At 38.2% G+C, this 72,089-nt stretch overlaps 2 protein-coding genes across 2 annotated transcripts; both read right to left on the bottom strand.

The window, feature by feature from the left end:
• Window positions 1-3,239: 3,239 nt before the first annotated feature.
• LOC131841629 (apolipophorin-3-like) lies at window positions 3,240-5,561 on the bottom strand. The gene is made up of 4 exons (XM_059189954.1): window positions 5,426-5,561; window positions 5,123-5,329; window positions 4,012-4,170; window positions 3,240-3,475 (listed from the first exon to the last, which is right to left on the bottom strand). Exons 1-4 carry the CDS (start codon window positions 5,468-5,470, stop codon window positions 3,326-3,328), a joined length of 561 nt encoding a protein of 186 aa, XP_059045937.1. The 5' UTR covers window positions 5,471-5,561; the 3' UTR covers window positions 3,240-3,325.
• A 19,816-nt stretch (window positions 5,562-25,377) lies between these two features.
• Window positions 25,378-59,899, bottom strand: LOC131841628 (beta-1,4-galactosyltransferase galt-1-like). The gene is made up of 2 exons (XM_059189953.1): window positions 59,700-59,899; window positions 25,378-27,104 (listed from the first exon to the last, which is right to left on the bottom strand). The coding sequence occupies exon 2, from the start codon at window positions 27,099-27,101 to the stop codon at window positions 25,449-25,451; it is 1,653 nt and encodes a 550-aa protein (XP_059045936.1). The 5' UTR covers window positions 27,102-27,104; window positions 59,700-59,899; the 3' UTR covers window positions 25,378-25,448.
• Window positions 59,900-72,089: the final 12,190 nt, after the last annotated feature.

The raw sequence follows: 72,089 nt of genomic DNA, 5'->3' as shown, positions 1-72,089 counted from the left end.
TAATGTCACTTTGTAAAATAATGTTGCCATATTTAAAGTAATAGTGATGCGTTCAGTTCTCGGTCAGATCAATGAACAATGCATGTGAATAGTTAATCATTTCAAACTACAAAAGAATATTATTTCTATTTTACAATAAAATTGTATAAAAGTGCTCTGATATAAGTTACTAGTAACTACAATCAGTTTTTTGATGGCTTATTACAAAGCGCGCGGCTACTAGTGCCAACACAAATCAACGTCGCGAGCGTCTGTCGCCATTTTGTTCGTAATTCGGCTTCTAACCTCTGGTCTGAGAGCACGAATGTTTTTTTTGCGCTCACGCTGTTTTGTTAAGTTTTTCCTCATGTTGTGTTTGTGGTAATTGTTGGGTATATTGTATATTTACTACATTGTTTCATACAAACAATATGGATCCTTTTTGGAAATAAGAGAAAGCAGCAGCAGATTAAATATTAAAATGATAAAATTTATATGTACTTCATTTCGTGTTTCTTCATACTGCTAAGTTGATCAGCTAGCGACAGAATCTCATTTACATATGTTTCCATGGTTTCGAATTGTTCTGGTTTGATTGAACATTGAGTTCGAAGACATGACAACCTTCTATGCAAACCAGTGTCGTCATATGCCTTTTTCAAGGCCACCCATACATCCTTAGCGGTTTTAGCTTGTATAATATGAGCATAACATGACTTATCGACGCTTAAACAGAGCCTTGGTCGAGCTTTTTCTTCTTTGCGAATATGCTCATTGCTTACGCCGTCTCCACTTTGAGAATCGCTGGTAGCATCAGGTTTTCCAGTAACGTATTGCCATAAATTTTCGAATATGAGTATATTCTGCATTTGAAATGCCCAATCTCGATAATTAATGGTACCTTTCAGTTTTTCCATTGCAATTCTCGAACTTGAACACTCACCCATTTTCGAATATCACACATATATTTTTAACAATATTTTTACGCGTTTTAGCCCATAACCTTTTGGAAATAAGAGAAAGCAGCAGCAGATTAAATATTAAAATATATTAAAATGATAAAATTTATAATAATATGACATTACAAACATTACTGAGATAATCTAAATGACATATTCTATAAAAATGTACAAACAACTAATTCTACGATGGCCAGCATTATACTTCCAACAATCCTCAACCAAGCACGTCAAGCCAAAGCTTGTCTCCAAGAAAGACGTTACCCAAAAACTTATGATACAAAACGTCTTCAAATACGTATTTGAGAAAGCTGCTTCACTATTACCTATTGAGGCTCCCAAAAAATCAAATGTATTTCGAAAACAGCTGACATTTTGGGAATTGGTGTGACCTCAGTCTACAATGTATTAAAATAATACAAAGTGAACAATTTAAGTCTCCGGAGAAACGTGGACCGAAACACTGTTTCAAAGATAAATTATTATCAATTTTTAGACAGATTTATAATTAATGTCACTGAAAGCGACAATGATTTTTTTATCGTTTAGAAAATTCGTTTAGTTTTCTAACTTTTTAGTTAATAGGTCTTTTATGGGAATAGGTATAAAAATTTACAATAAGATACCAAAGGATATGTTGGAATTACCCTTAAATAAATTCAAAACATCTGTTAAATCATATTTACTGAGCAAAGCCTATTACTCACTAAACGATTACTTGAATGACGAGTGTGCATGGCAATAGTTGTTCATGCACTGAATTTTCATTTAATGTTAGACATAGACACCTATATAAAAATACATTGTAAATAAACTGGCTTTAAAAAAAAAAAAAGTAATTCAATTGAGTTTCTTGCCAGTTCTTCTCAATTGGATCTATATACCGAACTGGACGGTAGGGAAAAAAATTAAATTATAATGTAAAAATTTGACGTTCATAAGCGGCTAAAATGTCCTACATGAATAAATGATTTTTGAATTTGAATTTGAATTTGAATTTATCTGATGATGAATAAAAACAAATTTTGTAATAAGCGAAGTTTTTATTTTACATAACTATATTATGTTATATATTGTTATATTTTATACATCTATAGTTTCAATTACATGATGAATTGTAAATAGGGCAGTCTTAAAAGTTTCCACGCAATTTTTTCTTTATGTTTAAAATACTCGGTATTCGAACCCCGTACCCGATATCGACAGTTCGGCACACTAACTATTCACTAGACAATCGAGGCAATTCCATTAATTTAGGAGTTTTATCAATGATTCACTTTGTCACAACACTATTTTTATTTCATCAAATACTGACAACACAGTAAACGTCACTTGACTTCGTCTAATTAAAAATACGACTATAGTGTATTAACCCAATAATTTAAAATGTATTCTTCTAAGCTATCTAATGTACTCACTTTTTAAATTGGTCGGATTAACAATATTCGGCTGCAACTTCATAGTAGTGTTTCATCGATAGAAATGATTTCTGTTGCCGTTATACGATCTCACTATATTTATTAGCATTTTTTAAATTGTAATGATTGTTGTATTGCATCACAACTTCAACAGAGACGACATCATATGGTGTTACATAATTAGTCCCAACAATTGGTCCCAACGACACTGATACAAAACTAACGGGAATTCAAATTCAAATTCAAAAAATGTTTATTCATGTAGGACATTATAGCCGCTTATAAAACGTTAAATTTTTTTATACTATTTTCTCATCATCCAATTGAGAAGAACTGGCAAGAAACTCATTTGAATTACTTTTTTTTTTAAGCCAGTTTATTTGCAATGTATATTTACATGTATAGGTGTCTATGTCTAACATTAAATGAAAATCCCGTGCATGCACAACTATTGCCGTGCACGCTCGTCATTCAAGTAATCGTTCAGTGAGTTCAGGCTTTACTCAGTAAATATGATTTAACAGATGTTTTGAATTTATTTAAGGGTAATTCCAATATATCCTTTGGTATCTTATTGTAAATTTTTATACCTATTCCCATAAAAGTCCTATTGACTTTTTCTAAACGATAGTGGGGGGACGGCAAGTTTGTCTTTAAATCTAGTATTAATATTATGAATCCCGGGGCTCTGATCTCGGGGAACTGGCGAATTTCTACACAGACTTCAGCTAGCTCCATTTGGCCGCTGGTCGGTAAGAGCTACGATTACAGTGTATGGTGTATGGTGCACGCACTGAGGACAGGGATGATGTGGCCCATAACATGTACCTTCACTACTATTATTACTGTATTGTATTGTAGAACAAATGAACAGGCCGTAGTTATGTCTAATAATATTGTTTATTCATACAATAATATATATATATATATACATGTATTATGGAGGCGGTTGGCGGGTGGGTGTGGGTGTTATTGCTTGTTGGCCGCCTCGTGCAGCTTCTTCTGCACGTCCTCGGCCTGCTTCACGAAGTCGTCGTAGGCGGCCTTGATCTGCGGCGCCAACTTCTTGTTCGTCTCCTCCAGGTTGGCGCCCACAGTCTTCGCCAGCTTCTGTGTCTCCTGCAACATTACAATCGAACATTGTGTGACACTATCCATCGAATTTCTTTCACACAAACTTATTTATATTATAGGATACTTGTAGTTGTTGTACTTATTAGGACGTTACAGAAATATCACTACAATGAACTTTTTGGATGATAGTTTTTATAAATGTAACTGAAAGTAGCATTGAGTGTTGTTGGCCTCTGACGGCAGTGGGTAGAGTGGTTAGAGTGGTTAGTTATGTCTGTGATACTCGTGGATACAGGAACACTTGCTTGCAAGTAGAGACTGGCCGTGCGTCGGTCACACCCCGTGCCGTGGGCCAGTGTCGCAGTCGGCACTGGTTGTCTTTTAGATGCATGTCACAACGTTTTGTTGTCAGAAATTACTGGGCTAGGTAGAAGTAAACTTTAAACAAGGCTTCTCTCTGTCGCGTTCATACAGCGTTAAGCCTTATTCTTTGTCCTCCAACTGGTAGATACCTACCAGGAGAGTGGTGGATCTGGTGCAGTGATGTGTGTGGTCAGTGAGCGGCGGTGGGTGGTAGTTACCTGCACTGTGGTCTGCACGGCGCTCTGCAGCTTCTCGCGCAAGTTGTTGGCCTGCTTCTCCACTTCGGGGTTGCGCTGGCGGAGGTCGGCCGCCGCTCGCTCCAGGTTGGTCTTGGTCTGCTCTAGCGCTTCCTTCGCTTTACCATTGGCGTCGTTCAACTGCCGATATAAACACACTTCATTACTTTCTATTACAAAACTGCAAACTAAGGCGCTTTCAAATATTACTCGCGCTGTTTAATAAATTTAGTGGCACTGAACTGCTGACTGACTAGTTAAAATAACATCAACTTGAGATATTTATAACAATAATTTAATTCTATCCCTGTATTTTATCAGTTTAAATACTAGCTGCACCCGTGACTCCGTTTGCGTGGAATTTAAATTAATTTTCTAAAATAAAAGTAGCTTAAGTTACTCCTTTTATACATCAGCTACCTGCCAATAAAAGTCCCGTCAAAATCGATCCAGCCATTTCAGAGATTAGCCGGAACTAACAGATATACATACAGACAGACAAAAATGTTAAAAAAAAAAAGGTATTTTGTTGTATGTAGAGTATTTATATTCACATGCATATAGTAAAAAAAAAACGGTTATTTCAATATTACTAACAGACACTCCAATTTTATGTATATGTATAGATGTATAGATACATATATAACAAATAAGTATATGTAGGATCACATACATATTATAATTACCGGCTACCAACAAGACCTACTATAATCGTTTCAGTTGTATCATTACACATCTATAGAGGGACCGTGACGTGTCTGTTTGTTTGTTATGTTTGTAGTATCACACAGTCACGGCTGGAGACTTTAGGATTCAATTTTCACATAATATATATGTAAAGTGTGGCTAAAGTAGTGCTATCATTACATAGTATAAAACAAAGTCGCTGTCGCTGTCTGTCCGTCCCTATGTATGATTAAATCTTTAAAACTACGCAACGGTTTTTGAAGCGGTGTTTTTTTTAATAGATAGAGTGATATTCAAGAGGAAGGTTTATATGTATAATATATGTACACCCGGACGAAGCCGTGGCGAGTAGCTAGTAACATAATAAAAACAATCGTTAGTCAGTAGTATAAGAGTGGGTACTCACCGCTTTCTGGAGGGTGGAAGCGAGAGAGTTCAGTTGCTGCAGCACGGTATCGGAGCCGTCCTTCAGCGCCTTGTTAAACTCCTTCGTGTCCTTGGAGTTGGTGAAAGCGTTCAACTGCTCGCTGAACGTCTTCTGGAACTCGGCTGCGTGCTTCTCCAGGTCCTGCAGCGGCGAGGGCGCCTCACGACGCACCGTGCCGGCCTGCGCCTGCACCCCAACACACATACATATTATAATGGAAGCGGTTCTATCGACCACCCGAGAGAGTACCACAAGAGTAAAATTGTAAAGTAAAGATCTTACCAGAGCGAAGCATGCGGCGAAAATAACTATAAGCTTGGCGGCCATACTGGTAGAGGGTAATGTGACGGGAACGGAGCTCGTGTAACACAGCAGTGGACGGTACAGTGGGCCTGCAACACAGAATGAATGTGCAGGGAGGAGCGCGGCCGGTTATATAGAGCGGGCCGGGGCGGGGCGGGCCGGGGGGCGGGGGGCGGCCGAGAGCCGATAACAAACCTCCGGGAGACGTAGCTCAAGGTGAAATTTTCCTCTTGCCCGATGCACCTTCCGCCCTCCACCCTGCACCGCTGACCCGCCCCCTGCGGCCCCGGGCCCCCCCGGGCCGCCCCAGAGCCCTGCGCCCTCGCTGGCCGGCCGTCGCCGCCGCCGTGCTCTCATCGCACACTACCATTTCTTTTCAATATCAAACAATATAGTCCCAAAATTGGCGAGTCGTCCGCGCAGTATTGTCGGCAGAGATTATCAGGAGAGTACTTGAACTTGTGACTCGGCATTAACACAGCACTCGTACCTACATCAACTAATTAGATAACGATGTCTCTTTACGTTTCTCCTACTGAGTGATATAGAGGCGTGTGACGTCAGCGGATCCGTTGCTGCGATTCAGTTATGTAGTGTTCAGTAACATTATCTAATTGCTCGTGCATTGTTACTACTAAAAAAAAAACGTTTAACAGCAAATGTTTAATGAGGGCTGTTAAATACGTTAGGACAGATAATGTGATTTCATTCATATTCTACTTCATATAAAACTTGTAAAACTAGATAAGTATCAGCAATAGGTGATGATGAGTATTCAAAACAACCAAAAAAAAAACTGCGGATCACAACTTAATAACTTAATACAAACTTTTTCAAAAAGTTTGGTTTAAGTTGTGATCAGCAGTTTTTTTTCTTTATGTAATTTGTAATACTATAAATAAAATGTAGTGATTATAAAATGTTATTACTTTCATATAAGAGGTGTTATATTGCCTATTAAACACAATTTATTTCATAAAGTTAGCATTCTTAGTTTCTGAAAAAACCTATATATCTATAGGTTTTATGAAGTGACCCGGTTTCATGGCTCTCGAGTGTATATAACGAAAAAAATGATGTAACTATATATTTTAGTTGAAGTCTAATATTGAATGTCCTTTATAAACGTAATAATTCATACATCATAAGAGAGAGAGAGAGAGAGTGTGCAGGTTCTTTTATTAGTATACCTACGTATGTCCAGCATCCGGAATAACAACACAAACGATTTTGATGTTCTGAAAATTGTTAACATATCAATGCTGTCACATTTATGTATGTATGTGCACGTTGCATTTGTAGACACACACAAATTGGGTGCGGATGTGTGTGTGTGTGTGTGTTGTGGTGCACCATAATGGGCAGTCAGTGTGCGGGTGGTGGCCGCGAGCGACGACGGGGGCCAGCGGTTGTGTCGTCCGGACAATTGTTATTAATAGGCATTGACGAGTGTCAGGGAAAATACGGAATTGGCGGCACACGGATGTAGGCGACAATATCAGTGTTAGTGAGATGTAAACACTAGCGGCGTGATAACCCGTTGAGTGAGCGGAGCACGGCCGCCGGCGGACACTCGGACACTCGGACACTCGGACACTCTGTAGCCAGCACCAGGGGACGCAGGCCTCCCTGGTGTACCACAACACCCGGCACCGGGGGAGGGGATTGTTAATAATATGGACTCATGACCCCATTGATAGCAATGTGCCATGTCAGGTCGGTTCCCCCTGGAAACCATCGTGATAAATTCCCGGTGAATTTGTCACGATGGGCTAACTGACCAGACCTCGTGCTCATCTTATCATTCTCCACTGGTACCCCGCCAGCTTAAACCCATCCATAAAAAAGACACCCTGCACTCAGTTCTCGGCGGCAGCGGAGACTGGTATGATGGGGCGATCGCTAGCTCGGTGGTCGATGGTCGGTGGTCGGCGGTCGGTGGTGGGTGGTGGGTGGTGGGTGCTTGTTGTGAAGCAGCGGTGATAAGCACAGTGCCGTAACCTCGCGACCCCGTAATCGCTACATTATATACATTCTGCGAATTTGCCAATTGATATACGATACGCTTCAGATCTACAACTTGTCACACCGCTCATTAACAGGAACCGGTACAGATGGCCGGCCACAACTGTCCACTATACTATATTAATAGTTTACGAGTAACAAAGACATTTTTAAAACTTTTCTCCGTCCAAAGACATTTTAAAAGCTAAAATACAATTTATATAATTTGGAAATTATTTAAAAAAATACAGTTGTTGTGTTTAAGATTTATTTTTTGATAACTAATTGACTAATTGACTGACTGACTGACTGACTGACTGCCTGACGAATGATGACTAAAATCCACAAGCGCGTCCAGCCGGCTCTATCGCGGATCTTTGATGGGCAGTTATTAGGATACGTCTGATTAGGTAAATTGAGGACTCGGCCGCCGGCTCAACAATTGGCCGCACATGTCACATGTATGACGTAGCACATATATATCTACACCTGTCTAATACACACTACATTTACTTTTGAAACCACAACAATTTGTTCAAAAACAAGAATATTTGTTTTAGTTTAGTGATTACAGTGAGGGGTCTGTCTTTTGTACCCTAATTCACCCTCTTTGAGAAAAGGTGTACAAAATAATATATATTATAATATATATTACAAATATATATCGATAATAGAGACGAATTTCTGGTGATTAGAAATAATAATTCCAACTGACTTATTATAGTTTGCATAAAAGAAAAAAATATTAATTTAGATTCCTTATCTTCGTCTTAATAAACATGTCAAACATAAATTTAAGATAACAGATGTGTTTGGGTGTATACAAAATGTTCTTGCCTTAAAAAAAGTTAATTTCCTCTGGATCTAGATATCTTTTTTCGTGTAATGTACCATGTCAGGTCGACCACTACACGGTCCCTGGAAACCATCTAGTTAATCTATACATATAAATAAAATTGGTCTGTCTGTTTGTAACATTGAAATAACTGTTTATTCCGGCTAATCTCTGTCTATTTTGACGGGACTTTTTTGGCAGGTAAAAATATAGTTAAAGTCCTCGCGGACGAAGTCGCGTGTACAGCTTATATCACAGTTCCTAATAAATTCATCACAATCCAGGCACTGATGCAACTATTCCATCCTCATTGAGGGCACCACTATATAGTATTTATAGATAGAGTGATTCAAGAGGACGGTTTATATGTATAATACATGTACACCCGTGCGAAGCCGGGGCGAGTAGGTAGTTAATAATAAAGGCGTCCGGGGATACATGTACATGTACCTACATGATGTGACAGTCACACAGGTGTCCAGCAGGTGTCCACTGCTCATCTCTATACCTCGCAGGATTTACAACAAGCACACACCGCGACATGTAACGTACGCTTCATATTGTGAGTACATATTCATACTAACATACATAGATACATATGTATATAGTTGTATCCGAGTGTGATAAAGTTTTATTTCCAGCCGTGTGTTTGTTTATATTGCGGGAGTCTATAAATATAACAGCGAGGTATCTACACATTCAAATTACATACTTATTGTACAAAAAGCGCACACGCAAGCTAATAAACGTACACACCAGACAGAGTCGTAGAGTATCGGTACGACTCCAAATATATGTTAGGAATAACATTGAATTTTAATAAATTAAAAAAAATACCCATATGAAAAAAAAACGAAATTGAACTCCCAGACCCTGACCCAGAGCCGCAAATGAATCTTCAATCTTCAAAAAATAGATCGTTATATATAACAAATTCAAGATGTTAACAATATACAAACATACAAACTAATTCATACCAAGATAAATGTAACTTGATTTCAAAATGATTTTTATTTAATTGATTATATCTCAGACAGCTCACCTCCTAGTAACAAAATAAAGTGCCACAACCGGGAACTGTTCGTGTATACCTACGTGGAGGTGTCTACATTTAATATATCTACGTACGTACATCCAACCTCTTAAATGTAACTAAAACAGACTTATCTATAAACGCGAAAGTTAGTGGGTAGGGATGTTTGTTACTCTTTCACACATAAACTACTGAACGGATTTCGATGAAACTTTACAGAAATATAGCTTATGCATCATTATAGCATATAGGCTATTTCTTTTATTGAATTTTGAAAATGTATATATTAAAATTTAACGCGCGTGAAACGGCGAGCACATCTAGTTATGATATACATATATGTAACATACATCGATGTAAATAGCTACCTGAGAAAAATCTTATACCTGCTGTACCCCAACGGGTTCGACCTGCATTATTGTATTTTAAGATCAATAAACATATAAACTGTACATGATACCATAAGTAAATAAATGTTACTATAACTAATAATAATAATAATAATAATCTCAGGACAATTCACACAGCGCCATCTAGACCCAAGTTAAGCTAGCTAAAGCTTGTGTTATGGGTACTAGATTACTGACACAAATACATAGATTTTTTTAAAATAAATACATATTATACATAGAAAACACCCAGACCGATACAAACAAATATACTCATAAATACAAATGTTTGTGCCGTGCGAGGAATCGAACCCGCGACCATCGGTCGTAAAGCGGTGTGCTAGACCGCTAGACCACCGAGGTCGTCATAATGAGATACCCAATGGAAAACAAGGACAATGTAGAGTCTGCTCACTGGAAGCAATATATTTTAACATACAATAATGATAAAGGAAATGTGTTTAAGGTATAGTAATACGAACACAATTCCGTAGCGATTCTTCCAGTGAAATAAGTAAGGGATCTATTTAAAATAATGTTATCTTATCTTAATGATTGTGTAGGGCGCCGTCTCTGGTTCTCTATAATGGACGTACTGCATTCATTTGTACTTAGGTAAGTGGACGTCGTCACAAAGGTCCGGTGTCCCGCCGGCGCCGCGGCGTCGCGTCGGTGAGGTACTCCTTCGTGTCCATGCTATCTCGGAGCATCTTTTGTCTCGTCTAATACTGACTGCGCATTCTGTGGTTTGCAATGTGAGTCATACGACTACCATTTGTCATTTATTGCCATAAAAACAATCCCCAAGTATGACACGAGTACCACAGATAAAATAATATACATACTGGTACTAAAGTTTTAAAATTGTAAATGCCTTTTTTATATTTTTTTTTATTGGATGATTATGGAATGTTTCACCCGCCTGCGCTAACGGTTTACGCTGGCGGGGCACCAGTGGAGGATGATAAGATGAACATGAAGTCAGGTCAGTTAGCGTATCGTGGCAAATTCACGAGAAACCTATCAGGATAGTTTCCAGGGGGAACCGCGTGGAGGTGAACCAGACATAGTAAATTGCTAGCAATGGAGTTATTAATCCACATTACTAACATTCCCGTTCCATCCTGACTATAATTATATTTTTTATTACCTAATATTACTTATCGGCCTATTAATAAGTTCGAATCCAGTTACTCGAGGATAGTCGATGCCGGGGCAAGGGTCAAGGGGCAAGGGCCCCAGGCCCCAACCTTCACCGTCTGGTGGGGAGTCAGTAAAAGGCAAGGATGTATCAGTGGACTGACCTGTAGCTGGCGGTGGTGGCGGTGGTGGCGGTGGTGGCGCGCGGTGGTCACAGTCACAGTGTGCGACTGTTACTCGCACTGTGGCCGCCGCCCGCCGTTCGCCGTCCGTCGTCCAGCGGCGGCCATTGTTCGCTCTATATGGTACACCAGCGTCGCACACAGACCACAGGGCTGACACTATTATAATATACAAAAAATTACTGCACCTTACACGTGGCGCAAATATACCTCATGTATAGGAATTATTTTGTAATTAAGTATTTAATTCCGAGGCTATTGAACTGTACTAAACTCTGAAAGTTTGATGTAATATCATTTAAAGGAAACCTGTGTATATCTACTGCTCACGCATAAATAAAATCTAAAATCATTGATTTATGTGTGAATACTTCTTCGCTAGCGTTCAGTTCAGTATACAGAACAATCTAGAAGAACTGCTAGGAAACTCAACTGATTTTTTTAAAGCTTAGATTTTTTTTTAAACCAGTTTATTTGCAATGCATATTTATATAGGTGTCGAATATTAAGTGAAAATCCCGTGCATGAACAACTATTGCCACGCACGCTCCTCATTCAAGTAATCGTTTAGTGAGTGAGTGAGAGGCTTTGATTAACAAATATGATTTAACAAATGTTTTGAAGTTATTTGCAGGTAATTCCAATATAACTATCCAGGTAATTCCAATATAACCTCCACCAAAAGACCCATTGTTCTTTGGTGTCTACACACTACCGATGGTCGCGGGTTCGATTCCTCGCACGGCACAAACATTTGTATTCATGAGTACGATTGTTTGTATCGGTCTGGGTATTTTCTATGTATAATATGTATGTATTTACGAAAAAAAAAACATATCTATGTATTTGTATCAGTTGTCTAGTACCCATAACACAAGCTTTAGGTAGCTTAATTTGGGTCTAGATGGCACTGTGTGAATTGTCCTGAGATTATTATTATTATTATTATTATAAAACGTTAGGCCATTGTGAACTACATACGGACCAGGAGTAACCTGACATTGAGGGTGACGCAGCTGGAGTGGAGTCACAGCGCGCTCGTGGCCCGGGTCCCCACCAACCAGTACCAACACGCTGCCCACCTTCATGACACTCTTTGTGATCACAGTCACAATTTATATTATTATTTCATATTTATGTCAGTCTGTAAGGTATTTATAATATTGACCATAAGTAGACTGAATTACATAAAAATAAATAATTATAATATTTTTATTTAATCCTAATATTACCTAAAGAAGAGGCCTCAGATTCGAAATTTTGTGTATGTATGTGTCACAACTACCACGGTTATATTAAAATATTTTGCGCTGAGATTTTTAACTAGTTCTGCTATCATCTATATGACTATAAAAACAGACCAAATTCAGTTCAATTAATTTAGAATTTTCATACTTTTAAAGAGCGCAGACTGGCGTGTGGTTACAAGATATGTTCCTTCTATTTGTTTGTATCAATATTTCTTAAATACACGCTAGTGGTAACCCTGGTGAGGAAGTAACATTGTCAACACCAAATACTATCAAGGTGAGTGGTGACAATATTGGTGCGGCGCGGCGGCGTGGCGCGGGTTACCACGGCTACGACTCTATATAGCTATACACTCATAAATAACAATACAACAATATCACATAGTGCCTGTGTGCGTGACTGTGTGCTCGTATGTCACATCATAAAGTATCACTTCCTAGTCGACCGGCCGAGGGCCGTACAAATAAGGTGGCCAGTTATTTCTTACATGCGGAGGACAAGTCTCTCGTGAGTCGTGACTGGCTCGTAATACTATTAATGTCTATTCACTGCATGTTGCGTGTACCCTGGACACATTAGGATATAAGGCCCTTATGAAAATAATTTTAAAGAGTCGTTATGTGATGAAGCATTCAAGTTCTTAGATATTAAAAGAAAAAAAAAACAATAACGAACAATTTGACCGGTAGGTAACAATATAGTAACAAACAGTCGGTAAGCATTTGTTAAGACTGATTTTCAGGTGAGAGTAGAGTAGCTATCGGTTATCGTTTGGTAATGGAGTAGGGAGTAGTTAAATACATAAATATATTGTTGTTTGTAAATACATACGTATTATAAATATATAGAAAACACCCAGACCGATACAAACAATTATACTCATGAATACATGTGTTTGTGGCGTGCGAGGAATCGAACCCGCGACCATTGGTGTGCTAAACCGCTAGACCACCGAGGCCGTCATACTTACATTACATTATAAAAAAATGCTGTGAAATGGGCATTTGATGTCGGATAATAAACATATAATTACTACTATTATATTATTTATTACTACAATTACCACAATATTGTTGGGCGTCCCACTTACACTGCTAAAACTTATGTTTGTAATTATTTTTGTCATATTTATTGTATAACGAGTGTTATTAATAAAACGTGTTATGTAATGTACCATCGTATACATGTTGCTATCAACTAATACTGATACACAGACAGTAACAAATATTAGAAAATTATTAATGCAACGCAGCCTTCGTTAGGTAGGTAGCCACTTTTAACAATTCGTAGTTTTGTTTTGCAGCTTCAACGGACGATAGCGAGCGAGTGCAGATGGCTCTCCAAACCAAAGGAAGGACTTATGGAGCGGCTGAAGGCCAACTCCCGCCTGACTGATACGAGTTTAGTGTGAGGGCACCACTAGTTGGAACCTCGGCTCGGGCCGTGGTAATAACTATACCCGTTTCAATAGGTCGGGGGTAGACAGTTGGTGGCGGGCCGTAGCGTGTGTAGCGTGTTCGAAGTATTGAATATAAACCTAACAATACGAGACGCGTACAGTGTTGCAGGCAGCTAGCTGTCCATGAGATGGTAGGTACTGTTGGGTGTACGTCGTACATTGTTGCAGTGGGCCGTGTTGACAGGGGGTCAGGAGCACTATCCCTTGCTGTTTACCAACGCGCTGATAATATAATCAATCAACTGACCTCAAAACAAAGTAATTAGTGTAATGTAATTATCAGTGAGTACTTGCACGCCGCGTACAGTGTGTACAGTGTGTACAGTGTGTACAGTACTGTACAGTGTACTCGTAGGTCGGGGCGAGCGATCACAACACGACACACACTTCACTCACTTCCTGTTATTGGCATTACATCATTTGTTATTTGGTTTCAAGTTTCAACGGGACGCAGGAAGAAATCAAATTAAAACATCTTCATTAGTGCGGCTGCATTAGTGCATGCATCTATGATAAGTCAAATCTACCATCAGTTGTGAACGTAGTTTTTTTATGGATGATAATGGAATGATGCACCTATGTGCGCTAACGCTTTACGCTGGCGGGACACCAGTGGAGGATGATAAGATAAGAATTAGGTCAGGTCAGTTAGCACATCGTGACAAATTCACCAAGAATTTATCCCGATGGTTTCCAGGGGGAACCGCGTGGAGGTCTACCTGACATGGTACATTGGTAGCAATAAGATATTCAGTCCACATTACTACTTGTCCACATCAGTCCACACTACACATTGTAAATAAACTGGCTTTAAAAAAATGTAATTCATTTGAGTTTCTTGCTAGTTCTTCTCCATTGGTCTATATCCGTATATAGATCCAATGGAGAAGAAATAGACGGTAGGGAAAAAATTAAAATTATATTAAATTAAAAAAGACTTTTTGTCTGTTCTTATCGCCTTAAAGTACGTTCAGGGGGGGAAAGTGGATTGGTAGGAATAAAATAGGGGATGAAAATTTGTATGAAACTTTGTCAATTTTAAACCGATCGGGCTGACACTTTGCATGCATAAAGCTACTATGACGTAGGCATCGCCTAAGAAACGATTTTGATAAATTCCAAACGTGAGCGAAGTCGCGGGCAAAAGCCAGTATTCTAATATAAGCTAATATTTAAATGACATATTTTATTTTTATGTAATATTTAATTAATGTCATATTATAATAGATAAATGTATGAATAATATTAAATTGTATGTACCAATTAGTTATAATAATAATAATAATAATATAATGTTTGGTTGCGACCCTGACAGGGTCCATAATGATCTAGAGCCAATTATGAACATCCTTCATTGTAATATTATGGAATGCAATAAATATTGAGTATTGAGCATTGAGTATAGGTATTGGAGGTCCAGCGACATTGTAACTGTTGTATACATATATATGTATATACACTGATACTGTGTATACACAGTACAAATATTATGATGATCGAGTTGTCCGGAGCTCCTGGTAATTTGTAATGATCATACATTCTACGTACCATTAAGCTAATTATATATTTACATAATTAGGTACTATTAAGAAATTTAAGTATAAACATATATGTATGTAAATGATTATAATGTCTCATACAAATGTAGGGTCACAAGAATGTTTCATCGTACGAAATTAAATGCATATGTGATCAAAATAGTTTAGGTTAGTTTTGAAGTCGGGTGTTCACGTGCTTTTTTTCACACTACTATAATGCTGTTGGTCGCAGCTGACCTTTACAGCTTCACCGGACGATAGGGGACTGCAGATGACACTCCAAGCCAAAGGAAGGACTTATGGAGCGACTGAAGGCCAACTCCCGCTGACGGATACGACTTTAGTCTGAGGACACCGCTAAGGATTCGAACCTCGGCTCAGGCCGTCGTAATATCGATCCCCGTTTGAATTGGACGGGGGATCGATCAGAGGGGGGTTTACGTATGTAGGTACTGCCGGTATCATATCAAAAGCATCGTTTCAACGACAGAGAAGTGATAGATATAATAAAAAAATAATACATAAATGCAGCCTCAATATTTCAATATGATTTCGGGAAAATTCTCATTAATATAATGTAATAAAAAATTGTTTTTGTTTCCGTTGTTGTTGAGTCCTCCTCGCAAATAAACTTGCGTTCAGTGTTTCATATCACTTATTTGTTGTTGAAATATGTCAAATTATAAAAAAACAGCTATTCCCGCGACTTCGTCCGCTTGGAATTTAACTTTATATTTCTAAAATAAAAGTAGCTTAGAGAATTAAAAATTATATTTTTCGTCTTAATTTATTCGCTCCATTAGGTACTGATAGGTTCAAACTAATACATTTACATCCTGCATCATCCCGTATTTCATCCCCTTGGGGGTTGAATTTACCAATATCCTATTTAAGCGAACGTCTTCATCATAGTAAATCCAATCTTTAATTTCAGTTCAATCAGTCGAAAATCTAAGAAGATTTATACGAACTTTCATAGCCTTTTTTATCCCCTTAGGGGTGAAATTTATCAAAATCCTTTCTTAGGGGTGCCTACGTAATAGTAGCTTTATGATGCAAAGTCTCAGCCCGATCGGTTTAAAATTGGCAAAGTTTCATAGAAACTTTCATCCCCTATTTTATCCCCTTGGGGGTAGAATTAATCAAAATCCTTACCGGATGCTTTAGCGGATGCCTACGTCATAACATCTACCTGCATGCCAAATTTCAGCCCGATCCGTCCAGCGGTTTGGGCTGTGCGTTGATAGATCACTATGTCAGTCAGTCAGTCACCTTTGAGTTACATATATATATAGTATAGTATTGGCAACATGTTCAAATACTAATGTTTTCTCTGCTGTATGTCAAAAATGATAAAATATATTAAACTAATAATAAAGACCTTAAAATCACATATTTAAGCAATAAATATTAATATCATTTCATTACTAACTGAGGAGATCTCGGTCAGTCATATATGTATGTACATATTATATTTGTAAACAAGTGTACAGTAACTTACTCATTAGTAATATTATTTGTAATCATTCATATTTCTAATATTACTAACCTAAAACTAAAAACCTTAAAAAATATAATAGAACTAGTTGTTTCCGCGACTTCGTCCGCGTGGAATTTTACTTTAAATTTCTAAAATAAAAGTAATAGTAGCCTAAGTTACTCCTGATGTAGTAGCCTAAGTTAGCTGATGTAATAAGCTGCCAAAAAAAGTTCAGTCAAAATCGGCCCAGGCATTCCAGAGATTAGCCGGAACAAACAGACCGACAGGCAGACAGACAAAAATTATAAAGAATGTTATTTTGGTATATGTACCGTATATACATTCATATGCATGTAGTAAAAAACAGTTATTTCAATATTACAAACAGACACTCCAATTTTATTTATATGTATAGATATATGTGCTAACGGTTTACGATATAAGATGAGCATGAGGTCAGGTCAGTTAGCACATCGTGGCAATTTCACCAGAAATTTAACACAATGGTTTCCAGGGGCAACCGTGGCGTGGCGTGGAGGTCAACTGACATGGTACTATGCCAGCAATGGGTTTGTCAACCCACATTACTAACAATGCCCTTCCCCCTATTTCTAATATTATTAACCTAAAACTAAATTCCTTAAAAAATATAATATAATAACTAAAATGTATTATTAAAAGAAGTCCCTTTAGGGATGTAATAATATGTTATCTGTGCTTTATATTAGGCAAGGTTCCGAACATACTGGCAGCGTTCCCCCTTTGAATGGCTAGACTCCATACTTTGTGTATGATTCATCAAATATTTGTTTATGTTGTCGGTGTGTGGAAATGTTCCGTTATTGTTGTTTATTACACTGTTGTTTATTATCATCGGACTGTGAGTTTTCCACAAATAAATAATTAATAACTATATACATGTATGTATGTGCACTTCTTGCCCTACGACATCCATTTTCTGTTGTGTTGTTGTATGTCTACCTACTATATTAAGAGATTCATTTCATTTTCTATATTCCTAATTGTTACATTGTTACACTGATCTTCTATCATGTATGTCCATTGTCCAGGACTATTTAAGGTTATACGAGCAGGCAGATAGGTACTAGATGATATTCTGTACACATTGTTATTTTAAACATAGTCTCTCTTGAATGACAAGCGTGCTTGGAAAAATAAGTAATTCAATTGAATTACTTGCCAGTTCTTCTCAATTGGATCTATATACTGAACTGGGCGGTAGGGAATAAATTGTAATATAAAAAAAATACGTTCATAAGCGGCTAAAATGTCCTACATGAATAAATCATTTTTGAATTTTGAATTTTAAATGTGCTAGTGTTATCTGAAGACCATACATACATACTAACAGCAATACTGTTACTGGTATAATAGCAGTAGAGCTTCATGGTTTATATTTATACATTTTTTAAAATAATTTTTACATTTTATAACAATATTGGTCTACAAAGTATTCTAAATAATTTTAATTTTATTTCTACTTATCTATATATATACTGAATACAAATTGACAAGAAACATTCATTTATCTGTATACATTTTGTGGATACTTGACATTTTTGGTAATTAATAAGTGTAGGAGCTCGGCGGGCGCGGCGCGGCGGCGGCGCGGCGGCGGTAATGTTGATGTAAACCTACTTAGTTGATAAGGAATGAATCAATTATTATGATATTGTGCTCTGTTTATACTCAATATTACCAATTACTAATAATTACACATTACTCAGTGATAACAGTCAATAATTAATTGCTACAGGTTTGAAAACTATAAAACATACGTATATTTTATGTAGAGTGCGAGCCTGCAGGGACGCGGCGGCGAGGGTGGATCACTCATGTAGTTCACTTTTGTTTCTGCCGGTCTTTTCCCAGTACCACAGGTACTGGGAAAAGACCGGGGTGTTTGTAAAAAGAAATCTGCCTGAGAGATGAGATGTTGTAAATGTAAATTGGACTCCAGTCGCCGCAATTAGCCGCTCATCTGGGCCGTTGCGCGTGTAGTGTAGAGCCAGACTACTAACGTAGCCAGCCAAGCTCCTGCCAAAAGCGCAGAAGTCTCGTGGTGTCTGCACAGGTTCCACGGAGCGACCTCACCGTTCCGAGGATTTGTTCTGCCGCATGTTATATATGTCTATTATATATTTTACATGACAATAATTATTAGTAAAATGATATGTATGACTGCATCAGTCATTTTGTCAGCTAGAAGCGTGAAACGTATTTTTGAGACTGTTGATTAAATAATAATAAATATGACATTCAAAGTTTGTAAAAATTACCATTAAGGTGGTAAAAAATTTGACCTAAACGGGATTGAAGTTTGTGTGGGAAATCGCTCATTGTATTTGCCTTATTTGGGTTGGATTATTGAATATATTTTCATTGTTTGATCAAGGTCACAGCTAGTATTGTAATAAATAATATATTTTTAAAAGTCCTTCTCGTCTGTTGTATAATTCGCACACGGCGCTGCTTGTAACGTCGAGCACTGGGAGTGTTACCATCGGGACGTCGCCGCGTCGCCGCGTCGTCAACACGGAACACCTTGATACCGATCGAGGTCGCTGGAACGCTCCAATGAAGCTGTACACAAGAGGGCGGCGAAAAAAACATAGCCTTCATCTATTTCATTAAAAAACTGTTTAATTTGTTTTTTTTAATCACAAATATATTTTATTAATTATAAATATAAACTAAAGAAATACTAATACATTAATACATACAATCATAAAAAATAACAATCATTGTAATGTAACGCCACATCGAGGCAGCGCACCCAAGGTAAGAGTGTTTTAAAAAGACGAAAATACACGAATCTGGAGGGGTCGCCCGCTCGTATTGGTTTTTGCTATTTGCCGTGGAGAAGTTCAGCACATGGAGTCCTGAAGCCAAATTATTCTTGATATATATTTCAGCGCGGATCATCGAGGTTACTTGTGACCGGAGAGCTGGTAGCTACTTTGTCCAAAGTGTAAGTATGGCCATTCAAAGAGGCAACGCTGCCAGTATCTTGGGTAAATAATAATAATAATAATTTCAAGACAATTCACACAGCGCCATCTAGACCCAAGTTAAGCTAGCTAAAGCTTGTGTTATGGGTACTAGACAACTCATACATATACATAGATTTTTTTCTGTATACATATGTATATATCATAGATGGGTACGCTGCCTCGATGTGCCGCGTTGGATTACAATGATTATTTTTTGTGATTGTATAATTTGTTAATGTATTAAAAATATGTTTTTTTTTGTGTAATAAATGTAAATTAATTTGTATGTGAAAAATAAATAAATAGATAATAACGCCACTTTAAACAAAGAATGCTTCTCTAAAGTGAACACACAAGCAGGCCAATTGTGGGGGTTTAAGTCAGCAGGGCAGCGGCAGCAGCTCGAACACTGATATTTATTACTAAAATAAATGTAATGAGGTGAAATTGCATGTGTAGGTAATTGTGTATTGCACAGTATAGCATAGCAGGCATGTGCGGTGCCCGTACACCAATATAATCGAGTCAAATGTCTGACAAACAACATTTGCCTCGTTACACAGATACTGTGTTTTCTTTCCATTCCGATTCTAAACACTAAGTTCTTACCTCATACGGGGTCAGAGTGCGTTGTTTCGAGATAACACCCTTATCAAGCCGCTGATGTTTTTATTTAAATTACCGCTTGAAATATACAATTATATATCTCATGTTACTAGCTACCTACATACACTAATTTAAACAAATCATTTGGAGCACCCACCACCCACCACCCAGCGCCGAGTGTGGTCGTTTTATGTAGCAGCCATACGACGCGCCTCATCCCTATGTTTCTGTACACGCTACTCCTCACAACTTCCATATACAACGTGATATGTACTACCAGTGTCGAATTTATATTTTTTACTAGCTGTACCTAAACCCGCGAGTTAATCCGCGTGGAATTTAACTTTATTATCTAAAATGAAAGTAGCGAAAGTAAGTAGTGTAATGTATGTTGCTCCTTATTAGATCAACTACCTACCAATAAAAGTCCTTTCAAAATCCAGCCATTTCAGACATTAGCCGGAACAAACAACACAGACAGACAAAAATCGTAAAAAATGTTATTTTGGTGTGTACCTACATTGGTATATGTACACACCAGGCATAGATAATAATAGCATTTTTTACATTTTTTGTATATATGCATGTAGTAAAAAACGTTTATTTCAATATTACAAAGAGACACTCCAATTTTATTTATATGTATAGAACTAACTTTATTTATAATAAAGGCATGATACAAAACAGGTATTGTATGTAACAAATATCTTCAATCATATGTAACCCCATCTCTATGTACATATATATATATATATAAGTACAGGCAATATAAAAGGCAAGTAAAAATATAATGAATATACAAGCACACTTGTAAGAATTACTGTCGAAATTCATTGCGCAAAGTAGCAGCCGCGGGACTCTGTGCAGTCTCTAGTTTTTTTTAAACACGGAGACGACTAATGCACGGACTGTCCCGACTGACCATACATACATACAACGTACATCGTTCTCAATACTTACAATAGTTAATTATAATACGTATATAAGGTTGTTAGTTTGCAAGCCACGACGAAAATGCTACGATTATTTATTTATTTTATTATATTTTTATTTATACATATTATTATATTTTTAAGCACATATACATTAGTAAAGACTACAATGGATAAAATAAACGCTAATTATATCTTATTATTCTCTCGCAACGCTCTCTGTCATTCAATAGAGTGTACTAACTTAAGACGAATGTGAGCACCTGCAAATTCATAACAACCACGCGTTGTCGACAACTACCGCTAGATGGCGGTCAATTGCAAAGTTTTTTTACTTCGATAATTTTAGATCTGCTCAATAACCTTACAATGCAATATTGAATCAATGTTTTTTTTATAATAAAATAAAATAAAAAATATTTTTTATACGACCACGGTAGTGTACCGGTTTGGACACCGCTTTAATTCCGATGGTCGCGGATTCGATTACTCGCACCGTACTACAATATTTGTATTCATGAGTATGATTGTTTGTATAACTTTGAATTTTTTTATGTATATTATGTACGTATTAAAAAAATGTATCTAATCTATATATATCATTGCGTGTAATACCTATAACTTAGGTTGTTAGTAATGGGCCCTATCTAGAATGTTATAAAATCTATAAGGTTTCATTGCTGGTCGCTTGTTTTTAGTTGAGTAATATAATTAGGTAGGCCTCTAAGTAGATTTAGACCAGGGCCCCTACAAATTCACGACCCGCCCCTGCTTCCTGTGGCTGAATTTTCGATTCCTGGCACGGCACAAACATTTGTATTCATGAGTATGATTGTTTGTATACGTCTGAGTGTTTTCTATATATATTAATAATAATATATAGTCAGTTGTCTGACATGGCTCCTAACACAAGCTCTGCTTAGCTCGGGACTACTACTACATGGTGCTGTACGTTGTACATATTATCTGTTATCGTTTATTAATACTCTAATATTTATAAATATTGTTTTTATTATACGTTGTAATAATGTCATCTTAAATTAAGTTAGAATATATTACATATCTATTTATGTCGATCATTTGAATTATACATTGTAATTGTGTCGATTTTGCATGTAATATGTAGATTGTAATTATTTAGCGCTGTAAGTAATACCACAGATAACATAATATTATATAGTAATACTGATGGTAATAAATGAATGTATTAACCTGTGATATTATCTTTGTCTGTTATTGTACCTACATGTCATATATCTTGTATATCTAATATTAGTACATAGATAAAATATAAAATGAGTGAAATGTTTTTAAATATTCTCTGTCTGTTTATTTCTCTCACACTAAAACATCGCCAGATTACATTTTCTCGAAATATTATGTATTTATTGTTATAAGTAGTGTTGGAGTCATCACATAGCCGCGAATTTGTTTTATTTTTGAGCTAACGCAATGCGTCAGTAATGTCATATGAATAGGTAATAATTTGTTCTTATCCGTTTGAACTAAATTCAAATTAACATCTTAGTCGCTCATGTTAATGAAGATTTCTCTTAATATTTTTCTCCTACCTCCTGGCTAATTATACATAATTTTTTAAGTCATATCATTACATAGTATAAAATAAAGTCGTATATATACTTAAATCTGTCTGTCCGGATTTTGGTTTTTTAGTAGATAGAGTGATTCAAGAGAAGGTTTATATGTATAATACATGTACACCCGCGCAAGTGCGGGGTGGGTAGCTAGTTGCTAATATTGTTTATTTATTTAGTAGATGTCAATTGTCTTAATGAAAATCTCGTGCAGGAACAACTATTGACACTCACATTTATCATTTACTATATACATGTACATGTATTGCATATATAAACCTTCCTCTAGAAACACTCTATATACTAAAAAACCGCATAAAATTCGTTGCGTAGTTTTAAAGATTTACGTATTAAGTATACATAGGGACGGACAGACAGCGACAGCGACTTTATTTTATAGTATGTGATCAAGTAATCGTTTAGTGAGTACGCTTTGCCTAGTAAATATGGTTAACACAAGTTTTAAATTTATTTAAAGTGTGTAATTCCAGTATATTCTTTAGTATCTTTTTGTAAATTGTTAGATATTCCAAAATATACTAAATTAAAATTGTTACGTATTACATTCTTTAAGACCTATGGAGTTTTTTTTATACAATCAAGCACACGGCCCATCTCATGGTAAATGGATACCGTAGCCTATGAACGCCTGAAACACCAGGGGTATCACGTGCGCGTTGCCGATGACGCATGCTGTAGTGTCGTAGGAAAACCTCAACAGGAAGTTTATTCCACAAACTAAGTGTACGCGGGAGGAAGCTCCTCTGAAACCGTACTGTGCGGGAACACTTAGGTTCCAGCGTGTGGGGATGAATTCCTGAATGAAAAATAAAAGGTGGCCGTCGGCATCATGTCGAGTCCTCTAAACGATACTTACAACAGCGTTTGTCTTCAACTCTAGTGTTAATGTTAAATAATATAGCTGTTTTGTGATGTATTCCTGTATAGATACATATATGTAGAATATTCTAGTATATATTTTACTAACTGTACCCGCATGAAATTTATAACCTATATGTTATTCTGATCAGGGGCGTTATGTGAATTTGTGGGGCCCTGGGCTATAATTAGGTAGGGCCCTAAGTAGATTTAAGTATTAACTCAACTAAGAAAATACACCGACCAAAAACAAGCGACCAGAAACTCCCCGCTCCTTTCTATAGACGCGCACACCCATGAGTTGATTGATCTCTGTGTTGCCAACCTTATGATAGGTTTTTAACATTCTAGATATTTATTATATTCTAAACATCGTGTCAGAGGGGACTAGGGGCCCTTTGTATCCTCGGGGCTCTGGGCTGCAGCCCAAAAAATCCTTAGGTAGATCCGCCCCTGATTCTGATATATAAGCTATATTACTGCAAAGTTTCATCAGAATCCGTTCAGCAGTTATGCGAAAGAATAACAAACATCCATACTTACAAACTTTCGCCTATCTAATATTAATAAGATTAAATAAGAACATTTGCTTCATAAAACTTCTCTCTTTTCGAGTCTCAACTCCCGACATTGTGAATCTCACGAATGACATAGACGACCTTTTGTACACGTCCGATGGTCCGTTACTTCGCACGGCACAAACATTTGTATTCATGAGTATGATTGTTTGTGTCGGTCTGGGTGTTTTCTATGTATATTATGTATGTATTTACGAAAAAAAAATTATGTATTTGTAAGATATGTAGTACCCATAACACAAGCTTTAAGAAAGATGGCGCTGTGTGAACATTATATCATAGTAAAGATATGGAACAAAGAGAAACACATCGAAATATGAAGGTTTACAGAGACTAGACCCACCTGATGGCAAGTGGTAACCGTCGCGTATGTACAATAACTTGCAGCACACATATCACGTCACCATGACATCACATCTATGGCATCACTAATGCATCGCCATTTCGGAAAATCAGCATGTGGTGCCGTCGCACCGTGCACCCTGTTATTTCACCACCATTTATCACCCTTCAACCAAAACATTTACAAAATCCTACAAAATTCGGCGACTTTACATAAAGTTAATGATTTTCTTGTGATGGTAATCTAAGTCTCATTGGTTGACACACGACGGGTTAATGTTTAACTTCAACTTTACTAATACTATGTAATGTGAAAGATACTTTCTTTGTTAGTTTGGTCGTCGCTCTTACCTCCTCAACCTATCAATTCATTGACATGAAATTCGGCATGCGCATTGATTTAGCATTAAGAGAACATTTGAACGAATGTTTGTCGCAGTCTCGGCGGACGGTGTCGCGTGTCGAGGTCGCCAGTGAAACCAGCCAGTTCATAATGTACGACCCGCGCGGACACTTGACCCTACCGATGTCACCGTGCGTACTTTCTCGCCGGTGCATCAGAACGGGACGGCTTCAAAGATAAAATTACAATCTATGGAACGAGTCATCTTTCGCGGGAGCGGGAGATGAATCCGTAAAGGTGTCGCATGGTATAGGAAATGAGGAGCGCCATCGATCGTAAAAATATGTTTAATACTAGCGTCGAATATAATATTATGACTAAGAGCCGGCGCCGGGCCGGCGGTCACCGGTGCGGCGGCAGGAAGCCGAGCGCGCGCAGGGCGCGGTGGGCGCGGGCCACGAGCCGGTCGCGCCAGCGCCACAGCGCCTCGTCGCGCTGCGGCTGCGCGCGCAGCTCGGCGCAGGACTTGCTGAGCGCGGTGACGCAGTCGGCGCGGTAGTGCTGCAGGCGCGCGTGCCGCGTCTCCAGCGCGTACGACGAGCACGCGCCGCCCAGGCACGCCAGCGGGAAGTGGTTGTGCAGCGCCAGCACGCGGTCCGTCTCGTGGAACGCCTTCACGTACTGCCCGGGCTTGGTGAAGTTGCGCGTGCGGTACACGTGCTGCAGCATGTGCATGTAGCGCGGGACGCCGTCCTCCCAGCCGTGCTCGTGCCGCAGCGAGTCCAGGAAGTACAGGTTGGACGCGTGGTACGAGCTGCGCGGCGGCTTGCCCTCGGCCGGCTTCGACAGCGGCAGCGCGCGCCTCATCAGCGAGCTCCAGTCGTCGTCCTCGAGCGGCACGATCACCTCGTCGATGTCGAGCAGCGCGAGCCACCGGTACTCGTACATGTGCCGGTACAGGCAGTCGTTGTACGGGATCAGCTCCATCTGGCGCTTGTGCGTCGTCTTCTTCTTCAGATACATGTGCTGCAGCCCGGGCAGGTTCGGCTGCCCGCCCGGCAAGGTGACCGTCGTCACCGTCACCACGTTTTGTTCCGCATAATAATCGAGCACTTTCGTTATGTTCGGGTGCACTTGTAACTCGTAAAAGAACACTTTGTCCGCTCCCATCAACCTCACGAACTCGATCCACTCGACGAGTCTCACGGATAAGTCTTCGTGGAGGAAGTCGAGTCCCTTCACGCAAACGGCGAATTCCTTGCGTCCGACCGCCGGGTCCGGGCGATCGTTGTGAACTCGCAGATTGTTAGTGGCCCGGTCGCACGGGTTCTCCACGATGGAGACCGACGCGGGCACGAGGTGGCGCACCTCCTGCGGCAGCACGCACGCCAGCAGGTACGGCTGCAGCACGTGGTCCCGGTAGTTGCCCCACTTGCTGTTCCAAATGTATTTGTACTCTAGGTTGCGCACGACCACGGGCGCGGTGTGCTCCTCGAACCACAGCTGGCAGTGGGAGACGACGGTCGGCTTGATGCGGTCGTGCACGGCCAGCACGCGCACCGCGGGCCCTATGCGGGACGCGTTCCTGGCGTCCAGGTACGCCCCGTAGAAGTGGAACACGCCCTCGCTCGACCGCAACGTCTGCCAGTAGGTGTTGTGGAACTCGAGATCGTATATGGAGGGGAACGGGGAGCAGTCTTTCTTCTTGAGGAACTTATTCTTGTCGTCCTTGTGCTTGTGCCAGTAGGCGAGCGGCAGCGAGGGCAGGCGGCGCTCGGCGTCGGCGCGCAGCTCGTCCTCTGACAGCACGCGCGTGTCGGTGGCCGGCAGCCCGGGCGGCGCCGTGGACGCTGGCTCCGACTGCAGCAGCAGGCGCGCGGCCCGGCCCCCGGGGGCGGCGGCGGCGGCGGGGGCGGGGGCGGGGGCGGCGGGGGGCGGCGGCTGCAGGCGGGGCAGCGCCAGCGCGGCCAGCGCGCCCCAGCACAGCAGCGCCGCCAGCCACCGCAGCCGCGACCGCGACCCGCCGCTCCACCACCGCGCGCACCACCCTCGCATCGCCTGCAACGCACACACGCACACACATCAATAAAGTACGCTCAAAATTATACAACTACTTTCCTAAACATTAAATATGCAATAACAATAAGAACTATGTAATGTAAACTATATAACAGGAGCCAGTTACAACCGTTCCGAGGAGATATAGACCATCGCTCCTAAGAATATCCTCCAATTCTTGTCCCTGACGGGTCTAGGTAGAGACCTTGAATAGGGCGAGCACAATAGATCGCAGTTCTACAGGTACTACAGGCACTTGACAATAGCCCAAACCCAATAAAAAAAGAATCAACATTATTTCAAATTTTTAGTGATATCCGCTAGGTTTGAAATATAAATATTTATACTATGTATTTATATATATAATTACATAAAAGTATTGTTTGATGATTACTGTACTCCGCATACTCATGTTTCAGTTTCATTGTAATTGAAATGGAATGATAACGCATGAGTGGCTTCATTACGTGATGTCCATAGTGCTTGTAGTGTATACACAGCTACCTCTTATAATATAATACATATCAATGATCATAAATCATATAGTCATATACACGTCCTTTAAAAAACTTAGTACGAGCAACATCACTCGTAACAGTAAACCGTTAAAATACAGATAAACTGAGGCCAGTGTAGGGGAGCAGTGCTGCATGTGGTCACGGCATGAGTTCTGTTCATGTTCACCTGGAGACGGAGGCAGCGGGCGGCGGCGGGGTCCCCGGGGAGCAGCTCCCGACATCCTCATCTCCAGTTCTCAACACGTACAATTTAGACATTCAGTATCATCACTCTATTATTTAACAGTTACTTTACATTGACAATGTACGCCCTCAACTGGTTTACATACTACCCATTGTATACGGATCATGACATCATTGACAAACTATGATAATCTCTATCATCTTGACATTTAGACGGCTCCTTTTCTCGAATGAAAAATACTTATCGCAAAGGTTTAATAGTTTTTTACACACATAACTGTGGTATATTGTGAGTTTGTGATTCGCACAGATAACATTGTCTGTTCCTTGCCCAATACATCCCTTGAAAAAAAAGCTACAGACACAGGTACAGCTGGGCCCGGCGCCGATGCCGGCGGTGTCGCAACCTGCGCGTGTGCGACCCTCCGCAGGCAGCGCCCGCAGCCTCCTACGGACTGAGTCGCCTTTCATCGGCCGCCTCTCGATTTTGTAACCATTCTAATCCCGACCACGACGACGCTAGAGCCGCTGTCCCTCTGCGCAACTCATAGCGTTCCATTATGTTACTTTCCACTTGTGATTTATCGCTTATATCACACGCGATGTAGTTTTGGATTACTTTTTTTTCGGACTACTCTAATGCTGTTGTCCGCAGCTGGCCGCCTTTACAGCTACACCAGACGATAGGGGGCAGTGCATGGCACTCCAAACTTATGGAGCGGCTGAAGGCCAACTCCTGCCTGACGGATACGACTTTAGTCTGAGGGCACCACTAGAGGTTCGAACCTCGGCTCAGGACGTCGTAATTTGGATCCCCGTTTGAATTGGACGGGGGATCGATCGGAGGGGTTTAGGACATACGTAGCGTGTATAGCTAGCTGGATAACAAAGTGACTCAGCGAACAGTAGTGACTTCATCTCTCGGTAATCAACAGACAATTATATCGGAGGTTTAAATTTTTTCCGCATAATAATTATAGCTTTTTTATTTAAAAACTAGCTGTACACGCGATTTCATCCGCTTGGAATTTAACAAAAAGAATATGAAAACTTTTCTAAAATAAAAGTTGAGTAGTAAGTTAATACTCCTTATTACATCAGCTACCTGCCAATAAAAGTCCCGTCAAAATCGGTCCAGCCATTTCACAGATTAGCCGGAACAAACAGACAGACAGACAAAAATTGTAATAAATGTTATTTTGGTGTATGTCCCGTATTTATATTCATATGCATGTAGTAAAAAACGGTTATTTCAATATTACAAACAGACACTCCAATTTTATTTGTATATATAGATTTTTATTAATTGATAAACTACTACAACATTTAATTATATAATTAAGTTATGTATATCATCATTACATAGTCAAAATTCAAAATATCTTTATTCATGTAGGTCTATTACAGACTCATATGATATGTCAAATCTACCGTCAGTTCGGTATGATTTCGAGATGAGAAGAACTGACAAGAAACTCAGTAGTATAAAACATAGTCGCCGTCGCTGTCTGTCCGTCCCTATGTTTGTTTAAATCTTTAAAACTACAGAATGGATTTTGAAGCGGTTTTTTTCAATAGATAAGAGTGATTCAAGAGGAAGTTTTATATATATATTATATGTACAACAGTATATATAGCTTACTGCACTTAATTAGTACATTTAATTAATTAAGATATTCTTCAGACGGATTTCCCTAATATAAAAAGTACGTATGATGTCATGTCACATAAATGTGACCGTGTGTGACCGTGTGTGATCTTATCAATAGCGGAAACATAACGCGGCATTTCCTAAACGTCTTAAGCGGTTAGCCCCGGGTGGTGTTAATGAACGAGCCCGCGGGCTCAGCTCTGTAGCTCTGTAGCGGTAACTGGTACACGGTGACGACGGTGACGACGGTGACGACGGTGACGGCGGCGCGGCGGCGGCGAAGGTCGCCGGCTACCGTCCAACGACGACAGCTACTGCCACCGACACTCGCTCACATGACCCTAAGTTGATGGAGGACGCTACGTCTGACATCACATCCGATTTGCAGATTTATTGAACTTTATGTATTTGTTATACATACACAAGAAAATGTGAGATATCAATGTTATACGTTATGTTATCTGTGGTTATACTAAATATATTTAACTCAAAGGTGACAGACTGAGTGACATAGTGATCTATCAACGCACAGCCCAAACCACTGGACGGATCGGGCTCAAATTTGGCATGCAGGTAGATGTTATGACATAGGCATCCGCTAAGAAAGGATTTTGATTAATTCTACCCCCAAGTGAATAAAATAGGGGATGAAAGTTTGCATGAAACTTTGTCAATTTTAAACCTAGCGCGCTAAGACTTTGCACGCATAAAGCTACTATGACGTAGGCATCCCTTAAGAAAGGATTTTGATAAATTTCACCCCTAAGGGGATAAATTGACGCGAGCGAAGCTGCGGGCAAAAGCTAGTTTGAAATAAACCTTTGAAAAGGTAGGCTAGGTTTGTCTGCTAGGTACAACAAAATATCATTATTCATGCAGGTGTTTCACAGACTCTTATGAAACGTCAAATCTACCGTCAGTTCGGAGTGCTTTTGAGTTGAGAATAACTGACAAGAAACTCTGCTCTTATTCTTTTCAAATTACCTTGTTTTTATTACAGACTAGCAGTTCCCGCGACTTCGTCCGCGTGGAATTTAACTTTATTAAAGTACCCTAAGTTACTCTTTATTACATCATCTACCTGCCAAAAAAAGTCTCGTTAAAATCGGTCCAGCCATTTCAGAGATAAGCCGGAATAAACAGACCGACAGACAGATAGACAAAAATTGTAAATAGTGTTTTTTTTGGTGTATGGAACGTATTTATATTCATATGCAAGTAGTAAAAAACTGTTATTTCAATATTACAAACAGACACTCCAATTTCATTTATATGTATAGATTAAAGAAATACAGATTCTTTTTTAAATTCAATTAGGGAGAATATTGTCACTATATTCACAACATATGTTACTGAATTTTTGTCAAAAGGAAATACGAGTACCTTCATGAAGACGGACCATATCAATGTATAGGTCCACTGTATATGTATATTATTATAAATGTAATATAAGGGAACTTGTAAATGTATAATATAATATATGTGCTGAGTAAGTATTTAAAGTTCATAGAAATAGCAAGAAAAATATTTACTATAAGCTGGTAGCTAATATAAAATAGTTATAAAATCAGATATTATGCATCAGCTGAGTTAATTTGAGGTCGCATGTTGCTACTTTCAAAATGTAGCGGCGAGGCGAGGGGAGGTCAAATGTCCCACGGCCCACATACTAGTGGCGCGGCCCCGACCGGCCCGGCGGCGCCGCTCCACTCCGCTCCACTCCACTGCACTGCATTGCACTGATGCACCAACCCAACCAACATACATACATACACCCCAACACTCATGACTAACGATTTCAAAAGGAATAAAGATTTTACAGCCATAGAATGAACAATACTTGGGGACAGCAAGTTTGTATTTATATTTATTATTAATATTATGTTAAATGCTCTAAAATACATCATTATAATAATAATAATAATCTCAGGACAATTCACACAGCGCCGCCATCTAGACCCAAGTTAAGCTAGCTAAAGCTTGTGTTATGGGTACTACATAACTGATACATATACATAGATTTTTTTTTGTAAATACATACATATTTTACATAGGAAACACCCAGACCGATACAAACAATCATACTCATGAATACAAATGTTTGTGCCGTGCGATGAATCGAACCCGCGACCATCGGTCTTAAAGCGGTGTGCTAGAGGTCGTCAATAATTCAATGAACTATTTTGATAATAAATAGTATTTGCATTTTGTAAACTATTTGGCTCAGAAAAATGTCAGCATTCAAAATGTACATTATTTACAAGACAAGCATTGAAAGTTTATAAATTTATTTAAATTATTGTTTTCTTTAAATATTTTAAATTTACACACAAGTGTTGTATATCATTTTAAAAGAATTTAGATAATGATTAAGACGGCGTGGTTAATTTAATTGACTTATACAAAAGGAGGCAATTCTAGCTTCTAATTTTGATAAATGTAATTATTCTATTTAATCGACGATATCAAATTAGTTGAGTAGTGCAGTGGTAACACACAGACTGACAGACACTCTCATTTATAACATTCGTCCGGATGTTTATGTATAATCTTTAGAAAACAGATCTAATATGAATAAAAAAATAATGAATCGCATATACCATAGAAGAACGGGTCTCACCGCGGATATTTTTGTGGTAAATATTTTTGTTTACCTCTCGACGTCACCACTGTGTGGCACTGGTTCTGTTTTGTTTTTGGTTTGAATAAATTATTGAATTGTTTAATAACTGTCCGCCGCCACGTGCTGACCGGAGTACCAGCGTCAATGTCGCTACGTGTCGGTAATTTGTTCAACCACTGCCACTACATTGAATAATAACTAGATATTGATTATATATCTATCGAAAACGTGATTAGTTATCTATACATATAAATAACATTTGAGTGTCTGTTTGTAATATTGAAATAACCGTTTTTTACTACATGCATATGAATATAAATACGGTACATACACCAAAATAACATTTATTAAAATTTTTGTCTGTCTTGTGTGTTCCGGCTAATCTCTGAAATGGCTGGACTGATTTTGACGGGACTTTTATTGGCAGATAGCTGATGTAATAAGGAGTAATTTAGGCTACTTTTATTTTAGAAAAATAAAGTTAAATTCCACGAGGACGGAGTTCCGTACAGCTAGTCGTATATATAATTAAAAATATAGTATAGAGGTGTTCAGAGACAGGCCATTACTAGATGTAACAGTCTAGTGTTCTCTTCTAACATTGCTTAATTGAAGGCTATTTTCTTTATACTAGGGACCGGCCCGGCTTCGTACGGATGCATTACACATCTTTGGATTTCTTAGCCTGTTATCATTACAAAGTATAAAACAAAGTCGCTGTCGCTGTCTGTCCGTCCCCATGTACGCTTAAATCTTTAAACCTATGCAACGGATTTTGAAGCGATTTTATTTTAATAGATAGAGTAATTCATGAGGAAGTTTTAATATATATAATACATGTACATCCGTGCGAAGTCGGGGCGAGTAGCTAGTATACTATAAACAAGTATGTATTACACATACATAATTCCTCTTGAATTACTCTATCTATTGCTAAAAACCGCATACATACAATAATTGAAGAGAAATGACAGCGGCGGCTCCTTTGTTTTATACTGGGTACGTAAACAATAATAAAGTGAACTGAACGCCACAGTTTAAAAATACACAACCGTACGATGTCCTATCAGCAGCAGGCACACGATAACACTAAGTGAATATCTAGCGATCGGAAAAGTCGTTTGGATCCAAACAGAAGTAGGTGGAGGAAATGCAGCCGTCGAAGGTCGCCGGGGCCGGACAGAACGTCACTGATGGTGTACGATGGAGGTCGCGGACGGTCAAGGTCGCCGACCACCGACCACCCACCACCGTCCACACCACGACATGGCAATTGTAGCCATTGTAATATAGTAGCGGCATGCGAGTCACACTTCGCTACTCGGTGACTCGGTTACTGTTTAGTGAGTACTTACGGCGCGGACCACGGACGCAACACCCGGATGGTTCAAATTGCTCTGTTTATTCAAAGTCAAAACATCTCTACTCATGTAGGTCTATTACAGACTTATGATATGTCTAATCTACCGTCAGTTCGGAATGATTTCGAGATGAGAAGAACTCTATAACATTGTTGTGGATGGTCCTAAATGATTACCAGCCGTGGTCCAGTGATTGGGGGTGCTTTGTACAATTTTACAGTTTTACAGCGTGTCTTATAGCAGACCGTAATTATTTATTTAAAACCTTACTGAATTTTGTACAATAGGCGGGCTTGATGCTGATAGCATGCTCTACCAGCCAACCTTAGGGAGTTTTATACAATAACTAGCTGACCCTGCCTCAGAATTGAAGAAATTTTGAAATTTAGTTACGCAATAAATTTCTGAACGCACCCTGTTTGACAGAATGTATGGGAAAATGAAATTGTTGTTTTTACTATTGTCTAAGAATTTATTTCACATTTTATCACCGTTTTAACCTTCCCTGGACTTCCACGAATATTTCTATACTAAAATTAGCAAAATCGAATTCAGCCGTTTTCGAGTTTTAGCGAGACTAACGAACAGCAATTCATTTATATATATATATATATATATACACACTGTTCTAGGGCGGCGTCCACTTTAATTATCCAGACAAATTGTGGCCAATGAAATATATATTACAAAAATTGTTTTTTTGCAATTTGTGGTCCAGGCGGAGATATAAAGTGATATGTGATTTTTTATATTGGTCTTAGTTTTTGATTTAGTTGATTAGTACCCATAACACAATATACTCAACGGAGCTTTATAAATAGTCCAGAATTTTATTATTTTATAATATAATTTAGGTCTACAAAACTTACAGATGTCTTACAGAGTACATAACTTTACACAGATAAAATAAACTATTTAAGTAATAGATCCTATTAGATATAGACACAGCCAGCTTATAACTTAATTTTGACACACAAAATGACACAATACAATAATAATTTGTAGTAATAAAGAATTACATTATAAGGCTACTTGTATTTAAAGAAAATTACAATTTACTGTCCGTTTGATATTACTGACTGATGCACTGAAAATATCAAATATGTGTCTGACATTATTGTAACTCTCACACAGTCGATAAATTATTATTAAAATCAGGACTTAGTCGAAGTTCTAGTTACTTGCCAAGTTCTAAATTGAAGGAAGCTCCATCCTGAGCTGGTAGTTAATCTTTAGTTTCCGGGGAGACAGCAATTAAAGGTAAGTAGGTACGTCCTGGTGGTGTAGTGAACTGTTGTGGGATACGAAGCCGGTGCGGGGTCGGTGACCGGCGCGGGGTGGGGGGTAGCTGCAGGGGGGGGGGAGAGGCTTGCAGAATGCGAACCGGTCCCACCGGTGCCGACTCACCCTCCGCGGGCGACGGTCCCACACTCGCTACCTTTCAACTGCATCATGACGCCTGTATTGCAACTGAACTGAGCCAATGCATTCTATTCCTTATACCATACCTACATATAAATAAAATTGTAGTGTCTGTTTGTATATATATTGAAATAACCGTTTTTTACTACATGCATATGAGTATATAAATACGGTACATACACCAAAATAACATCTCTTACAATTTTTGTCTGTCTGTCTGTTTGTTCCGGTTAATCTCTGAAATGGCTGCGAGACTTTTTTTGACAGGTAGCTAATGTGATAAGGAGTAACTTAGGCTACTTTTATTTTAGAAAAAATCACTAATTAACTTTTTTGTTAAATTCCACGCGGACGGGGTACAGCCAGTAGGTATATCATATCATAAGATTATAGTTAGGATATCAGGATTTTTCAAGAAGGGTATATACAGGTTTCTTAAGGGTCGACAACGCGCACGTGGTGCCCCTGGTGTTTCAGCCGTTCATAGGCTACGGTAACCATGTACCATCAGACGGGCCGTATACTTGACTGCCACCATCGTAGTATAGAATAAAATATTATAGGTATAACTCTGTAGTGTCAAGTGTGTGCACTAACAATCCTCACGTAATGCACCGTACGATGTGTAACGCAACGAGTCTCTCCGAGGTACTTGACATTGGTTCGCACCAAATATAAGTGCACTATTACCACTGTAGCATGTGACCGGCCGTATGATAGTATGTCAATTTATATTCGGATCTTGACTTTAATAATATTTAAAAGAGCAACACGCAAGTTTCTTGCTCGTTCTTCTTGTGATGAGACAGCTTTCCGAATGAGCGGTAGATTAAAAAAAATGTAATGACTATTCAAGAGTGCTTAAATTTTAAATAAAGGATTTTCTATTCTATTCTAATAATTGGACTTGCTATTTTATTGCCCTTTCTGCTACATCTTGCGGCAGTACCTCTCATAGATTAGTTTCACAATGTGACACCAAATACAGATGGCCGCCCCCTCCCCCCTGCCCCCCTGCCCCGTGCCCCGTGCCCCGCGCGTGCCTGCAGCCTGACTAATGAACGTGGTGGTGGTGCAGCGGAATGACGACGACGCGACGCCCACAGACCATTGCAGTGAATTATACACAACGAAATACTATTTATTTACGACTTAATATCGTGTTTATATCGACTTACGTCGTCCTGTCAAGTCTTCCATTCTTTTTTTTTAAATAAAACTATAATAAAAATGATATATATATAGATAACTCCTCTTTCCACATATATATACACCATTCATTCATCATATCATTCATTCAAATCTTATTTATAAAATTCTCGTGTCACAATGTTAGTTACCATACTCCTCCCAAACTGCTTGACCGATTTTTACGATACTTTATATGCATATACAGTAGGTCTGAGAATCAGCTACTATCTCTTTTTCATACCCCTAAATGATAAGGGTTGTCCACCCCCTATCATTTTTTTAACAAAATATTTATTTTATTTTTTATAATGTGGCATTAAAAAAATACATACATTCCTAAATTTTATCAACAACCCCTATTTTTAATAGCGATTTTAATTTATATGGCAAAACAACGTTTGCCTGGGTCAGTTAGTATATAGATAGATAGATAAATGCTTTATTGTTCAATAAAGCAATTATAAACACATAGCATGCATGAGATATATTTTATAAATAGAAATAAAGTTTACAAATTTAAAATGCAGGAATATAAATATTATATATGACGCCTCATACAAATGTAAAAATGTACTTCAACTTGTTAATGTACATTGAGCTTTTTTTCTATTAAATTTATACTTTAAATACGCATTTGCGCACAACAAAAACAAACGTGTGTATGTTATCATAACCGGTTGTGTGAATCCCGATATTCGAGATCTGTATGTATGTATGTATGTCATCACGACGGGCGACGGGCGCCGGCTGTGCACACGGCAATATTAAACCGTGAACAATGTACAGGTCTGTGTTGTTTGTTGGACGGTTATGATAAGACAATAATTCAAATTCAAATTCAAAAATCATTTATTCATGTAGGACATTTTAGCCGCTTATGAACGTCAATTTTTTACATTATTTATATTATTAACCGGGTCTTAACATCAATAATTTTACGGCAAACAAAGGTATTTACCTCTGTCGACGTTTCGACTAGGTTGCACTAGCCGTGGTCACATCGCACCGTCGAGAAAGGCTCTTCATTGCATAGCTGAAGGCTATTTTCTTTATAATATAATAACGACCCGGCTTCGAACGGATGCATTACAAATCTTTTCATGTTTATTATATACTATAGAATAAAACATGTATTTTTTTTTATTTGCATGAAATATGGTATAAATATTAAAAAACATATAATATATACATATATGCAAATTACACATATACTATATATATATATATATATTACATATATACTATGTATATATGTGTATGTATGTGTGCATACATATATATATATATGTAAAATGTACCTATGTCAAATGTGTAAATGTATTTTTTTATCAATAATGGTTGTCAATAAATGTTTTTCTTCTTCGTCTTCTTCTATACTACTTCTCTTAAATTACTCTATCTGTGCTACATGCTTTTTCTGGCTACTCTAAAAGCAATAAGTCCTCTAAATAGATAGAAGCGAGAACAACTCGATCGGAGTCTTAACGCAAAATTACGAAATATAAATCTAAAGCGTTCAAGTATATAGAGAAAGAATAGATCGGCATCATCTTAGGAACGAGGTCGCGCTGCACATGTGTGCGCGGTGGCGGGCATCGCCAGGTAGCCGCCGCAGTTTGTTTATTTATTTTCAGTACACGTTCTTTATACGAGTATACGGAGAGGAACGTCCGCAAGGTCGCCGCCGCGCCGCTGGCCAGCCCGCCGCGGCGCCGCCCGGCTCGGTCAATGAGCGATGCGCTTTGTAATGCTGCCCGTCATAGGCGTCATAGGCGCTACTGACAGTCCCCGTAGTCGGGGCTGCTTTGAAGGCAGAAACGGCTGCTCCCGTAATACTGGAGTACTTGCAGTGGACACAACGAAAACAAATCCACGGAACGGTGAGGACGCTCCGTGAAGCCTGTGAAGATATCGGGGATCTGCGCTTTTGGGAGGAGCTGGCTACTTTAGAGCCTGGCTCCACACGCACAACGGCCCAAGTGAAGCTGATTTCAGAAAATAGAGTCCAATTTATATTACACTAGCTATTCCCGCGACTACGTCCACGTAGGATTTCACTTTATTTTTCTAAAATAAAAGTACTCCTTATTACATCAACTACCTGCCAAAAAAAGTCCCGTCAAAATCGATCCAGCCATTTCAGAGATCAGCCGGAACAAACAGACAGACAAAAATTGTAAAAAAATATAATTTTGTACGTACTGTATTTATATTTGTATGCACGTAGTAAAAAAGGGTTATTCCAATATTACAAACAGAGACTCCAATTTTATTTATATGTACAGATTACATTGCGTTACATGCTGGCCGTGCACCGCGCCCGTTCGCCTCTATTCGGGTACAGTTCGGGGGATGACATAATGAAGACAATTACATAAATGTTCTATTTCCGTGTATTTTGTTGTGCTGTAGGAGGGCGGGTGCAGCGGCGGACGCGTGCCAAGTGTGTTACTCGGCCAATGTGGTGGGCGCATCACTCCGCAGGCGTCCAATGTTGCAGAACGCTCGCTGCACATCGCTATTCACTCACACGGACTTCGAAGCCATTATCTTAAGTTGCTTTTACCTTTGCCCCTCCGATCGATCCCCCGTCCAATTCGAACGGGGATCGAAATTACGACGGCCTGAGCCGAGGTTCGAACTAGCGGTGACCTCAGACTAAACTCGTATCAGTTAGGCGGGAGTTGGCCTTCAGCCGCTGCATAAGTCCTTCCTTTGGTTTGGAGTGCCATTTGCACTCGCCCCCTAACGTCCGGTGAAGCTGTAAAGGCCAGCTACTGCCAACAGCATTAGAGTAGTCCGAAAAAAGCTTTTACTTTTTGCAATTAGGCTGTCCGGAATCCCGAAACACGAGAATGTGGTGTGCATATGTTGCGCCACAGTGTCGAGTCGGGCGATGCTGTGCGGTGTAAGATGTGTACATGATGCACTCGGAGGCTTTCACCGCAGCGTCCTATTGTCGAGACGACGGCGAGCCACCTCCGACTTGTCGCAACACACCGCTATGTGAATTGACCCGTGCCTTACATAATCCGCACTGAACACGACCGCTTGTTAAATTCTGATGTTCATAACAGATCTCGAGTTAGTGAACTGGTGCATTATAATAGGGACCTATTTACAAATACGTTTGCAGATTATGACAAAATGAAAGAAATACGATCCTAGACGATCTTCGTCTGTAGTTGTTACATTAGCAAAGCGACAAACCAGAGTGTGGATCCTTGATAACGCAAAGGATAAACAACCAGCAATAGCAAAAATCATCCGTCCTACAACTGCCAGGCTGTAAGAGTACAAATTTGTTTATAGCCAACATTACTATTACACAATGCAAAATATACTGACATTGAATGCTTCATATTGAAATGTACAAATACGGGTTATTTATCAGCATTGTATATTTAGGCACAGATGAACGTCATTGTGTTAGATATAATATGTTTAATATTCAAGATAAAATATATTTTTATCATACACATTAATATATCCTACATCTGCACCATCATCATCTGCTTCTTCCTTATCCCTATATAATTATATTATTTGTGGTCGTCGTAATATGTTTTTCTCTTCCATTCATCCGTGTTCGCAGTCATCTCGTTATTTACTCCCTTTCTTACCATATCATCTTTCACACAGTCCATCCATCTCTTTTTCGGTCTTCCTCTGCCCTTATAACCATCCACATTCATATGTAACACCGTCCTTAGGATATCGTCATTTGCTACGTATGTCATGACACGTGATTACTCTACGTGATGATAATGATTTCTGCTGAATTGTAAAATACACTGACAAGTGTCCGTAAGTAAAACTAAACATATTTGCATATATAGAGAAAAACATATATTATATATGAATGACTAACTTTGAGTACAAAAACCCCACAAATGAGGCATCGAGGCCTCCGTGTATAATATAATGAGTGGCGAAGTGACGCGGTAGGAAGTGTTTTTTTGTTGTAATCATCAAATATTATGAGCAGACAAAGATACAACGTAATAAGGGGGTCGGGTTCGCTCCACACGTGACTTTGTAAAGTAAAGTGTTGTCTGATGTCTGATGTAAGATAAGAAAAGTATATTGTTGAATGTTTGTTTGAGCTGAAGTCAAATTATTATGTCGTCTATGGCAGAACTACTATAGATTACTGCTTCTAGAGAAGAAACATATTCATTCCTATTATTTCCATAAGAGAATGTGTATAGAACTAGAGTATGCAGTGGATGACATGGTGCATGTTTTAAAACCACTAGTTATGATAACTTAGATCCTGATGCCGGCCACGGATAGGATGGTTCAGGTTCAGAACCCCAAGTAATAAACTCCCCAAAATATTCCCAATTACCTATCTCTTATTTGTTTTTATAATAATAATCTCTCCAAACTTTTCGCTCCAAACTCCCGCTACGTCAGTTCTATCCACCCATCAATCTACTTGTCAATGTCACAAAGATTATTTCGGCTCTGGCCGCTGCCGTTTCGTTTCAGGTTACTCTGAATGCCTTAGATATAGAAACATGATTAGTGACTTTACCGTTTTTAATTAATAGTGCCTCACACGATAGTTACCACATGTGTGAGCGTGTTGTGGCCACTCGTGCCTGCTGCTTGCTGTTTTTCTACGTCAAGTAAAACGCTATTTTTATTTATTTTGCAAACGACTTTCAATCATGTATTACGTATGAATCATTGGTAATCAACGTCTTTGTGACAGACTCGACCCATTGGCTCTGCGGCGAGATATTGCATCTCTGTGCATTTTCTACCGCACATATCACGGGGAGTGTTCTGAGGAATTGTTCGGATCAAAACCAGCTGCTGAGTTTCACCACCGTACCATCCGCCAGAGACTAAAACACCATCCTCATCATCTAGATAAATGGCAGTCCTCCACAGTGCGGTTTTCTAGAAACTTTTTGCCACGCACAACCACATTGTGGAATCACCTTCCAGCAATGGTATTTTCGAACCGATACGATATTGAAACCTTCAAGAAAAGAACTTATTCCTTTTTAAAAGGCATATAACCCACTTGCAGTTCCCCTGTTGTTGCGGTTGCCCAAAGGCGGTGGTAATCAGTTACCATCAGGTGAGCCGCATGCTCGTTTGTCCCTGTCATTTACGGAGTTGGCTAATGTGTAAAAACGTGAGGCCGTACTTGGGCACCTACTAGTACTACGGCGTATATTATTTCTCATTTATTGTCTTATATTTTAATTACAATTAATTCTAAGCTCATTGGTAGTCAGTAGCCATTATTCAAGAGAATCGAGCCATTGTTTCTTTGTATCTGTTTGTGAGGATTTGATCTGTTTGTGTAGATTACATTAAAGTGCCAGCAATTTAACACTGCCTGAATATGTACTTACACAAGTTACGATGATCAGGTATGATTTTCTATTACTCAATACACAATGATTGCCTCTAAGTACTTCATCCAGCTTAACAGTCGCCACACTAAGTCTATATCATTATATAAAGTATAAAACAAAGTCGCTGTCGCCAGCTATCTTTAAATCTTTGCAACGGATTTTGAAGCGGTTTTTTTTAATAGATAGAGTGATTCAAGAGGAAGGTTTATATATATATAATACATGTATACCCGTGCGAAGCCGGGGTGCGAAAATAAGTCTGTCTGTCTCGCTTTCACTAATAAAACCAAAACTATTTAACCGATTTTAATGAAGTTTGGTGGTTTTTTAATTCGGATAATTCGGAGTTGAAACTTTGTATGGATATATTGTTATTTTTGAAGCTAGTTACTATTAACAGATCAACACACAAGTTTCTCGCTCGTTCTTCTCGTGATGAGACAGCTTTCCGAATGAGCGGTAGATATAAAAAAAAAATGTTATGACTGTTCAGAAGTGTTAAAATTAAGTTTAGTTGATTGATTGTCTCTTATTTTTAAGAACTGTTCCGATCAGTTTGCAATAATGGGGTTTGACATGTTTAAAAACAATAACGCCAAAATATATTTAGATTAAAAAAAAATATAATAATAAAAAAAAAGTTTATTTGAATAAATGATTTTCTATTCCATTCTATTCTAGATTACTAATTTTTTTTTATTATTTGGTGAAGGTCATTATTTTACGTGGACAAAGTCTCGGGTATATCCAGATCAAATCAAAATCAAACCAGTACGTTTGTACATTAGTAACAGACAGACACATACACAGAGGTCACACAATCACTTTCCACTTCGCTCTAGTACCAATCATATTATGATAACTGTATTGTACTCTACTCTAATTAATCTTATCTGTATCACGTCATCACGCGGCCAGATGGAATAGGTGACAGACGAAACTAGATCAAAAGTAATAATGACACGCCACAAATAGAATAGAATAATAGAAAATCATTTATTCAAATAAACTTACATTGAAGCACTTTTGAATAGTCATCACAATTTTTTAATCTACCGCTCATTCGGAAAGATGTCTCATCATAAGAAGAACGAGCAAGAAACTTGCGTGTTGCTCTTTTAGATAATTTTATTATTACTTTACATTTTTAAGTTTAAGTGTGTGAATACAAACCACCAATTAGCACTAATTCAATCAAATATTTAAATAGAAAAAATATTGCATATACAACCAACTGGTTAAACAATTAATAAGAGGAAATTAGTCATAGTGATTAGAGCAGTAAATAATAATAATAATAACGTATTACACCCGTAAAAAGAGAGATATATATAAGATATATAAACTAAGTAGGAGTAACTTAGGCAACTTGGAGTAACTTAGACAAAAATTGTAAAAAAATATATTTTGGTGTATGTACCGTATTTATATTCACATACATGTAGTAAAAAACGATTATTTCAATATTACAAACAGCACTCCAATTTTATTATTATTAATTTTTTTTTTAAATGACTGGACCTATTTTGACGGGACTTTTTATGGCAGGTAGCCGAGGTAAAAAGGAGTAACTTAGGCTACATTTATATTAGAAAATAAAGTTGAATTCCACGTGGACGAAGTCGCGGGAACAGCTGGTGTATAAATATGTACAATTGCTACAAATATGTAGCGATTAGTCGCCTCATTGTGGACGTCGCTCGTTTACTTAAATAGAATGTCATCGTATGCAAAACAACTTATAAGTCACTCGTGTCCGAGACACCTTATAAAAGGAGCTCCAGTTTGTCACGCACAGACAGGGTTGCCAACCATACTTTATAATAACGTATCCTACTTTATTTTTATCACATGAAGTATGCAAAAACTTCATGTGATGCTTCATGTTTTAACCTTCACTGTGATGCGTAAAACAAAATACTCATTATGGGTACTTAACGATTTATAATTACTGAACAAATTGCCGCGGTGTCTCAAGACGAAGGTTTACCAATGTGTGTTGCCAGTGATGACGTACAGCACAGAGACATTGTCGCCAACTATGGGCCTCATGAATAAGCTCAGTCACTCAGAGGGCGATGGAGAGGGCTATGCTCGGAGCTACTCTGCATGGTCCAATCAGAAATGAGGAGATCCGCAGAAGAACCAGAGTGACCGACATAGCCCGAAGAATTGTGACACTGAAGTGGCAATGGGCAGGGCACATAGCTCGTAGGACAGATGGTCGTTGGGGCAATAAAGTCCTCGAGTGGCGACCACGGACCGGAAGACGCAGCGTGGGAAGGCCTCCAGCAAGGTGGACCGACGATGTGATCAAGATCACTGGAAGGCATTGGATGCGAGCAGCGCAGAATCGTCGTGGAGATCTTTGGGGGAGGCCTATGTCTGGCAGTGGACGTCTTCCGGGCTGCGATGATGATGAACGGAATGTTAGATGTTAGTTGTGAGTTGTGACTTTTGTCACAGCTCACAGACGTTTTTTTTATTATATAAAAACGAATTGTTTATTTATTTGAATCTAAATGTTGATTGTCAAACAAGCTTTGCAAAATTTAAAGATAACATAAAAATTGTTAGCATGCGCTAAAAGCACACAAACTATATGTTTTTAAAGCAATAAAATTTTAAAAATGACGACTGCGGCCTCCGTCGGTCTAGCGGTCTAGCACATCGCTTTACGTCCGATGTTCGCGGGTTCTATTCTTCGTAACACAAACATTTGTATTCATGAGTATGATTGATTGTATCGGTCTGGGTGTCTTCTATGTATAATATGTATGTATTTACGAAAAAAAATCTATGTATTTGTATCAGTTATCTAGTACCCATAACACAAGCTTCAGCTGGTTTAACTTGGGTCTAGATGGCGCTGTGTGAAATGTCCTGAGATTATTATTATTACTATTAATTTATTATTATTACTATTATTAAAATAGTTTGTTTTTTTTCCTATCAAAACCAGTTTATTTATACGTTTTTTTTTGTCAATACAAGTTGCCAACCCTGCACATAGAGTTCATTTTAACAGCTCGTCGTCAAATTTGCATGAGACGTTATAGCAGTGATTGTAGAGTAGAGTACAAGTGGATCAATCAGCGGCCGTTCAGTCGGCGGCACGTCACGTATTCATCAGGCGGGTGGTGCAACACTCGCGAGAACATCAAAGGATGTTTCCTTACGTAACTAATCTGAACACGATGAGTATTGAAGCGGTCCCAACGTGCGCAAATGAGTGATGCTTTTACAAATGAAAAAAAAACAGTAACACTTGTACTGCATCAAAATATACTCATATAGTATTATATAATGTATACATATAAATAAAATTGGAGTCTCAGTATGTAATATTGAAATAACAGTTTTTCATCCATATGAATATAAATACGGTACATACACCAAATTAATATTTTTTATAATTTTTGTGTGTCTGTCTGTTTATTCCGGCTAATCTCTGAAATGGCTGGACCGATTTTGACGGGACTTTTTTTGGCAGGTAGCTGATGTAATAAGGAGTAACTTAGGCTATTTTTATTTTAGACTTTTTTTTATTTTAGAAAAAAAGTAAATTTCACGCGGTAGTAAAATCGGTCTAGCTATTTCAAAGATTAGCCAGAACAAACAGACAGACAGAAAGAAAAAAATTGTAAAAAATGTTATTTTGGTGTATGTACCGTATTTATATTCATATGCATGTAGTAAAAAACGGTTATTTCAATATTACAAACAGACACTCTAATTTCATATATATGTATAGATTATTATTTTTGTGTTAAATCAGCCTTGTTAGTAGTTATGCAATAAATTTACAATTACAATCAGTGGGTATTTAGTAATATTAGTAATAATATGATCATTAGTTTCTGAGACGCACTCGTGTGTCAGTTGTGCAAACACATTGCTGTCAAAAAAGTTTATTACTTTGAGAGCTTCGCGTTGTCTAACCTAATTTGCTATGATCATGAGTCCGCAATTAGACCACCCATCACATAGAATATATCTACAGACGCTGTACTGTTCACTCGCCACACCATATATTATTTAGCTTAGCAAGTCGTCCGTACTTTTAGACTTAAATATTTTTTACAAGATAATTCATAATAGTTCATAATTGTTTGGCAATTCTTTTGTGGAGTCCCGCGATACAGGTTCGCCCAGTGCGGGGTCCAATGTATAATTAACTTTGTAATATTTGTACGATTGAAAATAAATAAAAACAAATAAATAAATTCGTATTCTGGTTCGTACAGGACAGGCCCGGCCCAGTGTAGCAATCAATGCTATTGTACTTGTATTGAAGCAATTTTAGTAAATTATTATTTAAGATATATATGTATATAAGATTATTATTTATTTCCTATTTATATATGTACTTAGTTTAGTGACCGGAATATCTTTCAATCTGTTTATGAGGATTGGGAGGCTGTGCTCTAGATTTTTAGAGAACATAGCGCCGAGCGGCGAGATGTTTTGCTTTGCGGCCGTCAAGAAGGCCCCCGAGGGACGGAGGGGCGGGGAGGCGGAGGAGCGGCGCGGCGTACTCCGCGAATGCATCTCGTCCGCAGCATCGCTACAGTTTTTGTTGCACAGAAATATCCCCCCCCCCCCCTACCTCGTCACCCGCTCCATCTCGTCCAGCAGGTGTCGCCGGCGGGTGTACGGTGTTGTTGCATCGCGGTCATTTATTTATATCATCATTGAACGTCACAGACCTCACGATACCCAGTTATTTGATACACAACTATACTAAGTGGTTTATCTTTTATAAAATCAAATCAATATTCACTATTAGGTGTAAATGTAGATTCGAATATGAATTGGAAAGCGCATGTGCAGAGTGTAGCTATCAAGCTGTCTAGATTCATTGTATGCACACACCAACTAAAGATATCTTCTGATATATATGTATATAAGATTATGCATATGCCCACTCTTTGCTCCAGTACGGCATATTGATGTGGGGTAATAGTACAAACGTGATTAATCTTTTTAAATTGCAAAAACGATGTCTCAGAATAATTGCTAACATAGATAACAGAGAAATTTGCAAACCATACTTTATTAAATATAAAATTTTAACTTTACCGTCAATGTACATATTAGAAGCGTGCCATTTTGTTAAATGTAATATGCACCTATTTCCACAATATACCCGCCCTCAGGCATTGCGACCGCAATGTAGATTAGCAAGACCATTCTCGAAGCTACAGTTATTCCATTCTGGCCCTTACGCAATGTCAATAAAAATTTACAATAAAATACCAATTAACTTAAAGGGTGAGGATGATTCTAAAAAGTTTAAAATAGCTCTAAAAAAATATTTAATCGCAAAGAGTTATTATGCGCTACAGGAATTTTTCAAGGAAAAAGGTTAGTTGTGTTTGTGCCTGTTTGTTTTTAATTTAGTGATGATTTTTTATACTAATCGACGATACATATATATAATGTAAAAATCTAATTATGTAATTATGTAGTTTATATAAGATTTATTAATGTGATTGCTGCCCAGGGTTCATGTTTGATTCTATACTTTTAGTAAATTAAGACCAATTTTGTTTGTAATAGCAATAAATAAATGAATAAATGAATAAATGAATAAATCTTTTATTAACAGTTATTTGATACAAAACAAAAATAAAATATTGATATTATAAGTAGCAATGAACGTCACAGGTTGTTGTCAATAACAATATAATTTAATAATTTTAATAGAATAGAACATTTATTCAAATAAACTTAATTTAAGCACTTTTGAATAGTCATCACATTTTTTTTAATCTACCGCTCATTCGGAAAGCTGTCTCATCACAAGAAGAACGAGCAAGAAACTTGTGTGTTGCTCTTTTAAATAATCATTGTAACTTTACATTTCCAATTCAAAACGTGCGAATGCAAACCACCAACTAACACTAATTTATTAGGATCAAATCTATACATCTCCACATATAAATAAAATTGGAGTGTCTGTTTGTAATATTGAAATAACAGTTTTTTACTACATGAATATCAAATTTTTTATATTATAATTTTTATCTCTACTGTCTAGTTCAGCATATAGATCCAATTGAAAAAAACTGGCAAGAAACTAAAGCCAGTTTATTTACAATTTATAATTATATAGGTGTCTATGTCTAACATTAAATGAAAATCTCGTGCATGAACCACTATTGCCATGCACGCTCGTCATTCAAGTAATCGTTTAGTGAGTAGGCTTTGCTCAGTAAATATGATTTAACAGACGTTTTCATGTTATTTAAGGGTAATTCCAATATATCTTTTGGTATTTTATTGTAAATACGCACCGAGACTACGGCCCACGTCCGTACATAAGAGCCGTGTGTTGTTTCATATCGTGAAAGTGCATACACTGGTGCCGATGAAAGTCCACCACCGGCTACCACCGGCTACCACCGGCTACCATGGGCGACGTAACGCTACACACAAACTGTTACGTCTTAACTTCACATTCACTGACTAAGATTCGGGAACGCTTCGGTGTGTCCAACGAAACACAAAAACACTTTTAATAATAATAATAGTCAGTGGAAAGTTTTTTTTAAGTTTAAAAAATAATAAATGCCACAGAATAAACCATCCAGCAAAATAAAGTAACGAGAAACTTGGCATGTCCCATCCTCGGTACTAATCACCAGCTTAAGCCGTGAAAAACATATAAACATAAACCCTGGACATCCCACAAGAGCTATCAAGTCCCAAGCTAAGCAAAGCTTGCATTACAGGTCAACTGCTATGAATATTCAAACATTTTTTTATACACATATAATATACATAGAAAATCCCCAAAGCAATGCAAACAATACTCAGGAACACAAATATGTACCGGGGGGAATCGAATCCGCGATCATCGGAAAGTAAGGCAGTGTGCAAAACAGCTGAACCATCGAGACCGTGAATAATGACTTAAATAAGAAAACAACACAGGAGTGTACACATTAAAAGAAGAAATAACAGTAAGTAGTAATATGTAAGTAGTTGTAACCAAGCATTCACCGTGAAGCGATTCGAGATAGCGACCGATTATGATATTAATTAGCGAACGTAAACATGGAACAAGTACGAATAGAATAGAATAGAATAGAATAGAATAGAATAGAAAATCCTTAATTCCAATAAACTTAATTTAAGCACTTTTGAATAGTCACATATTTTTTTAATATACCGCTCATTCATTTAATGTAAAACGATATAACATTTGACCTTAGAAATGACTATACCTTATTATCATTACATAGTATAAAACAAAGTCGCTGTCGCTGTCTGTCCGTCCCAATGTATGCTTAAATCTTTAAAACTACTCAATGGATTTTGATGAAACTTTATAGTAATATAGCTATCAGAAACATCAGAAAAACATATCTAAATATGTATAACCCAAAGGTGACTGGTATAGTGATCTATCAACGCACAGCCCAAACCACTGGACGGATCGGGCTGAAATTTGGCATGCAGGTAGATGTATGACGTAGGCATCCGCTAATGAAAGGATTTTGATTAATTCTACCCCCAAAGGGATAAAATAGGGGATGAAAGTTTGTATGAAACGTTGTCAATTTTAAATCGATCGGGCTGAGACTTTGCATGCATAAAGCCTAAGAAAGGATTTTGATAAATTCCACCCCTAAGGGGATAAGTTAACGCGAGCGAAGCCGCGGACAAAAGCTAGTAGGCTATAAATTTCACGCGCATGAAACCATAGGCACAGCTAGTATAATATAATATCCATCGCGGCCCCCATACATTGCTATTTCTGATCAATCCAAATTTGTTTGCTATTACAGGCAGCAGGTCAACTGATATGTATATAGAATACTTATATCCTTTAATATTTCATTGCACGTTAATAAAGCTTACATGAGTAAATAAATATATCTATAAGGAAACTACGTAGTTCATACTAGAATTATAAACATAATGTGTCTACAAGCGTCGGTTATGTCCAGCCTACGACATGTGCAGTGAGTCACGTTACATTCACCAGAGTTCAACGTTGACGTCACGCACTGTACCTACATCTGCTCTACATAATCTGAACCTTGAATCATTCGTCCAGTTTATTATTTGATTGTCCACCGCCTACGTCACTGGACAACTTTTTTCTATTACATCAGCGTTGGAAGTGCAGCAATTGTAAACAACGGAGACTGTAAAGATAAACAAAGTCAGGGCACGTCCAGTTTATTATTTGATGGTCCACCGCCTACGTCACTGGACAACTTTTTTCTATTACATCACCGGCGTTGGAAGTGCAGCAATTGTCAACAACGGAGAGAAAAGATGAACTGAGGCACTTAGCCAATCGTGGCAACTCAGAATTGATCACGATAATTAACTGGGAACCGGTATCACAGCTAGACGCAGGACCAATACTTCTTATTACCAACAATCCCCTCCCTCCGTGGAGGACTAGACTGTATAAACACGACCTCGGTGTAGAGGACACAGGCCCCTTTCGATATGTCAAAGGGTTAAAACGAGAAACCCGTAGAGAGAAAGCTGACTCGCCGTTTGAGACTCGGCATTCACTATCTCATGTCATACGTTGCTGTATATTAATCCCGCTTGGTTATCAAACAGTTTACCGTAACGGAGCGCGATAATAGAGTATCTAATTTGAGCGGATCACAGTACCCGCGGTGATTGAAGTTTGTTTTTTAGTCTCCGGTGACCTACTCGGGCTGGCCGACCGTATTTTCTCTAATACCGAGGCGGCATCTACAGTTATGTGTAGCATTCAATTAGATCCGATGAGTAGAGCGCTCACGCGACCAGTGGAACGCTCCGGTGAGAAACGCTTGCATACAAGCATACGAGTACGAGGGAGTACCCACCCTCGAGGCCGCACTCCGTTATCATCAACTTCAAGGGGTATATCTACATATATAGTAACGGTATGTTTTGCACAGTTCACACAGTACTGTATGTGATCCTTATCAGGTTATTTTAGTGATAACGTCGTCTGCAAGCCTATTTATATCCTAACCGACATCAAGAAGAGTTATTAACTCGTCTAAATCTTAAGTCATGTGAAATAAGCAATCAAGTCTTAAAAATTCCTTTAGCAGATATATTACTTATAGTATTAGGTGTACTGCATTACTTATTTCTGGATGGCCAACGTCAACGCAAAGCTATGGGATTGATCTATATCATATCAACAAAAGCAGAGTAGCTACATCTACTCGCTTGGGATCCATGGTGTCCGTTGCTGTGTGTAATTATTAGTTTATCGAAATTATCATTTTCGATAGTATGAACTGAACTGACACCGATACTGATATGAACTGGCTGTGTGAGGGCAGTTGCCAATTGTCTAATGCAATCATGTCACATTCTGGTCTAGATTTTGCTCACGACTCTGTCGGCGATAGACACGACCGCGACGGCTCGCAACTGCGCAATCGACTCAATGCTACTGAGCACTCTGCCGCACGCTGCGGCCCAACAGATGAATTGAAACGACATAATGTTATCTTAAATATATTCAAATTTATCTTTAGGTGTAAGAGAAATTTGAAATGCCTTGGTTATGAGCCTCGGTATAGGTATATTATTTCATTAAAATAGAGAACAAAATACAAACACACACAGATAGGAGCGTACAGACCGTGGCTGATTTTGAAACTTAAATGTACAGGGTCAAATGACCTTTGATTACAATTTATAGAAGTTTTTGTCTTTGTTACCATGACTTCTCTGTTTTCTATATTACTTCAGATCATGTTGTCAACCGCAATATAATTTGTAGTTTTGCTGTTATTACGGAAAGCGTCTTTTGATTGAGTTATTATTTACCATCGAGTGCATCATCATCTATTGTCGTGACTCGTGTTACATGATTGTTGGCGATAGACCTCTTTTTGTAGCTGTTTCTTATTCTGAACCATATATCTTTATATAAAATTATTGACATATATCTTTTTCTACATTATATTTCTGTTGTAGTGTCTTATGTGTTACTAAATGTATATAAGATCGGTAAGTTATTTATTTTACCCTACATTCACTGGCGTTGCTAGTCGTATTAATGATTGTCAGCGCATCTGGAGGTGGTCGTCGGCATAAGAAATAAGTTTTGTGTTTGTTATTTGTTCACTAAGTAGTATAACATTATAGATTATAAAATTGTATATCATTTAATAAATAAAGATTTAATAGATTAAAATTTTTATATAAATTAATAGATAAAAATATCCGTATTGTTATTTCAATTAATTAGGAAGGTTTTATACATTATCTAATCAAAATCAACTAGTGTATAAATAGACGTAGGTGCTGCTTATATTACAAATGTAAATAACAGTTATAGAGAATTTCTAGTGGCCACTAGAGCCGATGGCGAGTGGGTGGAGTGGAGCGGACCGGTCCGGCGGGCGGCCTACTTGGGACGACAGCGACGCGACCAAGCAGCGCAGATCCCGGTACCCACTTCACCACATCACCACCACTCAGTTCAATGACCAACATATAAACCCTACAAAACAATAGTCTATAGGGCCATAGTAAAGTAGATTCCTACTTTAGTTTCTTACCAACTAGACTTATCGCTACATCTATCCCCTGTACAATTCAAGCGGGGATCGATATTACGACGGGCTGAGCCGGGGTTCGAACCCATAGCGGTGCCCTCAAACTAAAGTCGTATCCGTCAGGCGGGAGTTGGCCTTCAGCCGCTCCATAAGTCCTTCCTTTGCTTTGGAGTGTCGTCTGCACTCGCCTCCTATCGTCCGGTGAAGCTGTAAAGGCCAGCTGCAGCCAACGGCATTAGAGTAGTGTGAAAAAAAATACATCTATCCATCTTCGTCAGAACTGAACTCATTTTGATGATTCTTTTGCAATTGGTGAAATTAAGTACTTCCGACATAAGAATAATTAAAACCGATTTGTGTCTGTGAAATAATATATACCAATCTATGTGCTAGTCTCTAGAATAAAGCATCTACCTCGAGGCTTTACTTGCTCGCCTCGCCAACCAATCATTTATACGTTGTGCACATAATGTAGTCGGAACACAAACAGGCAACATTATTTATTTATTTATTTATTTATTGCAGTGTCACAAAAATATAAATCACATGCATACACAGTGTGGTGGAGTTTTTACAATTTATTTTTGTGAAGCCCTGAAAGGGCCCGGCAATATGACATAACATATATGTATATATTTTATATATAAAATTCTCGTGTCACAGTTTTCGTTCCCATACTCCTCCGAAACGGCTTGACCGATTCTCATGAAATTTTGTATATTGAGTAGGTCTGACAATCGGCCAACATCTATTTTTCATCCCCCTAAATGTTAAGGGTAGTCCACCCCTAATTTTTTTTTATTTTAAGCTACAGCTAGTTATATATATGTTTATATACAACAGGACTTCATAATATTATAATTCAAAAGTCAAAAATGTCTCCTGTACAATATATAATAAATGTAAATTACAAAATCTCATTAAAAACTGAAACGTTCCTATTAAAAGTCAATTATTATAATGTCTGTATTAAACCTAATATACATAACTGTAAATATTCATTGAAATATTCATTAGTATTGTAAAGGCTTCTAGGCTAATTTTAAAAGGTTTCTTTAGGTGCCGCCTCCTATCGGGGGTTGGAGATCATTATGGTGATCTGTTCTTTGTCCGCGGCGGTCCTGAAAAGGGACCTGGTGCTCAACGAAAACCACTGCTTGAGGTTGTTTTAACCACGAAGTACGGCGTCTGCCTGGTCTTCGGCAACTCTGGATTTTTCCTTGTATTATTAATTTAAAACACTACCAAATTATAAAATTCTTAGAGGGCACAGCCAACTGAAAGTCATTAGGTATTGACGGCCTTATTTCTGATGGTCGCGGGTTCGTTTCCTCACACGGCACAAACATTTATATTCATGAGTATGATTGTTTATATTGGTCTGAGTGTTTTCCATATATAATATGTTAATATTTACAAAAAAAAATCTATGTATTTGTATCAGTTACCTAGTAGCCATAACACAAGCTGCAGCTAGCTTAACTTTGTACTAGATGACGCTGTGTGAATTGTCCTGAGATTATTATTATTAAATTATGAAATTGAACAAATTTTCCATTAATTTATTTCTCAAAAAACGCAACTGATGGGGCGATCAATAATCAAGTAAACAAAAGCGCTATCTCTTTCAAGGAATTACCGATTTGGTGGAGTATTTACGGTTGGGCTTATTACGTTTCACAGGTAGGTAGATGTGAGATAACCGACACAATGAACGCCCCTCAGCTCGCCCGTACTCCGGTCCCTTGATATGCGCAAACGCAAGTATCCGGCCGCGTCCTGCGCGCGCGTCGCCTTACTGGATACCAAGTAGGCCCTTCGTACACAAGGCTATTCAAATATTTATAATCCTTACTAATATTATAACTCTGTCGGTCTGTCTCGCTTTCACGCCAAAACTACTGCAGCGATTTAAATAAAATTTGGTATACAGATAGTCTAGACTCTGAGAAAGGACATAGGCTACTTTTTGATGCGAAGAAAGGGTTGAAAGGGGAGATGAAACGTTCTATGGAAGAATCATCATTTTTAAAGCTAGAAGGAAGGACTTGAGTAGCCTTGTGTAGATAAAGGCTCGAGATACAGCATTGTCTACTGCCTGCTCACGCATTAGTTGAGGCTATACACAACTGATTGAAAACATCATTGTTCATATATTTATTTCTCTATCCACCCAAAAGGTAGTCTGGAAGAGATTGCTTAGCGAGAAGATCGCCTTTTGTACCAGTCAATGCTTTTAATTGCTTTTTGTTCTGTAATTGGTGCACTTTTGAATAGTCAACAATTTTTTTTTAAATCTACCGCTCATTTGGAAAGCTTTCTCATCAGAAGAAGAATAAGCAAGAAACTTGTTGCTCTTTTAAACAATCCTTGTAATTTTACAAGTCGAATACAAACTACCAAACGTGTGAATACAAACTACCAACCAGCACTAAGTTATTAGGGTCAAATATAAATATACAATAAGATTAAATCAGTCGTAGTGATAAGAGCAGACCAGTCCCTACAAGCAGCACTCGTTCACGTGTGTGACGTATGAGCCAGTCATCACTGTGCTCGACCATATTTTAGGGAGCCCAATGACCCGGCCCACCACGCCGCCACATGTCTGGACATTTTAGTGAGCATGACTACTCATTCAAAGAGTATAAATAAATAAATTATTTGCAATAATGTTTATCACAATTGAATTAACAAAACTGCTTACGATAATCGTTTCGTAATTCACAATTAAAATGTACGTGGGCATTATTTTATTTGTGAATGTATTGGTTGCAATAAAACTGCAATACACCGCCACCGTCGCGTCGCGTCGTGCTACGACATCGACAGCCACACGTACACGTAGTATGCAGTTGCATAAATTTGATTGCCGCTGTGATTTGAGTCTGCGTGTCTTTCATTTCTTGACAGATACAACCCCTCGAGTCTGGGGGGACGGGGATTGTTAGTAATGGGAATTAGTAACTTCCATTGCTAGCAATGTGCCATGTTAGGTCGATCTCCCCCTGGAAACCATCGTGATAAATTCTTGGTGAATTTGTCACGATGGGCTAACTGACCTGATGTCATGCTCATCTTATCATCCTCCACTGGTGCCCCGCCAGCGTAAACTGTTAGCGCAGGCGGGTGCACCATTCCATTATCATACAAAAAAAAACCCCTCAAGTCTATGCTTAGTTGAATTAGTGTCGTTTATAGATTAACCTTGACATCTACTTTAGAATTCGGCAGATAATTAGATAGATAGATAAATGCCTTATTGAACAATTACAAACACAGCATACGTGAGGTACGTTTTATAAATAGAAATAAAGTTTGCAAATTAAAAATGGAGGTGGCTTTATGCGTTGCAATTATGAAGAGGCAACCAACTCAGCATGAAGCTACAGATAAGTCTGCAGCGCTGATATTCTGGTGGCTCCTATAACTAAATACATACTGTTTGAAATGTCCCTTCCTTTCCTCTGGGTATCGTTTATTTTTATATTTACAAACTGTGATGTTGCGTTTATTAGAATTGTGTCGAAGTGAAGCCGTTTGTTGCCAACATCACGCCGTTAACTTTATTTGCGCCCAGTCGTCAATAGATTTCGCGAACACATACATATGTACGTGAACATATATTACATACAAAATTCAAAAATCATTTATTCATGTGAATTTTAGCCGCTTATATATATTATAATTTTATTTTTTCAACGTCCAGTTCGGTATAGATCGAGAACTCTTTTTTTTTTTTTCTTTAAAGCCTCAAGAGAGTGTAGCAGTACATGTTATGCTACCGCATATAGACAGCTTTTAGAGACTAAAAATTTCCAAAGATTCACCAATCATAGATAATTAAAAATCCAATTAAATCCACGACAGAAGTATGATGCGTACTCTTTGCTGAGGCACCATTTCTCTTTGATTTTACATTTCCATCTCATTGCTAAATCACTAAAATTGCACAAAGATCATTTTTTTTTATACCACATAGGTGGCAAACAAGCTTACGGCCCATCATGTGGTAAACGTAATGCCCAATTTACACTCAGCCCGAGTGGGCAGTGAAGTGAATACGGAAGTGAGCTGCGCGAGAGTGTAAACACTTCCCATGCCATTGGCGCTGCCACTCGCGCTGCCCGGCGCTCCCTCGATTGTCGGTTTTTCGTGCGCGAGTCAAAGGACTGGCAGCGCGAGTGGCAGCGTGTTTTTACATTCAGCCCTCTCGCTCAGTTGTCGCAATATTTCCAGCAGCGCGAGTGGCAGGGGAATCGGCTGAATGTAAACGTAGCATAAAACCACCAAGCACCAAGGGTGTCACGCGCGTTGCCAACTCTAAGAAACCTTAATATACCCTTCTTGAAAAACCCCATGCTGTAATCTCGTGACAAAACCTCGGCAGGTAGTTCATTCCACAAACATTCAGTAAGTACTCGTTATAGACCTGTTATTACGTTACGATGGTACATGTGGATGCTATTACGGTCAAATCCTGTCTGTTATGTAGGATATTCATGTGCCGTGCTCATCTTAAATTGTAGCTGATCATAGAGCTTCGTGAGACGTATCGATGCTGTTATGAATTGCGTTGGTGGCGGCCATTGTTAGTCGGAATACTTATTCAGGGCTGCAATTTGCGAATGGATTGTCTCCGTTGGTTGAGTTGCGCAAACAATTTGATTAGCGTTACGACAGCACCGCGGCGCGCATCTCACGCGGGCTCAACACATGCCTCCACATCATCGAAAACTGTTTACACGACCTCATTCAGCACAACTGCTTTCTAAAAAGCAAAATCTGTATTAACTTGACGACAATGTTCATAATAAAGAATAGTGTTTACGGTATTATGCGGTGGTATGTCATTAAAAGTATTGGATTTCATTTTTGCGCTATCTACGCATTCTTACCAAGTGTGATTTATTGTCGTTGCACTCACAGGAGAGTTTAGATCGAGACGTGCCACTCTTTCTTTACACATTTTCCATTTCTGTTAGTCATAAATTCATAGAAATAGAAATAATCTTTATTCAAATAAACTCATTACAAGCACTTTTGAATAGTCCTATTTTGATTCTACCACTCATTCGGAACGCAGATTTATCACAAGAAGAATGAGCATGAAACTTGTGTGTTGCTCTTTTGATTAGATGTTTTCTTTCTATAATAATTACAGTATAACAAGTAAGAGGCATGCGATAATCAACATAGAAATCGCTACGCACTCATTACTAAACGAAATAGCTAAAGTAGACAAGTTTAGCCATTGCCACGTCTGTTAATTGTTTAATTCTTCTTACCGCATAAGCGGCAGAACTAAGTCGACTCGCCAATTTAGTAAAATGAGCACCCCATAAACAACCAGCATGTGGATGAGTGTAACGTGCAACTGAATTCGCAAAACTATATTTATAAACTCAAATTGGCCTTACCGTGAATGAAAAAAACATGTTTTCTTAATTCACCGGCGCGGCGCGGACTTTACATTAGTTGCGTGTAATTCAATATGATTATCCCGCGCTGCTCTAGTTTTATTTCACTACTACATGAAATTCTTTGTGAATTTAAATTCAAGCACATGTTCAGCCTTGTTATTTAGTTTAGGAGATTTTCTAGAATTAAACCTGACTATATTTGTAAATACTTGAAGATATTCTAAACACTTGTATTGTCGGCAGGTGTCAATATTCAGTGCCAATTGATAGTCTGCTACCAGATAGTTCCAAGAGGGGGTGATGGGAATTGTTAGTAACTTGAAGAAATTGTGTTAACATAAGAAAGAATTACAATAACAGTGGAAAGAATGTACATGTTTTTGAAGGAATCACTCCACACAAATTTTATAAATTAATTTACTATTTGATAAATATTTGATGTCCCACTATAAACGAGTGGGCGCCAGTCTATACATATAAATAGAATTGGAGTGTCTGTTTGTAATATTGAAATAATCGTTTTTAACTACATGCATATGAATATAAATACGATACACACACCAAAATACCTTTTTTACAATTTTTGTCTGTCTGTCTGTTAGTTCCGGCTAATCTCTGAAATGGCTGGACCGATTTTGACGGGAATTTTTTTGGCAGGTAGCTGATGTAATATGGAGTAACTTAGGCTACTTTTATTTTGGAAAAATAAAGTTAAATTACACGCGGCAAAGTCGCGGGATCGGCTAGTCTCTAATAATAATAATAACTTACTATTAATAATAATACTTAATAATAATGGACAATAAGAATAACAAAGATCGCATCATTCTATAACCGGGCGCATCCTGTACATATGTAGGCATATCTGTTGATTCGCAAAAGACAGCGAGTGTGGGTATATATATGTATGTATGTATATATACACTTGTGCTTATTGTATATTTGCTCTCCAACGTGTAGTATGTGGCGTGTATGACATTATCTTGAGGACACTTACAACTTACACTCACATTCTCTAGATAACTGTTTGTCGGCAATAGATAACAATTTCTTCTCGCGTATATCACTGCGACATCCTCAAAACTCTATAATGGACACCTCCGCAGCAGATTTTATACGCGACGTGTATCAGTCACGTATACTTCAAGTATCGTATTAAGTATTTATGTATCATAAGTATTTATGTATCATTTAAAATACAGTACGTATTAATCGGATTTTCTATACATATAAATAAAATTGGAGTGTCTGTTTGTAATATTGAAATAACAGTTTTTTACTACATGCATATGAATATAAATACGGTACATACACCAAAAGAACAATTTTTTGTCTGTCTGTTTGTTCCGGCTAATCTCTGAAATAGCTGGACCGATTTTCACGGGTTTTTTTTTGTAGGTAGCTGATGTAATAAGGAGTAACTTAGGCTACTTTTATTTTAGTAAAATAAAGTTAAATTCCACGCAGACGAAGTCGCGGTTACAGCTAGTCTACATACAATATAATTAGGAACTTGTAAGTTGCATTATCTGTACTTACATATATCTATATCACGATATAGTATTGATGTAAATAACTTATAAAAGTATTAATGTTGTTTATCAAATGACATATTAATTAGAGACTAGCCGTTCCCGCGACTTCGTCCGCGTGGAATTTAACTTTATTTTACTAAATTATAAATAAAAGTAGCCTAAGTTACTCCTTATTACATTTGCTACCTGCCAATATAAGTCCCGTCAAAATCGGTCCAGCCATTTCAGAGATTAGCCGGAACAGACAGACAGACAAAAATTGTAAAAATGTTATTTTGGTGTATATACTTTAGGTGTATCTAGCGTATCTATATTCGTAGGCATGTGGTAAAAAACGGTTATTTCAATATTACAAACAGACACTCCAATTTTATTTATATGTACAGATATATCATTTACATACCTATGTAGTCACAAACGTTAATCTTCGTTAACAAATACGCAAAACGTTTTCATTTTAGACCAAAGTATTGAAAAGTCTATACATAAATAGTTAGGTAAGCTTGATCTGAATGCGGGTTAGTGTGTATCTCGTGGTCGGGATGGATTACGTGTTCTATAATATATGTAGCCACTATTATTACATCCGTAAATAAACATTAGATACATATATATATATTAAACACAAAGTTGTGTCTCATAGTGATAACCATATTAAATTTTAAACGTAACTTTCCCTCAGAGAGCTAGAGCCGACGGCCGACGAGCGACCATCTCTGAGATGAGAAGGGGATGCGCCGTGAGGGGGTGGGGGTTCGATGCTCACCTTGTTCGTGGAAGCTAGAGCGGGGGTCGGGAGTGCGGCGGCTGGCGAGGCGGGCGAGAGCTCATACTCGCGCGGTCGACGACCTGCTGAGACGCCGGCTAACTGTACACCACACACTGACACCACTGACTGAGACCGACTGTACACGAGCGATCGTGAGGAAATCGCGGGACCGACTGACGGTAGGGCGCCGGAGGGGAGCGCCCGCGCCGCCCGCCGCCTGCGCCTGCGGCCTTGACCGCCCCCCTCCCGACCCTCGCACGGCCGCCGCACCACCCGCCTGCGCCGGCGCATCCGCATGCAGAGCCGATCACCGATCACCGATCAGCGATCAGCCGATCTAGCTCCTCGCTGTCTCCAGCCCGCACAGGGTTGTCATATCAAACCTAACAGCCGGACAGAGCAAAAAAATTTTAGCCTTGACAATTGAGTAAAAAGGCCGGATGACCTTACAGTACTGATAATTTTGTGTATCAGTATCATAGGTATGAAATTAAAAAAAAATGTCTCCATTCATGTAGTATGTACAGACTCTTATACGTCAAATCTACAACAAAAACTGTATGTAAAATCAAGCTTTTTTTTTTATTACCATAAACTCTCGTTAAGTTCTTATAAAAAGCAATTCGCAGAAATAAGTCTTAAACACCTGTTGTTACTTCAAAAAGCGAACAAAATAGAACAAAACATAATTATTCTCTTCAAGTTAAACAATGATAAAAGCCCTACCAAAAGCCGGACACCGTACATTTTGACCGGACAGCCAATCAAAAAGTTAGGCATGCAGTAAGTGCGAACTGCGAACTGATGCGCTGGCGAAAGTCAACACCGTTAGATAATTATTACGTCCCCGCTTTTGTCTGCCGGCCGGGCGGCCGGGCGGCCGGGCGGCCGGGCGGCCGGACGGCCGGGCGGACGCAGACGAAGAGACAACTGAAGCATTGTCTCCAGTGAGCGTGCGAGTGCTTTTATAAAATCACCAAAATAAGTAAGTTTTCATAATTTCGTTTGATGTCACATTAGAGTAAATCTTTACGTGTTTCCCTATATGCTCTCGTTAGCGCCTTTTTGTGAGAAGAGGATCTTGATGGTGTAATGAAAATTGGAGATTCTTGGCTAGTTTTTCAATTAATGAAATTGGTACAATGGTTGCGTATGATATTTGACGACCTCGGTGGTTTAGTTGTTAAGCACACCGCTTTACGACCGATGGTCGCGGGTTCGATTCCTCGCACGGCACAAACATTTGTATTCATGAGTATGATTGTTTGTATCGGTCTGAGTGTTTTCTATGTATAATATGTATGTATTTACAAAAAAAAATATCTATGTATATGTATCAGTTATCTAGTACCCATAACACAAGCTCTAGCTAGCTTAACTTGGGTCTAGATGGCTCTGTGTGAATTGTCCTGAGATTATTATATTATTATTATTATTATATAATGCGTATACGATAGTAAGGTGAATTCGAATCTGAACTGTATAACGGATAGCGATCGTCTCGGCCCGACGTGTTGCAGTATCAAAAATACAATTTGGGCCACACATTACTACAACCTTCCCTTTTTAGTCTAGTCTAGTAATGTATGCGAGTTGTAAATAGTTATGAAGGTAATCTTCATGAATGCACTCTATCTGGAGAAACTAAATAAATACATAAAAACCCTGGACAATTGACAGCGCCATCCAGCCCCACGGTAAGCAGAGCTTATGTTATGGGTACTAGACAACTTATATGAATACTTACATTTTTTTTTGTAGATACTTACATAACATACATAGAAAACACCCAGACTGATACAAACAGTCATACCAATGAATGTTGTGTTCAAATGTTTGCACCTTGCAAGGAATCGAACCCGCGACCATCAGAAGTAAAGTGCTTACCCGCTAGACCACTGAGGCCGTTGAAAAAGCCGTTACATTATTAGGAATGTCAGTTAGAGATAACCTGGAAACTCGAGTTGCATTGTTCACGTTACTGCAGAGACGTGAGTGCAGCTACCGCATTGTACTTTCATGCCAACGACATCACATGGCCAGAAATTGCGTGTCCCAGGTGTGTGGTGTTTTTGTGGTAATCCTCAGGTAATAGCCCAATCAGGTGGTGGCTCGACCGTGACTAATAGGATGCGGCGACGGTCACTGTTCACCACTCACCACCGATACATGTGCATTATCATATAATAATGTTCACTACACATACATATATAATAGGGTTGCCAAGCAAAAATTTGTATTCATGAGTATGATTGTTTGTATCTGTCTGGAATGGATGTTTTCTATATATAATATGTATGTATTTACGAAAAAAAACATCTATGTATTTGTATCAGTTATCTAGTAGTCATAACACAAGCTTTAGCTAGCTTAACTTGGGTCTAGATGGTGCTGTGTGATTTGTCCTGAGATTATTATTATTTCATCTTTAAAAAATCAGCATAAGAGGTATATCTTAGACCTCCGGAATTGGCATGAGTAGTATAAAAAAAACATTATTAGATATGACACTTAATTTCCGGAATGACGATGCTATAGTATAGTGTTGCCAAGACTAAATTTAAAAAACCACGATTGATAGTTAAAAAAACCCAGGACTATCCAGTTTAAAACCAGAGCGCAGTAATAGTGCTGCAACAGTTATATTAATATGTAGTAAATATCAAGTAATTAATATAATCAGTTATTGTACAGTAATAACAAGTATTTGATACAATTGTACTGTTGACAATCAGTCATTAAGAGGCGCGCATACTTTATAATCCCAGGACAGTACCAAATAACTATTCAGGACTTACCAGGACACTTCAAACACTAGGACATGTCCCGGGAATACAGGACGGTTGGCAACTCTAAAAATTTTGATTAGTTTACAGGGATTAATTCTTCACAGCATCACCAACGATCAGCATCGAATCTCCCCACAATACCTTTTTTCCCTACCAGCCGCTATTGCCAGACAGACAAATCTTCTGCTTAGGAGGGTTCCTAGGGGGATGATGTAAAATTCAAATTCAAATTCAAAATCATTTGTTCATGTATAACATTTTAGCCGCTTATGAACGTCAAAATTTTACATTATAATTTTATTTTTTCCCTACCGTCCAGTTCGGTATATAGTCCAATTGAGAAGAACTGGCAAGAAACTCAATTGAATGACTTTTTTTTGTAAAGTTTATTTACAATGTACATTTATATAGGATATATACATATAGATGATTACATACAGAAGGAATTTGTCCGACATGTTTATCCTAGATGGCACACAATATTTAAATGCTACAATAAAATATTAAATTTAAATGTTAAACAATAATATATGACATAATAATACAAAAACTACAACTTAAGTATATGTACTACTAAGTTATTAGGGTCAAATATAAATATACGTTAAGATTAAATCAGTCGTAGTGATAATAGCAAACCAATCCCTACAAGCAGCACTCGTTCTCGAGTATGACGGATGAGCCAGCCATCACTGCGCTCGACCATATTTTAGGGAGTCCAATGATCGAAACTTGAAGCAAACACACCCTCGGTTCTTATATATATAATATTATCCATTTTGTTTAATTCCTACCTGTACTGGGGGGAGGTGATTGTTAGTAATGTGGACTAATGACCCCATTGCTAGCAATGTACCATGTCAGGTTAACTTCCACGATTTCCCCTGGACACCATCGTGATAAGTTCTTGGCGAATTTACCACGATGTGCTAACTGACCTGACCTCATGCTCATCTTATCATCCTCCACTGGTGCCCCGCCAGAGTAAACCGTTAGCGCAGGCGGGTGCACCATTCCATTATCATCCACAAAAAAAATTATAACTCTACCTGTACTGGTGCCCGTGTAGTAGCATCAGGGATATTACGGAGCTCCGTAACCGTAACCGAAACTATCGGATATCCGATATAAAAAAATATCCGTAACCGTAATCGAATCCGCAATAAAAGTTTCTGACAATATCGGATAGTGGCGGAGCCTAATCGAGACACGTTATGTAACCATTTAATTAGCTATTTGTATTTTACTTTTGAAATTCCTTAAAAAATTAAAAAATTATTTGAAACTAACGGTTAATCCGAAATAATTTAATATCTATTTCCGTTGTAATAATCATTACTATATCCGAAAACTATCCGTAATGATAATGTGTTTGTAATATAGAACTATATAGATTATAATAGTTTAGTATCGTACTGATTACAATGATAACGGGACTAGTCCATTATTATCCGCGTTATCTTGTAATCACTACAATAGTATTAGTGCAAGAAACATTTGATTTAAACTATCATGTCACCTTGTTTTGGCACAATATATAAAAATATACATATAAATAAAATTGTAGTGTCTGTTTGTAATATTGAAATAACCGTTTTGTACTACATGCATATGAATATAAATACGGTACATACACCAAAATAATTTTTTTTACAATTTTTGTCTATCTGTCTGTTTATTCCGGCTAAAATAAATAAATTTGGTTTAAGTTAATATACCCCTATTTTTCAATAACACTCGATAACGATAAGAAATATGACAAAATGTTTAAAATAAAAGTTGTAGAGGGAGACGATCTGCACAAAACAGGTCCTTTTCAGTTTTTCATTATCTGGTGTTGTTTAGCCACAAAATTAAAAAAACTAATTAACTAAAACTAACAGCTGAACGATATATAAAAGGGGAAACATATTATGTTATCTGTGCTATTAGTGCTTGTAAGTGTGACGCGCGCGCTGCGTTATACACGACTTTTGTTACTTCTTACTGTTTACTAGTTTTTTCAGTTGACTACGAGTCATATTAGTTTTTCATTTTGTGGCTAAACATGTGAATTTGCCGGTGAAATAACTCTACTTGCCTTACTCTGTCTCTACATATGACATTGATCTTATATTGTTTTCATATCTCGAATATGTTAACAGTCGACTAAGGGATACAGGTCGCTTCTGTGTAGGCGAATCTTGAACTACTATAGTCTGTTTTTTAATCCCAAAGACAAATTTGACGTATCGGATGATGCCAGGTCGCCATTTCATAAATAGGATTGTGGCGCTATCGGAAAATAATATTGATTACCCATTTTTATAGCTTATTCAGAAATACGAGTACGGGTAATGTATGAGTGTTTATATAAAACGAATTAACTCAAAATTAATAAAGCATAGGTATTAATAATTTTTATTTTTCACTAAAATAAAACTGACTGCCTTTTTATAAAACGACTGACCTATTTATAGAGTCATATATGATAAAACAAACCACAATTTAAAAGATTTTCCAGTTTGAAAGAACAAAATATTGGATTGTAGCTTAATACAGTAAAAAATATTATTTGTACGGAAACGACAATAATGTATTTTTATGCTGTATAATACGACGACAGTAATGGAAACACTAGTATATGTACGGAAATTTTAAATTTCTGTGTAAACGTCATTTAAATCTTTAAAACTAATACGTTTTAAATAAAAGTTTCCAATTAAACAAACCGGTATAGCAGGTACACCACTACCCCGCTGTAGGTGGTAACATTATTTGAAAATTTGACATTTACACCTGTCAATTTAGTATCTGCGATTAAAGAACAAACTCTAGGTTAATAACATAACATTGGTGTGCTAAGAGGAGAGACCCGTGTTTCGTAGTGGGACGCCAGTGTTATTATATATATTATTACGGTACAGCATATTAATATGCTTGTAATGGTGTTCCGCGAGTGGTTATTAAGAGGTCCGTCCAACGGTACAAACGTACTAGTACTCACTACACAGTACACACACACCTCCGATCGATCCCCCGTCCAATTCAAACGGGGATCGAAATTACGACGGCCCGAGCCGAGGTTCGAACTAGAGATGTGCCAGCTCCTAATAAACATAACTCGAGTTAACTCGAGTTAAGATTCAGGTAACTTGAGTTAACTCGAGTTACCTGGAATAATCAGTTTATTCTTGTTTTTTTTTTAATTATTCGAAAAAATCCAATATTTTTAACCGCAGCTAGCACTGAAAGCTTCACCGAACCATAGTGGGCGAGTAGAAATGGTACCTCACAACCGCGGAAGGACTTATGGAACGCATAATCATTTTAATACGCGAAAATAAAAATGAAAACGACCTCAAATCAATACTGAAAACGATTGAAAATTGTATGATATGAAATGATTGGAAAATTTCATGTCATTGTCGGTTCGTCGACAGACTCATGCTCTCGCTCTTTCACTTGATTCGTTCATTTACTAGTTGAATAGTTCCAACTCGAGTTGGCAGAATTCAACTCGACTTCATCACAACTCGAGTTAACTCGAGTTGACACATCTCTAGTTCGAACTAGCGGTGCCCTCAGACTAAAGTCTTATCCGTCAGCGAGCAGCGCAGGACCGATCGTCGTGGAGATCTTTGGAGGAGGCCTATGTCCAGCAGTGGACGTCTTCCGGGTTGCGATGATGATGATGATGATGAGAGTTGTTCTTCAGCCGCCCCATAAGTCCTTCCTTTGGTTTGGAGTGCCTACACTCGTCGCCTATCGTCCGTGAAGCTGTAAAGGCCAGCTAAACAACAGCATTAGAGTAGTCAAAAAAAAAAAATTAGTGTGTTGACAAAATTAAGATGAACATGAATTCAGCGTGTGTCCAATTGGGTGTGTTGTATGTTCATAAACAATTAGCACTCACTCAACAAGTGGTGTTGTTGGCGTGGTGTACTCCGAGCAGTACCTAAACACGTTTGCTAAATATATTGTCATATAAATATCAAATAACAGCCTATATGTCACTTGTTCAACCTTTACATGCGCGTGCGACTTTCGTATTTACTTACCTATCTATAATAGATATAGATACAATTGGAGTGTCGGTTTGTAATATTGAAATAACCGTTTTTACTACACGCATATGAATTTAAATACGGTGCTTACACCAAAATAACATTTTTTACAATTTTTGTCAATCTGTCTGTCTGTCTGTTCCGGCTAATCTCTGAAATGGCTGGACCGATTTTGACGGGACTTTTATTGGCAGGTAGCTGATGTAATAAGGAGTAACTTAGGCTACTTTTATTTTACAAAATTAAATTTAAATTCCACGCGGACGAAGTCACGAGTGCAGCTAGTATACTACGTATTCAGGTTTGCCGTTTGTCTTGAAAGATCTTTGTGCTGTTCGACGGTTCGTAGTTGTAAAATTAACTGAACGACGTAAATTGTTCTTTGTGATGTTGAACACGAGCCGTGTATTGGTGTTTTTTTACGATGGATAAGGTGTAATATTACGTAAGCAGATTTATTACAATTATTTACCCCCCACCCCCATCCCTATTGTCAGCAAAAGTAAGCAAAGCTCTTACCCCCTCCCCTCACGCTTACGTAAACATTTCTCGATTAATGTATTGTTTTAGCAAAGACAATGTGATGGTTGTCATTCGTGTAAAAAATAAATAACTAGTGATGACGTAATCATCATCTACACTCCCCCACCCCCCCATATCATCCAAAGCAAAGTAAAGAGCCCTCCGTACCCCCATAGTGCTTACGTAATACTTAAACGGTCCCTAATGAAATGGTGCACCCGCCTGCTCTATCGGCTTACATTAACGGGGCACCAGTGGAAGATAAGATGAGCATGAGGTCAGGTCAGTTAGCACATCGTAACAAATTCACCAAGAATTTATCACGATTTCCTAGGGAACCGCGTGGTCAACCTGACATGGTGCATTGTCCGCTAGCTAGCTAATCACTATGAGTTATTTAATCTTATTAATTGTTTAACCAGTTGTTGTATATTGAATGTTTTTTCTATTTTATTATTTCATTGAATTAGTGCTAATCGGTGGTTTGTATTCACACACTTAAACTTAAATTGTAAGTAAGAATAAATTATTTAAAAGAGCAACACACAAGTTTCTTGCTTGTTCTTCTTGTGATGAGACGGCATTCCGAATGAGCGGTGGATTAAAAAAAAAAATGTTATGACTATTCAAAAGTGCTTCAATGTAAGTTTATTTGAATAAATGATTTTCTATTCTATTCTATTCTAGCAATGAGATCATCAGTCCACATTACTAGAAGTCCCCTTTCCCAGCTATTGTTGAGCTACGTCTGTACATCACAACTGCTAGTTGTCTCAATGTCATTTTAATTTTGCTCGAGCGTCGTACTATATGTTTTGGTGGGTCGTGATTTACGCGGCGGCGGCGCGGCGGAGGGGGGGGGGGGGACACTCACCCGACTTATTTACGTATTACATTAAAAATTCCAATTTAAAAATCATTTATTCATGTAGGACATTTTAGCCGCTTATGAGCGTCAAGTTTTTACATTATAATTTTTTTCCCTACCGTCCAGTTCGGTATATAGATCCAATTGAGAAGAACTGGCAAGAAAATTACTAGCTGTGTCCGCGACTTTCGCGTGGAATTTAACATAAAAGTTAATTAGAGAATTTTTCTAAAATATACACATCTGGTACCTGCCAATAAAAGTCCCGACAAAATCTGTCCAGCCATTTTAGAGATTAGCCGAAACAAACAGACAGATAGACAAAAATTGTAAATAGTGTTATTTTGGTGTATGTACCGTATTTATATACATATACTTGTAGTAAAAAACTATATCAATATTACATACAGACACTCCAGTTTTATTTATATGTATAGATGTATAGATCACACTGGCGCCGCGTCCCGACTCCGTCTAAATATACATTCATATTAATTACTACGCCGTCCAATATCAATGGTAGTAAACCAGTACTAAATTGAACTAGCATGTGTGCTACGCGTTGTATATCATTACATACTGTAAAACAAAGTCGCTGTCGCTGTCTGTCCGTCTCTATGTATGCTTAAATCTTCAAAACTACACAACGGATTTTGAAGTGGTTTTTTTTAATAGATTGAGTGATTCAAGAGGAAGGTTTATATAAGAAGGAGGACTACAGGCCGAAAAGTGTGGTGTATCGGCGCTACCGTGGCAGATTGCCGTCAGTGTCGTGACCATACAGACCAGATCAATATATTAGTTTTAAAATATTATTTCATATGTATGTTAGTCTATAAAGTATTTATAATATGGGCCTAGTTGCCTGAAACGTGAGTGTCTGTTTGTAATAATGAAATAACAGTTTTTTACTACATGCATATGAATATAAATACGGTACATACACCAAAATAACATTTTTTGCAATTGTTGTCGGTCTGTCTGTCCGTTTGTTCCGGCTAATCTGTGAAATGACTGGACCGATTTTAACGGGACTTTTAGTGGCAGGTAGCCGATGTAATAAGGAGTAAGTCAGGCTACTTTTGTTTTAGAAAAATAATGTTAAATTCCACGCGGACAGAGTCGCGGGTACAGCCAGTTACAAGTATAAAGCGTATCCTATTATCATGGAAGTAATATGGTATTTTTAGAGCCCTACATTGTCACAAATTAGCGATGTGCCGCGTCACGAATGGTTGATGGACCGTTCGCTTGTTTACCGTTCCAGTCGAATAACAGACAAACAGTTGTCACTTCGGTCAGATTCATTATAACATCCTCGTATATCAAGGTTAATGTACCAATTGATTGTTTTCTTACAATTAGATTATTTAAATTCAAATTCAAAATATCTTTATTCATGTAGGTCTATTACAGACTCTTATGATATATCAAATCTACCGTCAGTTCGGAATGATTTCGAGATGAGAAGAACTGAAAATAAATTCAGCTCGTAATCTTTTTAAAAGTATATGTTTATAAAAATACATATTCACATTTAATACACAAAAACTAAAATACAAATACTCATATAATACACAAATATTAAAATGTAAATACATGTTTTTATTATTACAATAGATGTTCTGGTTAGAGCAGGTTCGTGTTCACCTCAGTACCCGCTTGCCTCCCCCGGGGCGGGCGGGTCTCCATGAGGGATTCTCTCCCGGTAAAAAAAAAAAGGTTCGTGTCAACCTAATATTATTATTTATTTAATCATCATCTTTACATAGTATAAAATAATGTCGCTGTCGCTGTCTGTCCGTCCCTATATATGCTTAAATCTTTAAAACTACACAACGGATATTGAAGCGGTTTTTTAATAGATAGAGTGATTCAAGAGAAAGGTTTATATGTATAATACATGTACACCCGTGCGAAGTCGGGGTGAGTAGCTAGTAAATAATGAATGATTTAATATTAGGTATGTCGTGTACACGGTGTGTTGGTGGCGCGTGGTGATGGATGCGGCGGTGGCTGGGGCACGGCATCGAGGTCGCTGGTCAGCCGGCGAGCCGCGCCTCGTGCCCTACTTCCGCGTCTATTTGTGGAGCCCTACAATTATCTTCCATTCACATAACCGATTTGTATTAATCACTAGCTGCACCCGCGACTTCGACCGCGTCGATTTAACTTTATTTTTCTAAAATTAAAAGTAGTCTAAGTTACTCCTATATCAGCTACCTGCCAAAAAAATCCCGTCAAAATCGGTCCAGCCATTTGAGATATTAGCCAGAATAAACAAACTGACAGACAAAAATAAAAAAAATGTCATTTTGGTGTATGTAACGTATTTATATTCAGATGCATGTAGTAAAAAACGGTTATTTCAATATTACAAACAGACACTCCAATAAATTTAATCAAGTATTATTACGTTATAGTGCATTATCAGTAGTTTTTGATAGCGTTGTATAGTACCACGGCACTCGTGATAACAATAGAATGGTGCACCAATACGCTGGTGCGAGGTGCGTGGTGTGATGGTGGCGCATTAACGGCGGGGCACCAGTGGAGGATGATAAGATGAGCATGAGGTCAGGTCAGTTAGCACATCGTGATAAATTCACCAGAAATTTATCACGATGGTTTCCAGGTGGAACCGCGTGGAGGTCAACCTGACATGGTACATTGGTAGCAATGGGGTCAGTCCACATTACTAATAATCCCCTTTCCCCAACTCAACCATTAGAGGGATCACATCGACCCGGCCACCACGCCGCGCCGCCACAAGTTTGAACTTTATACCGAGCATGACTGTTATATATTACTGCACTATGTCATTTATAGTATTTAAAGCAACACCTGTAACAATCGTTAGAGTCGTATGGCTGGACTGGCTGGCTGGACGTATGTCCTGTAGCGGTGGTAGCCCCAGTGTCCTCTCCACTTTATTTTTCGGACTACTCTAATGCTGTTGGCCGCAGCTGGCCTTTACAGCTTCACCGGACGTTAGGGGGCGAGTGCAGATGGCACTCCAAACTAAAGGAAGGACTTATGGAGCGGCTGAAGGCCAACTCCCGCCTGACGGATACAACTTTAGTCTGAGGGCACCGCTAGAGGTTCGAACCTCGGGTCGGGCCGTCGTAATATCGACCCCCGTTTGACTTGGACGGGGTTCGATCGGAGGGGGTCCTCTCCACGGATCTGTATTCGGGTATACCGTTGTCAACAGCGACGCGCGACGTCGGGGCCGCTGCCTAGCTGCCAAATTGCTATTTATAAATAGCGTCGTAGTAACATTTTAAAGTTCATTAACTGACCTGATTATTGTGTGTGTGTGTGTGTCTGTGTGTGTGGGCAGAGATAGTTTTATAGGCGTTCGTAAAACCTACGTCATAATTTAAAAAGTATTTATAAATTAAATAGATCAATATCAAATATTGTATGTATTTACGCATGTATGTAGTGTAGATATGTATGAAATACATAAGTACACTACATATATGCGTGAACTTTTAAATATTAAATCGATTATATAGATTAATATAATATTTTATGTATAATATATATGTAGGTATGAAAATATGTATAATCTGTACCTACATCTATACATATAAATAAAATTGGAGTGTTTGTTGATAGCTATATAGACGGTTATCACTTGCCGTCAGGTTGTTTACCACTACAATATATACATATAAATAAAATTAGAATGTCTGTTTTGTAATAACCGTTTTTACTACATCGAATATAAATACGGTACATGCACCAAAATAACATTTATTACAAATTTCGTCTGTTTGTTCCTGCTAATCTCTGAAATGGCTGTACCGATTTTGACGGGGCTTTTTTGGCAGGTAGCTGATGTAATAAGGAGTAACTTAAACTACTTTTATTTTAGAAAAATAAAGTTAAATTTCACGTGGACTAAGTCGCAGGTACAGCTACTGTAAAATATGCATAGTATATACCCTACAGTAAAAACTTCTGTTAAGAACTTCTCTCTCCCTGTATCAAATTGCAGTGGGAGCCTAAGAATTTATAAATCCAAATGTATACATATACAAAAAAACTGTGAAACAAAGAAAATATAAAAAATGACATCAAACGAGAATTATCATAGAGATTAGATAATATTTCAGTATAATAACTATAAGGATATAGTATACAAAACAATATT

This window comes from Achroia grisella, unplaced genomic scaffold (assembly GCF_030625045.1).
Source record: "Achroia grisella isolate CSIRO2021 unplaced genomic scaffold, CSIRO_AGI_Agris_v1 utg1866, whole genome shotgun sequence".
Classification (NCBI taxonomy): Eukaryota; Metazoa; Arthropoda; class Insecta; order Lepidoptera; family Pyralidae; genus Achroia; species Achroia grisella.
This window is presented reverse-complemented; position numbering and strand designations above follow the sequence as displayed.

What these genes read in the sequence shown, in the direction of transcription:
- LOC131841629 (XM_059189954.1), bottom strand. Translation starts at nt 5,470, where the DNA reads ATGGCCGCCAAGCTTATAGTTATTTTCGCCGCATGCTTCGCTCTG. An exon ending in TCGCCGCATGCTTCGCTCTG is followed by an intron (nt 5,330 to 5,425) that starts GTAAGATCTTTA and finishes GTTGGGGTGCAG; the next exon opens with GCGCAGGCCGGCACGGTGCG. An exon ending in CTTCCACCCTCCAGAAAGCG is followed by an intron (nt 4,171 to 5,122) that starts GTGAGTACCCAC and finishes TTATATCGGCAG; the next exon opens with TTGAACGACGCCAATGGTAA.
- LOC131841628 (XM_059189953.1), bottom strand. Translation starts at nt 27,101, where the DNA reads ATGCGAGGGTGGTGCGCGCGGTGGTGGAGCGGCGGGTCGCGGTCGCGG.